Here is a 72089-nt window from a genome sequence, read left to right as displayed (position 1 = left end):
TATGGATTGAGCTGCACGCCGCAGCAATATATGTATATATTGGATCGGGTTGCGCGTCGCAGCAATATGACGTTTGGGTTGTAGGAGCGCCTCCGGAGTCTGTACACCCCCAGTAACGTAGTCGACTATAAATTATGGATCGGGTTTACGCCGCAGCGGTTACTATGATTTCTATTATTATGAGATATTAATGAGCCTGAGTGCTGAGAGTGAGTACTGAGTGACGAGAGTTGGGTCACGAGTGACTGAGAGGCTGCCCGAGAGGCCATATTCTGAATGATACCTTGCGCGAGGGGCCCAGTTATGATATTTTTATTGATTTCACTCTTCTTTCAAAATAAGCCTTTATTGTAAGAAATTGCTAAGTATATGATATCAAGTATTTAAATTGAAATTGATGATTTTTTGACAAAACTGGATTTAAACTGTGGGATTTGATATGTTATCCTACTGTCTTTTCATTTATATGATTTTTAACTGCTCGCCATTGCTTTCAGACCTTATTTACTTTAGTTACTTACTGAGTTGGCGTACTCACGTTACCCCCTACACCTTGTGTGTAGATCTAGGTGCCCAAGCGGTGGAGTGAGAGCCCTCAGCATTTTCAAAGGTCGTCGGAGATTGCAAGGTAGCTGCATGACGTCCGCAGCCCTGCTATTCTCTTTCTTATCTTGTTCTTTTTTGCATTTTTAGACTCATGAGGTATTAAACAGTCAGTTATGTATTTAGAGGCTCTAGACTCGTGACACCAGATATTTAGGGCTGTGCAGTTTCATGTTTATTTGACTTTCGCATATATTCTGTTGTTTTTAAATGTTTATTATGAAAATTTGGTATTTAAAACAGTGTTAGAAAATGGCTTATTAAGAGGAAATGGGTTGTGCTTAAATGGTTGGGTTGGCTTGCCTAGTAGTGTGATAGGCACCATTATGACTGGTATTAGGGGTCGTGACAATGGTTAACGGATCGAATTTGGAGTTTGGATGATTGGTAAAGCTGCGAGTTTGCTGGTGCAATCGCACCTGTGGGGCTTTGATCGCAAGTAAGAGCTATGTCGAGCAAAAAAGCGGAGGGTCAGAGCAGGTGCGGGAAGGTTGTCGCACCTGCGGTTGTTGATCGAGGCCAACCCTGTACTACTACAAAGTAGCAAGAGAGGTCGAAACAGCTTTTACCCGAGAAGGTCGGGATTGATTTCCATAGGGAGCTAGAGATTGGAGATGAGTTTCTATCTAAATTGGTATTGCGTAATTGTTCCTAATTGCACTTCTAAACATTGTTGGTTTTGGTATTAATTCTAAATTTATACTACTAAGATTCTCAATTAGACTAAGTGAAGCTAAGAGTAAAATATTGAAGGTTGTCCAAATAGATAAAAGGCACTAGGGTAGTGACTTTCTCCTAGGTGGCTAATTGACGGATTCTTGAGTCTAAGGTTAGATTTTCATATTTGAGGAGTATGATATAACCATTGCACGATTCTACTCACTCTATACCTCTTGGTAGTTCGAGTGATTTTGCCCGAATTGACTTTCTCAAGACCAATTGGGTATGATAATGTATACAAGCAATGGAGGTTCAAGTCGGGTATTACTAGATCTAGGTTTAATTATTTAATTGGGGCTATCAATCTCTTGAATACGCCCCAATTCCTTGTTAGACCAATTTCATAGACTTAGGCTCTCTTTCTCAAGAAGAGCCAAAGTCAACTAGGCATAAAGCAGTGTTTGCAACCACTAATTCAACATTAAAACCCTAAATTAGTCCAAATATCAAACACCCATAGACAATCAAGCATTAAAACACAAGACCCATCAATTACTCACACTAGGGTTGAGCCACAACCATAGCTAATGGGTCTAGCTACTCATGATTATAGAAGAAAACAAAGAAATAGATGAAGAAAAGCCCATAATAATTAATTACTAGATAAAACTTGAAGATTCAATGATGAAACTAAGCTAAAATTACTCAAAATAGAAAATAAGAACTGTTCACGAGTGCAGCTTCGGTCCAAAATACAACTGATAACCTAAAAATGGGAAAAGAAACTATTTATACAAGGCTGAAAATTCTGGACAAAAATACCCCGGCGGGGCTAGTGCGGACCGCACAAAATCGAGTGCGGCCGCACTAAGGCTCTTGGCTAACTAATCTGCTCTCTGAAGTTGGCCACCGCGGACCACACAAAAAGCACTGCGGCCGCGGTGGCTTCTATTGTCGTCCGTACAAAATGGACCGCGGACCTCATTGAGCATATCCTCCAATATGGCAACTCTTTGATATTGGGCTCTGCAGACCGCACAAACTCGAGTGAGGCCTCAATGAAATCAATGTGGTCCGCACAAAATACTTTGTGGCCGCATTGCTTGGCTGCCTGAAGTGCCTACTCTTTGAACTTCATCTTTGCGGACCGCACAGAATGGTGTGCTGCCGCACTAGCCCTGTTTTACTGAGCTTGACCTTGGTCATGGTACTTGTGCATGTTTCACTCCTTTTTGAGCTGGCTTTTGACAAATTATCACCTTGTTGATCAAACCCTGCAATCAAGTACAACATGTGAGCCTTTGAGACTATTTTGTATACATTTCTAATCAAAACTTAAGCAAGAAGGAGGGTAAAATACATCATAATCCCTAGTTATCAACTCCCCCAAACTTAAGCTTTTGCTTGTCCTCAAGCAAACAAAATAAGATCCACCCCTTAAGAGTCAATCCAAGAAAATTCAGCCAACCTAAAGTGACCTTATCTAGCATCGATTGGGACTAGCAATTGACGTTAATTCAAATGGATAATTAACAACATTCACTCTTTTAAACACCATGGATTTAGTGCGACACTAGAGCATCAAGAGTTGACTCAACACATCAAAGAAACTCTTTCTATTACTTTGGTCATTGTGGAACCCAAACTCACACATCCTCAACTCTCCCTAAGCAAACCTCACTTTTAAGATAGTAGCACTCAGAACGAGGTTGATGGAAATACACTCATCTCTCTCAAGGAAAAGTCACAAGTCCGGCTCTAAGTACCATATGCTTGCCCCTTATATGAGTCACCACTAATGTAAGCTTCTTTCAATTCAAGATCATATAGGGCTTTTGTGGAGACATAGTGAAGGCTTTCGGTTCAGGGTAGGAAATGTTTGGTCTAGGTAGGTTCCATCTTCCCTTTAGCACTTTTTTTGCTTCATTTTGGCACACATTCACTTGATGTTTTAAGTCATTTCACTGTTTTCTAAGGGGTTATAGAGACACACTGTCACTCTTTCTTGTTCATTTCAAATCTTTTCTCCTTTCTCAACTTTCCACACCTTTCATTCTTTGCTTTTATTGAATCCCTTCATTCATTTCTACATTGAACGTCCTTTTTTTCTTTATCATTACCTTTCCTTTTTTTCATTTTGTACTTTTTTACCACTTTGTTACAATCCTCGTCTCTCCCCCAAAAATTATACTTTTGCCATACGCTAAGGAAAGATCGGGTGCCAAGAGAGGGTATCTTAAGAACGGGTAAGGGCTTGTATCGTGGTTCTTGAAGGAAAAAGGTCTAAGGCTCAAAAGGGTTTACTAGAGGATTTTATCATTGGTGGGCTATGGAAGTGTTTAAGATATCATTTGGATCAAGGAGAGCCTATAATCATGTCTCAAGTCAAATTACACTTAGGATTTTGCCTACACAAACATTTAGAGCAAGTTCTAGACCAATGGCTCGGGACATGGACTTGCAATGCAATTTCTCACCACACAAGCTATGGGATCGCTAAAGACACAGAGTCAGGGGCCCACAACAACCTTTGATAATATTTAAGCACACAATGGTCCCGAAAAACCACTCGATGATTATCGGCCAACACAAGAGTCTCAAGGTCACAACTTTTATCATCCTATACACAACGATTTGTTTTTGAACATAGGATCAAAGGCAAATGTGTTAGGCCCAAGTGAAGCTTTGCTTGAGGCACCCTTACCAACTAACTACTAAAAAGCAAAAGGAAAAACAGACTCAAACCCTTAAGAAGGTTGTCATGCCATCCATCATTGGGAAGAGCCACCCGGTTCACACAAATTCCTACTTTGGAAAGAACCGTGGCATTAAGAAAACCAAAGGCTTATTGCAAAAATTCAAAACAAGAAGCTACGAACATAAATAAGAAGCTAAGATAGGAAAAATGCAGAAAGTAAAATGAATATGTACAAGAGGGGGTTTAATCGAATATACAATAGGGGAGATGAATATATATATAAGAATGTAACTTTTATATACAGACCTAAGGTAAAAAGTACGAAAAATGTAATGAAATGCTAAAATTATATACATACCAAAGATAAAAAAAAATAAGAAAGAAAGCATAAAATCTGTCATATGTACAGTCATCCAAATGTCTAATAGGTCTACCCCCTCAAATAAAAGCTCGCATTGTCCTCAATGACAACTAAGCAAAATAAGTACAAAAATAGAGGAATAAGAAACTCCCTATGGGCCGTCCCTCTACATGGGATCCTGAGTCTGGGTCCCTTGGTCCTCTGTATGCTCGGGAACCTATGACTGGCTCCTAGTGGTATGTGGCTCTATTGGGACCTAGGTCTGGACTGGCTCCTGGGCTGCATCCTGGGGCTGGCTAGAGGAATCTTCTGGCGGGTTCGCCAACTGGATAACTGCATCGTCAGACTGTGGGATCACCCTCTTCCTCTTAGGAGGCCTCTCGGACTGCTCTGGCTGGGGTGGGCTGTTGGTGCTGGATCATGCAGTAGCAAATCTAATGGCAGGTGATCCACCTTCAATCTCTCAAACTCGACCCCCTAACTCCATTACCGACTCTTTGGAAGCCCGAGTCTTCCTCATCTTATTTGCCTCCCTAGCAAGCTCCTTGAGAGCCTTTCCATGTGAATCAACAATGTCTGTAAGCAATTTTTGGTTCTCTAGGATCTTCTTCTAGTTGTCCTGAAGTTCCTTGAGAGTGTCCTAAATGGACTTTGGGAAATATGGAGGAAGAGGTGTTGACTGAGCTGCCACTGTGGTAGATAGTACAAACAACTTAGAAGTAGCTGTCTGCATCCAATTGTTGATGCTGGCAAGGGCCTGGCTCAGGCAGGGGGCAGTCAATGGGTATGTAGTGGTGGAGGATATCTCTGGAGCTGTAGAAGTGGATGGGCCTTGGGCCATGTCTGCTGAGGTGGAAGGAGGCTGAGTAGGAGCCACTACCACTACTGGCTCTTCAGACTGGCCAGTCAAAGTAGTGTCTTTGTCCTTGAAGTGCTTGCCCTTAGGGTTGTCATCACCCTGTAGGCTATACCATGAGAAAGGTGCCTTTGCCTTCACTTTCATACCAAACTTCCACTTTTCCACATCTTGGTCCTCTAGGTACATGGTCAGGAAGTTGGGGAAGGGATAAGATTTGTCACCTTCGTTCACTACCCGTGTAATAACCCGGGACATCACATTCCCGACGTTAATCGGGTACCCCCTCATGATAGATGCTACCAAAATTTCCCGGTGAATAGGGAGTGAGTTGTCGTGGGTGGTTGGGTCTAGCCTGGTGCATACAAATGTCTCCCACCCCTTAGCCTCAAAGTTCAAAGTTCTCTTCAAGATCTTCATTCCCGCAGTCAACCAATCTGGGGTGGTACCTAGGATTGCCAAGTACTCCCCCAACTAAGGACGAGCTTCATCACCCAATGCCATCTTTTCCAAGTACAAGGACTCATCCTCCTCCAAGAAGCCCACGTAATCATTTATGGTCTTACCATCGAATTTCACCTTCAAGTTCCGCACTTTGGTGATTGTGGTGCCTTTTTTTATGTGGGCCACATTTGTGTAGAACTCCTTCACTAAATGCTCATTGGCATCCTTCACATGGCCTATGAAGTAGTCCCATCCAGCTCTCTCTCTCTCTCTCTCTGAATTGCCTCAGCACATTGGTGTTGTGAGGCAAAAGGTCCCGGGTGATAAATTTATGCTCAGGTATCAATTTCCTCTTAGGCCACCACTCTCTGAACTTTTGGTAGGCAACCTCACTTACAAACCGGTCCTGCCATGCCTCCGGATTTCTAGTCCTCTCTACCCCACCTACTTGGGGCTCAACCCTTCTACTTCTTCCCCATCTTCTGCTACTAGACCCTCTTCGGATAGTGAAGATGTAAGAAAGGTGGAGTATTCATTTCCACTGCCGGCAGCTGAGCCCTCAAACGACTCAGAAGATATACACACTGATGTTTGGGTAGTGGGAGAGCCTGGAGGTGTATACCTCAACCTGTTCCTCTCCGGCCGGTCAGGAACATAGTCTGGCACAGAGCCTGAAGATGCCTCCCGGGAGGGTCATACTCACTACCCGATTGGTCAATTGCTCTGTCTGTAGCTCTTATGATGCTCCTTGTGTTTTTTATGTTTTGTCTGACTTGTGAGGTTAATTTTATCATTCCTTGTTTCCCACCTCGGGAGGACTCTCCTCTTCCTATTTGTTTACCACCTTTTCCTCTTGATTTCACCATTATCTGCAAACAACATTCAGTCATGCTTTGTTAGTATCAATAGAAACAATGAAATTCAAAGTTGCAGAAAAAATATGTTGCAGAAAGTTTAAATATTGCAGAGTGCAGACCGCACAAAATGTAGTGCGGCCGCAAAGAGGCCACTACGGACCGTACAAAATCCATTGTGGTCCGCACATAGGTGGGGTTCAGACTACCTACTCTCTGAATCTATGCATCGCGAACCGCACAAAATGCCAATGCGATCTGCATTGAGGCAACACGGACCGCACAAAATCTAATACGATCCGCATTGAGGCACCACGGACTATACAAAATCCAATGCAGTCGTGGTCCTCAAGTCTCAACATTTAGAACTTTGATCATTGCGGTCCGCACAAAATAGCATTGTGAACCGCACAAGGGCACCGCGGACCACACAAAAACCACCGCGGTCCGCACTGCGTGCCCAGCAGCAATACCAACCTAGGGTTCATGCTTTATTCGATTTTTGTCCAATTATGCACCTATTAATGATTCCCTAAGTGTTGGCCCAATGTTTTAACTACCTAGCCCTACTTAAAATAAAAATTAACTAACCTATGCTAAAAGCTTGAAAGAAGTACGGATAGGGAAAGAAGAAGAAATAAGAAAAACAAAAATTCAAAGAAAATAATAAAATTGAACTATTAAGAAGAAGTTAACGTTACCAGAAATGAGATGCAGAGTTGATTAGTGAACTTTAGTAATTAATAGCGTGCAAATTAGAGAGATGAACAGTAACTTTTGTGCCTCTGAGATGAAAAGGGTCGAAAAGTTCAAATGTAGGGCCTCATGTTCTATTTATAAAAAAGGTATGGGGGCCCAGCTTACCTACCCACCTCGGGCCACACAAAATGGCACCACGGTCCGCGGTGCTCGAAATCATAAGTCATTGACAAATTGACCACTACGGACCGCACAAAATGCAATGCGACCGCGGTGGAAAACTTCAGAGAGTCCCAACTTTTGTCAAATCACTAGTGCGGTCTGCATTGATTTCTTGCCCCAACACAAAGGCCTTTGCGACCGCACAAAATGAGTGTGATTTGCATTGCCAACTTTAGAGAGTGAGCATTTTCCAACTTTTTCCTACACTGCATCAACACAATCCTACAGTATCTCACAACTAGTCAGTCTAAAAATAAATCCTACACTATAATGAAAATCAAGAAGAAAAACACATGTGTTGCCTTCCAAGAAGCACCTGATTTAACGTCGCGGCACGATGCAGGTTACCATTAAATCATTTGAGATGAAGAAGTGCCACCACGTGGCTATCATCAATTTTTCCAGGTAGTGCTTGACCTTGTGCCCATTCACTCTGAAAACTTCTCCATTTTTGTTCTTCAAGTCAAGTGCACCAAACGGAGTCACAAACACCACTTCAAAAGGTCCACTCCATTTTGACTTAAGCTTTCCAGGAAATAGACGTAACCGAGAGTTGAACAAGAGAACCAAATCACCCACTTTGAACTCTTTGCCACGAGCATATTTATCATGAATATACTTCATGTTGTCCTTGTACAAGGAAGAACTAGAGTAAGCATGGAATCGGAATTTATCAAGTTCATTAAGTTGCTCCACATGATGATTTGCTGCCTTATCCCATTCGAGATTTAACTTCCTCAAAGCCCACATGGCCTTGTTCTCTAACTAACCGGTAGATGGCAAGCTTTCCCAAATACCAACCGATACGGAGATAGCAATCGGAGTTTTGTAAGCAGTCCTATAAGCCCATAGAGCATCATCCAACTTCTTTGACCAATCGGTCCTATTTGTATTAACCGTCTTTGACAATATACTCTTGATTTCCCTATTTGAGACTTCAACTTGGCCACTCGCTTGAGGATGATAAGGAGTAGAAACTTTGTGGTTGACACCATACTTTGCAAGTAAAGTGTCAAAAGCTCTATTACAAAAATGAGACCCTCCATCACTTATGATTGCACGAGGAGTGCCAAACCTTGTAAAAATGCTCTTCTTGAGAAATGCAACAACACTCCGGGCCTCATAGTTGGGTAGAGCCACGGCTTCAACCCACTTTGAAACATAATCAACCACCACAAAAATGTATGTGTTCCCACACGAGATAACAAACAGGCCCATAAAATCAACGCCTCATACATCAAAAATATCAACCTCAAGAATGGTATTGAGAGGCATCTCATCTTTCTTCTAAATTCCACCCGCTCTTTCACATTCGTCACACCTCTTCACAAGTTCACTTGCATCTTTGTACAAAGTTGGCCAATAAAACCCACAAGTAAGAACTTTTGAAGCCGTCTTTGCCCCACCATGATGGTCACCATAGGGAGATGAATGGAAAGCCTCCAAGATACTCAATTGCTCTTCCTTTGGGACACACCTTCGGATCACACCATCCATGTAAATCTTGAACAAATATGGCTCACCCCAATAGAAATCCAAACTATCCTGTTTGAGCTTCTTCCTTTGGTTAGAAGAGAGCTCACACGGGACTATACCGGTCACAAGGAAATTAGCAATGTCCTCAAACCATGTCATACCATTCACCGACACGAAAAGGAGTTGTTCGTCGGTAAATGAATCATTCATCTCTAGGCCATTACGAGGCCTCCCCTCCTCCTCCAAGAGGGACAAATGGTCCACCACTTGGTTTTTACTACCCTTCCGGTCCACAATCTCCAAATCAAACTCTTGAAGTAACAAGACCCATCGCATTAGTCTAGCTTTGAAATCCATCTTTGTCATCAAGTACCGGAGTGCGGCATGATCGGCAAGGACTATGACCTTGACACCCATAAGATACGATCGAAATTTCTCCATTGCGAACACAATAGCCAAGACTTCTTTTTTAGTCACCGTGTAGTTCACTTGAGCATCATTCATTGTCTTGCTCATATAGTACATCGGATGAAACATTTTGTTCACTCTTTGACCCAAGACCAACCGCAACATCGCTCGCATCACACATAAGCTCAAAAGGAAAGCTCCAATTAGGTGCAGTAATGATAGAAGTGGTGGTCAACTTGTGCTTGAGAAGTTCAAAGGCTTGCATGCATCTCTCATCGAACACAAACTTGGCATCCTTTTCTAATAGCTTGCATAAGGGGTTCACTACCTTCGAAAAGTCTTTGATAAATCTCCGGTAGAACCTCGCATGCCCAAGAAAACTTCCAACTCCCTTGACAGAGGTTGGGGGAGGGATCCTTGAAATCACATCAATTTTTGCTTAATCTATCTCAATACCATGCTTTGAAATTTTATGCCCAAGAACTATGTCGTCTTCCACCATGAAGTGGCATTTCTCCCAATTAGGAACAAGATTGGTTTCTTCACAACGGGCCAAAACTCTATCAAGATTTTTCAAATACTCATCAAATAAATCACCCACAACACTGAAGTCGTCCATGAACACCTCCAAAATGTATTCCACCATATCGGTGAAAATGACCATCATACACCGCTAAAATGTAGCTGGTGCATTACACAACCCAAAAGGCATCCGAGAAAAGGCAAAGGTGCCATATGGACCAGTGAATGTGGTCTTCTCCTGATCTTTCGGAGCAATCCAGAATACCCATCCAAGAAATAGTAGAAGGCATGATGAGCAAGACGGTCTAACATCTGATCAAGAAAAGGCAATGGAAAGTGATCCTTGCTGGTCAGTTTATTCAACTTGCGGTAGTCCATGCATACCCTCCAACCGGTGACGGTTCTAGTACGAATCAACTCATTTTGTGAATTTGCAACCACGGTCATACCACCCTTCTTCGGTACACATTGCACCGGCGAAGTCCAAGAGCTATTAGAGATGGGGTACACAACCCCGGTATCCAACCACTTGATCACCTCCTTTTTCACAACTTCTTACCTTGCCTCGTTCAACCTCCTTTGATGTTCCAAGGAGGGCTTTGCATTATCTTTCAGAATAATCTTGTGCATACAGAATACGGGGCTTATCCCCCGAATATCAGCTAAAGTCCATCCAATTGCCTTTTTCTACTTTTGAAGCACCGCCAATGTGGCATCAACCTGAATGTTAGTAAGACAAGAGGAAAAGATAACTGGCAAAGTAGAACTAGGGCCTAAGAACTCATACCTGAGGTGTGGAGGCAACGGCTTCAACTCCAACATCGGAGGTTCCTCAATTGAAGGTTTGTTGGTGGAGTCTTCATATTCTCAAGGTCCAAAGATAGTTTTCTAGGCTAATAAGAGTAAGAGCCCATCCCATGTAAAGCATTCACACACTCCACTCGGCCTTCATCCTCATTGACATCAAGATTCAACAATACGACCTCTAGAGGGTCCTCCATATTGATCATTACATTGGTATCATCAACTATCACTGCCGTGACAAGGTCCACAAAAGAGCATACCTCGGAACTATTGGGTTGCTTCATTGACTTGCACACATGAAAGACCACTTTTTCATCACCCACCAGGAAGGTAAGTTCCCCTGCTTCCACATCAACTAAGGCCTTCCCCAATAGTAAGGAAAGATCTCCCCAAAATGGTTGGAACTTCATAATCCACCTCACAATCCAAGAACACAAAATCAGTTGGCAAGATAAATTTGTCCATATGGACAAGCACATCATCAATAATACCCAATGGTCTCTTCATCGTTCTATCCGCCATTTGCAATCTCATGGAAGTCGGCCTCGGTTGCCCAATACCCAAAGTCTTGAAAACTGAGTAGGGCATCAAGTTGATACTTGCCCCCAAATCACATAGAGCCTTAGCAAAGTCCGCACTCCCAATGGTGCAAGGAATAGTGAAAGCACTGGGATCTTCAAGCTTCGGGGCCATTGAATGTACTATTGCACTAACTTGGTGGGTCATCTTTATAGCTTCACAATCCATGGATTGTTTCTTTGTCACCAAGTCCTTCATGAATTTAGCAAAGACCGGCATTTGTTCAAGAGCCTCCACCAAAGGCACATTGATGGATAAGCTCTTCATCATATCAATGAACTTTTTAAATTGATTCTCATTTTTCTGCTTCGCAAGCCTTTGAGGATAGAGTGGAGGTGCCCGTGGCAAAGGAGCCTTGGCTTTCGGCACAACCAGCTCCGGTATGTCTATTACATGTTCCCTAGATGGGTTCACGTCATCTTGAGTTTCCTCCTCGGCATCTTGAATATCAATCGTCACTTTTTCATTTACATTCTCATCAATCACATTTTCAACCACCAAAGGAACTTCATCTTCTCGCAACTCAACATCATCACCCAAAATTTGCTTTTGTTTGGAGGCATTCACATCACCACCTTGTCCACTCCTTGTAGCTACTGCCATAACATGATTGTTTCCACCCTTCGGGTTTACTACTGTATCACTTGGTAGAGCCCCCTTAGGGCGATTATTCAAGGACTGTGAGATTTGGCCTAACTAAACCTCCAAATTTCTAATTGAGGTATTGTGGGAAGACAACTAAGCATCAGAATCTGCATTCTTCTTCATCATCTGTTCAAACATCATTTCAATTGTCCTCATATCATTGTTAGAAGAACTAGGACTCTGGGATGGAAATGGGGGCGGATTGTTCGGTTGTTGGTACATTGGGGGCCTTTGAAAGCCTTGCCCCCAGTTTCCTTGATTTCCATTGTTCCACCCACCTTGATTGTTGTTACCACCCCAGTTATTGTTGTTACCATTCCAATTACCCTGAATGTTCTAATTATTATTCTGATTGCCCCAATTGGAATTTTTGTTGTTGTTCCCCCAATTACCATTGCATTGTTGTTGTTGATTGCCCCAATTGCCTTAGGGTCTCCATTGTTGTTGGTTGGAAGAATTGCCCCTTTGGCCTTGGTAATTGTTCATGTATTTCACCTCTTCATGCTGTCCATCATAACCATCATCTTGGAATCCACCACAATCATTGTCAAATTGCTCTGAATTCCCTTGGTTCTGTTGACCTCGTTATCTTCTTTTGTTGACTAGCATGTTGACACCCTCCATAGCATTCACTTGGCGAGGATTTTGAACTTGCTGCAACTGTGCCTTTACTAGTTGGTTCATTGTAGTTGTCAACTCAGCTATAGCCTGTCCATGGTCATGTAGCTCTTTGTGCAAATGAGTGACTGTGGGGTCACCCTGAGGCACACTACTTTGCCAAGCAGAAGAAGTGTCAGCCATCTCATCAAGAATGTCACAAGCCTCATCATAAGTTAGCTTCATGAAGTTTCCCTCCAGCAAGTTGGTTCACTATGCATTGGTTTGTTGTGTTAATGCCCCGAAAGAGAGTCTGTTGGATCATCGCCTTAGTCATATCATTGTTGGGGCATTCCTTTACCATTGTTCTATAGTGCTCCCAAATCTCATGCAATGGTTTAGTGGGCTCCTGCTTGAAAGCCAAGATCTCATCTCTCAATGCTGCCATATGCCCCGGTGAGAAAAAATTTGCTATGAACTTGTCCACCAACTCATCCCAGGTAGTGATGGAATGGTTGGGAAGTCGCTCAAGCCAATCCAATGCCTTCTCTCTAAGTGAAAATGGGAAGAGTCTCAACCGAAGTGCATCCTCGGACACATTTATTTGCTTTCTCCCCAAACAGGTATCCACAAAACCCTTGAGATACCCACACTCAAGGGTTTGCTATGAACTTGTCCACCAACTCCCCAAGCAGTGCCCGTGAAATACCCACACTGCTCTAGCAATGTCAGCATCACATTGGTAATTTGAAAATTGTCGGCCTGAATTCGGAGTGGGACAACTGCACTTGTATAGCCTTGGTTTGGAAGCACTCGAGGAGCCACTCTTGGAGGTGGCAGAGGAGTTTCTGGAATATTGTCATTGGCATTAGCATTGGCCTGGCGGCCTCGACGTTGTCCTTAAGGTACAAGAGGCACCTCATCATCTCCGACATCATCTACCTCCTCCCCCGCAATGATATTTCCAAGAGGGTCATTATTGTTTGCTGCCATTTGGTACCTGAAATTGTGACACACACAAATTAGTAACACAGAAGGAAAGAAGAACAATACACAAAGCTATTTAGATAGATAGACAAAACCGTTTGCTCCCTGGCAACGGCGCCAAAAAGTGATCGAGGCCAACCTTGTACTACTACGAAGTAGCAAAGGAGGTCGAAGTAGCTTTTACCCGAGAAGGTCAGGATCGATTTCCACAGGGAGCTAGAGATTGGAGTTGAGTTTCTATCTAAATTGGTGTTGCGTAATTGTTCCTAATTGCACTTCTAAACATTGTTGGTCTTGATATTAATTCTAAATTTATACTACTAAGATGCTCAATTAGACTAAGTGAAGCTAAGAGTAAAATATTGAAGGTTGTCCAAATAGATAAAAGCCACTAGGGTAGTGACTTTCTCCTAGGTGGCTAATTGACGGATTCTTGAATCTAAGGTTAGATTGTCATATTTGGGGAGTATGATATAACTATTGCACGATTCTACTCACTCTATACCTCTTGGTAGTTCGAGTGATTTTGCCCGAATTGACTTTCTCAAGACCAATTGGGTATGATAATGTATACAAGCAATGGAGGTTCAAGTCGGGTATTACTAGCTCTAGGTTTAATTATTTAATTGGGCTATCAATCTCTTGAATACGCCCCAATTCCTTGTTAGACCAATTTCATAGACTTAGGCTCTCTTTCTCAAGAAGAGCCAAAGTCAACTAGGCATAAAGTAGTGTTTGCAACCACTAATTCAACATTAAAACCCTAAATTAGTCCAAATATCAAACACCCATAGACAATCAAGCATTAAAACACAAGACCCATCAATTACTTACACTAGGGTTGAGCCATTACCCTAATTAATGGGTCTAGCTACTCATGATTATAGAAGAAAACAAAGAAATAGATGAAGAAAAGCCCATAATAATTAATTACTAGATAAAACTTGAAGATTCAATGATAAAACTAAGCTAAAATTACTCAAAATAGAAAATAAGAACTGTTCAGGAGCGCAACTTCAGTCCAAAATACAACTGATGACCTAAAAATGGGAAAAGAAACTATTTATACTAGGCTGAAAATTCTGGACAAAAATACCACTGCGGGGCTAGTGCAGACCGCACAAAATCGAGTGTGGCCGCACTAAGGCTCTTGAATGACTAATATGCTCTCTGAAGTTGGCCACCGCGGACCGCACAAAATGCACTGCGGCCATGGTGGCTTCTATTGCGGTCCGCACAAAATGGACCGCGGACCGCATTGGGCATCATCCTCCAACTTGGCAACTCTCTGATCTTGGGCTCTACGGACCGCACAAACTCGAGTGCGTCCGCAATGAAATCAATGCGGCCTACACAAAATACTTTGCGGCCGCATTGCTTGGCTGCTTGAAATGCCTACTCTATGAACTTCATCTTTGCGGACCGCACAGAGTGGTGTGCGGACTGCACAAAATGGTGTGCGGCCGCACTGGCCCTGTTTGACTGAGCTTGGCCTTGGTCTTGATACTTGTGCATGTTTCACTCCTTTTTGAGCTAGTTTTTGACAAATTTTCACCTTATTGATCAAACCCTGCAATCAAGTACAACATGTGAGCCTTTTGGACTATTTTGTACATATTTCTAATCAAAACATAAGCAAGAAGGAGTGTAAAATGCACCATAATCCCTAGTTATTAGTTGTGCAAAAACAGAGTATTTTTCGCAGGTATGAGGTCCCGGCTCCAGTGGTTCACCACAGAAGCAGATGGATTGTCGCTTCTGCGACACCGCAGATACGGTTAAGTTGTCGCAGGTGTAGAAAGCATGGGCAGATTATTAAAAATAAGGGTTCCGTGGTTTTCTTCATTTTTTATTCCAAGCTCGGGATTAGGCCATTTTGAGAGGAATTTCGAAGGGATTCTTGAGGTAAGTCACTTTTGATTTAATTTATTCAATAATTATGTTTTCTCATTGATTTTCTCACCTAGATTGTGTGGTTTTGAGGTGTAATTTTGGATTTTGAGGCTAGGAATTTGGAGAGTTTAAATTGGGAATTTGGGTGTTGATTTGGTATTAGATTTTGGTAAATTTAGTATGGTTGGACTCGTGGCGGAATGGGCTTTTAGATTTTGTGACTTTTATTGGATTCCTAGATGTGGGTCCGAGGACCGGCTTTTAAATGGACTTCTTCACTTTTAAATTAAAAACTTAGTAATTTCATATGGAATTGATTCCTTTAACTCATGTTAATTATATCAAAGTATTTGTGGCTAGATTAGAGGCATTTAGAGGCCGTTTCGCAAGGCAAGGGCTTGTTGGAGTATAGTTTCACATAGTTTAAGGTAAGTAATACTTCTAAACTTGGTTCTGAGGGTATGAAACCCCGAATTTCATGCCATGCGATTGATATTGAGGTGACAGGCATGTCGGTGTGCACTGTGCAAATTGTGAATTTATCGATTTCATGGAATTGTGTAGCTACCTTAACTGTACACTTTTACCGTACTCCATGTGTTAGAGAACTTGAGCTGTAACTTATGCTAGAAATCATGTTTAGGCTATATTGTGGCACTGTTGGGACCCACGGTGATCGTTCATTGTTGTTGAGTTAATTGTTTAATTGCAGTCATATACTCAGTCGTATTCATCATTCATATCTTATCTTAGCCTCTATTATTTTACATTGTTACATCTCGTATTATTGATTAGGGCTACTTAGTATAAGCGTTGTGAGCCCGAGAGACTAGTGAGATTAATGACTAAGTGTGGCTGAGGTCCTGATTGTGAGTGATAATTAGGGATCAAGATGTATGCCGCGACATATTTTTATTTACTTACGCCTGGATCTGGCTTATATTGGCGCTTGAGCTGAAGGAGCTCCTCCGAAGTTTGTACACCCACGGTGAGCGCAGTGGATATTATTTTTGGGATAGAGTTTCCTGGCATGGATTTGCCTTATATATATTCACATTTGGGATGGAGTTCCCCAGGCATGGAGTTGCCCTATACATTTATATTTGGAATGTAGTTCCCTGGGTTGAACCTGCCCCATACTGTACTGAGTGATTGAGTACTCCGAGAGTGTGAGTATGCGATGCTTCCATTGTAGTGTACCACAAACAACATGCATAGTGGCATATAGGTATAGAAATGTCATATCCCTCATATCATTTAGAGTTGATCTATTTTTACTTGTGTTGAGCTTTTACCTGATGAACTTGAAAACATTCCTACATTTTTGTACTGCTATTCTATGTTGAATTGTACCTGCTGAGTTCGTTATTACTTTCAATCTAAAGGTTAGATTTGTTACTTATTGAGTTGGTTGTACTCACGCTACACCCTGCATCTCATGTGTAGGTCCAGATGCTTCAGGTCATGGCGGTTGCTGAGTTGTGGAGTCCGGACCTTCGAGGTATTTGTTTGGCGCTTGCAGACCTTGACTCTCCTCCATTATATTTCATCTTATTTCTCAGTTTTATTTTCTAGATGGTTTACCATATTATGTTTTATGTATCATGTACTCGGTGACACCCCGATTTTGGGAGAGATTATATATTGTGTTATGACTTCCATCCTGCTTTTAAAAGATTTTTCCTTTAGTTAAATTATTTTCATATCTTTCTAAGATTTAAAGTATTGTAAATATCTGAGTAGTCGGCTTGCCTATTACTATGATAGGCGCCATCACGGCAGGTTAGTTTTGGGTCATAACATACCTATGTTCTTTATGTTTTGTAGTTTTTAATAAGTATCTAGATTTTTCTTATAAATTATATACTTTGCTCCTTAAAAGGCTCCCACCCCATTATTAGTGTCTTCAGTTAAGGGATTCAATTATATTTTTTCCTTTTTCCCCTCTCCTCTTTTCTCTCATTTTTGTTTACATCAAAATCCCTTAATTTGTGCCCCGAATCTTCATCTTCTCTCTTCCCACCATTGCCGACAGCTTTATATTATTAAAAAATTATCAATTGTATCATTTTTTTACTGAAAGACTGGACAACACTTAAAATGAAGAAATATTTAGGAATTATATGATAATTGTAACATAATTGTATTTGAATTGTCTCAAATACATCAATGCCTTGAACATAATTGTACCATTACTTGTATCATAATTGTATCTAACTTGTATCTGATACATTAATACCCAAATAATACCTTATACAATACTAATAAATTAATTTACAATTATTATACTTGTGATACAAAACTGTGAAATCCGTCACAAACTCACAATAGCTCGTAATAATATACAATTATCATACATTTGTAATACAATTCCTGCAACAATTATAATACAATTGCGATACATTTCTGAAAAATTGTGATACAATTATGATCTTCATCTTTTTCAAGCTTCAATTACAAATTTACACTAAAAATCTAATATAATCATACTATAATTATATTAGTATTATATTAAGTACTGTTTTGGGTATTGATGTATCATATACAAGTCACATACTATAAAGATTTTAGAAAGAAAGAAAATAAGATTCAAAACATACCTAAAACTTGATTCTATAGCAATATTCCGAATTTCGGCTGCATTGTATCAATAAGAAAAAGAAATTTTGGGTGATTAGTAAGAAAAAGAGAAATTGAGTTTGGAAACCTTTGGAAAAGGAAAATAATCATAATTTTTTTTTGGAGGAGGGGATTTATAAAAATAAAAGAGAGATTTTGGGTGATTATTAAGAAATAGAGCAAAAAGAAACATAATATTAAATATAGGGGGATTATTGAAAATGGGGGTGGGTGTCGTGTAACTGATAAGCTAAAATTAAGGGATCTTGAATTTTTATTTTTTTTAATAGGTTTGTATATAACTTTTAAATATAGATACACACAGTAATTAATAAGGAACCTAAATAAGTTTCTATTATAGTATAGCTAGGAAAAATCCTAATTTTTAATCTATTAGGACTCTCTTTCTGGAAGGAAGGGAAAAAGACTTCTAAAAGGAATAAATCTCTTTCATATGCCTTTTCTTGGAAGAGAAATTTTGTACTTTTATAAATTAACGTTTTCTTCTCACAACAATAAAACAACCTCTACAAATGTAGTCTTTATGAGAATCATGTTTAGGGGAGATTATTTTTAAAAATTTTATTTTCTCTTTTTATATTAGTGATAGATCATATAGGTCGATTGACCAAATCAAAATAAATTATTATGCCTAATTTAGTATACTTTTTTTGTGTCTGATTTATCGTCATCCAAGATTTACAACTATTAGCTTACGCATGCACCACCTTATTTCGATCCCAACAGTCTTCCCTTCGAAATTGACCCTTTTGACCACTAAGCTTGATTTATTATTATATCAAGTGGATTCATCTTTTTTACGTGTCCCTTTTAAAATATAAACAATCAAAGTTTTATGTTCGATTTTGAATTAGAAAAGTTAAATAATTTGTCCATGTAAAAAGTAAATTTTTTGGCCGAAGCAGATTCAGTTCAACCATCTTGCTACAACATCGGTCCACCCCTAATTTTCATCATTTACGGGTAGTAGAAAGTAGGGGTGTTCAAATCGAACCGAAAAATTACATCAAATCGAAAAATCAAACCAAATCGATTAAAAAAGCCAATTAGGTTTGGTTTGACTTGGTTTGGTATTGAGTAAAAAAAAATCCGAACCAAACCAACATATAAATTTTATTTATACTTTTAAGACTTTATAGTGAATTTTCTTTAGAAAATGTAGAAATATTTGGGATCCTCTCGTGTATTAACCTTGAAAGCGTAAATTAACAAAAAATTATTATTAGACGACTAAGAAAATAACTATCATGTGTTACTAAAAAAATTCTCCCAATAGAATATTTTAATAGATCATATGTTTGTCAATTTTTTCCCATATTTACTAAACATATATTCACTTTTCAAAGCTTTATCTATAATTTTAACAAAGTATTCATGTAACAAAAAAAGAACTCGAAAATCCAAAAAACCTGATAAAACCGAACCAATCCAAATATAGTTAATTTGGTTTGATTTTGATAAAAACCTAATCAACCCGGTCCATGTACACCCTAATAGAAAGTATCAAAAGTGCGCACTCTCTTTACATGATTAGATTTTTTTTTTTTTGTCCATGGAAGCTAGAAAGCCACAAGAATAAAGTGCTATTCGTGTCACCATGTTGAATTAGGAGTTCTCTACCTTGAACTTAGTAGATAGTGAAAAACTAATACTCCTTCCGTTTTAATTTTTGTAAGAAAGAAAAAAACTATTCCCTCTGTTCAAGTTTACCACCTATTTCTTTTTGGTCCGTTTCAAAAATAATGATTCAGTTTAAAATTTTGTGATAATCTAGCTTAAATTTACAATTCTATCCTTAATGAGAAGTTTTTATAACCACACAAATACTTTGGCCCCTTGTAACTTATTTAGAACCACAAATTCCAAAAGTCTTATTTTTTCTTAAATTCCGTGTTCAATCAAACAGGTTCACATAAATTGAAACAAAGGGAATACTTATTTTATTATAGTATCCAGCCATATTCTAGTCTCTAGCTAACATGGGAAATTTATCAAGATCGGCTTTCCTAGCTAGAAACCGTCCATCCATATTTGCTGTATTCCACATTATCACATTGGCATTTATAGAGTAGTGGCTGTGAGCACGTGATTTTTGTTTACGCGATAATTACTCCAAAAGGAATAAAAAATAATAGCAAATGGTCTCGCTGTACAATTTTTGGATTTTAAGTGGCAATTTTGTTTAGTTATTTGTAATCTTGTCCATTTCTAGTTTTTATCAAACAAAAATACAAAAAAAAAATGTGTCCGGTTATTAAAAGGAAAATCACAAAATATGCATCGTTTGTCCTATTTGTTGCCTTTGTGTGATTTTACTTATTTTAAATATTCGAATATGTGTATAATAATTTTATTAAGTGTTAATTAATGGGTTTTAATTTTGTTTAATTAGGTTTTGTGTTTTAAAATGAGAAATAAAAGAAAAGAGTGCAAAATTGGTCTGAAATTAGGATTGGGCTTGCTTCCCATTTAAAATCTGAGGCCCAAAAAGAGCAGCCCAAGACAACCGGTCCAATAGACCCATCCCCAGGCCTCCAAAACAACGTAGTTTGACACCAAAACTACGTCGTTCCAAGGCCAATTCATCTCGGCCATCAAACCAAATTGATCTAACGGTCTAGATCTTTCACCCATAATCCCATTACCCGACCCATTTAACCCCGGACCAACCCGACCCCAATATTAAACCAAACGACACCGTTTGGATTAACCCTTGAATCCAGGTCATTGATCTCGAGTGATCTAACGGCCAAGACATAACCATCCACCCCGTATAAAGGCCTCATATCATACCCTGCCCCCTATCTAAGACCCCCTGCCCTTAGGTCATCTCCTTCACAGACCCAAACCTTTGGAACCTTAGAGCCGCCCCCCTTTCCCCTTACCAAAAACCCGGCAGCATGGACGCCGGTGACCACCACCTTAACACCATAGGACCGCCTCACCACCCTGAACATAGATCTGTTGTCCTTTGGCCTCGAATCAAACCCTAGGTTCTCGAATCTTCATTTAAAGATTCGAGCAAAACTCGATCTACAACAAACCACCCCAGGTTCATACCAGGCCCTCCTCTGACCTCCCTCGTGACCAAACCATGCTTGGTTTGGTCCGAATCTAACCAGGGAAACATAAATCCCAAATCTGCCTTTAGGAGCCCTAGTAGTCCTCATGTCTGATCTGTGTCCGTTTGAGCCAAATGATTAGGGTCTAATGGACCTTAATCGAAGTATTCTCAGTTGAGAACACTTTGATTAAAGTCCATTCAACCCAAAGAAAGGTCGATTCAAATCCGAGCTAGGGTTTGCTGATTTTTCAAGATTTCAGGTATTTTTGTTTTCTTTTTATCAATTCATGAGTTTTGTTGTAGTTAAATGTCTGTTTGTTGCCCCAAATGTTTAATTAATTTTATTTTGAATTGTTTGTCGACTGTTTCCGTCCACCTTGCCCGGGCCTCTGTATTTGGTCAAGTCTTTCTTCATTTACTGATAATGTGTGTATGTGTAAACTGTACAATCGACTGAAATTGAAATTGGTTGAGTAATTAGTTCCCAAGGTCATCTTTGTTTTGACAGTGCAATCTGAACCCCTTGTTCAGTACTGTTCGAATCCAATCCTTGGCTGTTGGTTGTATATGTTATAACTAGTATAGTCGATTTGATACGTGTCATCGGTTAGTTTCAGCTGTTTGAACAATAACAATTTGATTTGTTTCCTGCTGAACTTTGTTTGAATCAAATTGAGAATTGAGTATAGCTACTTATAGTTGTTGTATTTGAATCAGAAATTTAAGGATTTGGTTTGTTAGTTGCAGTCTGAATTGGTGGCATGTGCACTTGTGCACAGCATGTGCATTAAGGCCCTTTTTAGAGATTAAAAATAATTTGACAGCATATGCTGTCAGGGCATATTCAGGCTGCCCACACCCTGATTTGGTTAAGAAATAATAAACCATATCTAAGTAAAGGCTGTCAGGGAATCTCATGGGAAGGGTTCTACTTTTAAAAGATGAGTGGAAAAATAGCAGAAAAGAGGGGGGTTTTGATGTGTTTAACATATTGTAAAGGGCCGATGCTAGGCTATAAAAGAGGCAGAACTTCCATTAGTTAAAAAATAAATTTGAAAAAAAAAAGGATACAGACACATACACAGAGAGAGACCACAAAAAAACAGGCATATACAGATATACATTGAGAGAGGATATATACAGGAGAGAGATAGAGAGCCAGAGAGAAAACATACAGACAAAATTAGAAACTATCTTTCCATTGTTGTCTTGATTTCACTTGTTTCGACCTGTCTATTCAACACTGATTTTTCCAAGTCCTAACTGAGTTTACTGGTTGTTTATTTCGTTTGGTTTGTTCCTGGATTTGGTCTATCTAGGATTTTGATTCTACTCCAATTGTTCTGCTGTTATTTGTTGCTACTGCTGCTGCTCGTTGCTTTATTTGTGATCACTGCTGTCATCTGAGTTTGTTGCTGACTTGCTGCTTCTATTTTCTTCTTTGCATTTCAGCATCCAGGTACACATTTTCGAATCTCATATTGATGTAACAATAGCAATGATCTGAAATGAAAGATGCGAAGAATTTTTAGTCCTTTGGTACTGCACCCATAGTCTTATAAAGTGTTAGTAAATTCGCGCAAATCTTCAGATTGTAACTCGATAGGAAGACAAAGTAGGTAGTTTTGTATTTAAAACTGGGTCTGTTTAATTATCTTAACTTACAATGGTTTACCTTGTTTAATTGTGTGTATGATGTGATTACGTAATGCGTGGAACGTACGAGTAATTGGTACACCAAAAACTAGACTTCATTCTTAGTTATGTTCTGCACGTATAAGATGGATTGTTGTTAACCTGGACAGATGCAAAATTAGTTTTAAACTATTCAAATTAATTCCTTCACATCCGAATTTCACTAGGCAGTTTGAATCTAAATAATAGCAGTTTTCTAATAAATAGTCGATTCCATTAATCAAGCCCAAATAAGCTAGTTTAAATTCAAACTTGAAGGCCATTTAGTGTAAGTTTAGTATATGTTATTCGTCTTGCTTGCAATCTCCCTTAGCAAATTAACAAGCGTATTCACTCGTTGAAGTAAGGCATGAGGCGATTCCCACCTCATAAACAACCAATTAGATAATTAAACAAGAATCCGAAATCGGCCAAGCATGCAATTTACTTAGAACGTAATTTCTTTCTCCATTTATTAGAAATGAACATAATAAAGATGTAATCATCGTAGGCTTACCTGCTTCACCAAAATGAGATGAGCCTCGCTAAATGAGAGACACAAACTGCGGGGCCCTCATAAGTGTATATATATTGAATACATAGAATTTGGGATGGACTGTTTAGTGAATTTCACTGCCTTCCCCAAAGATAATAATGCGTTAGACTCTTTAGGCGCGACTTAATTAAATTACATTCTTAAAATCGGGCGCGCATTTATGTGACCCAAACTCAAATCTCAACGGAGTCGAAATGTGTTAACAACTACGGGTGCATTGATTGTGACGTGGTTCGAGATGCATTTTCACGACGTTGCAATTCTATACAAAAATAAATAATAATAATAAAAGCGGTTTTAAATTTAATAAAAGCACATAAGTCATAACATGTATTTAAATCAGATATTTAGCCATTATAACAATTTAAGCGACCGTGCTAGAACCACGGGATTCGAGGGTGCCTAACACCTTCCCTCGGGTCAACAGAATTCCTTACTTAGAATTTCTGGTTCGCAGACTTTATTTGGAAAAGTCGAAAATTTCCTCGATTTGGGATTCAAGATAAACCGGTGACTTGGGAAACCAAAAATCAAACCTTTCCCAAGTGGCGACTCTGAATTAAATAAATAATCTCATTTCGAATATTGTCACTTAAATTGGAAAAACTCCCCTCGCGCATTTAACCCTTCGGGGCGGGCGCGCAAAAAGGAAGTGTGACAGCTCTGGCGACTCTGCTGGGGAAAAAGTTCCCAGAACCTCTGGTTCAAGGTTCAAGAATTCGAGCTTAGAATAATTGTTATATCTGGCTTTATTATCTGATCTTTATTACATGTTTTGGCATAACGTGCTAAATGTTGTCTTTTATCGCTTTGGATATTATCTGAACTGTATATAAACTGTGCCGAAACCCTTCTCTTCTTACCTACGGGGAGAAGCTCGCTGGTCGAGGCTCCCTATTCTGTTAGTGTCAATACCTGAAATAAGAAAGATGACGGATAAGTTACGAAGCCGGATGACCTTTTGGTTCCCAGTAAGTTGCCCCCTCCTCGACTCGAGTTGTCCGCTCGGGTACACAGTCTAGAACATATACCCAGGTTATAAACCTAGTATAACGAAACCTCATGCCGGATCCCTAGTAGGAACGCTTATCTGCATCATGTTGCATTTGACATAGGGGACTCAACACAGGGGTTGGGTCCGTCTAGGACAGGCAACCTGAAATGAAAAGACCGTCCTGCTGCATCCCGTTTGTTTTGCGCATCTATTTGCTACGGATCTGCATGCTGACTGGTTTCCGAAATTTTTTTTTAAAAAAAAGAAAGAGAATAGCAGGGTAGGGAGATAATTACTTATTTTTGGAAAAATAAAACCAATGTCCAAGTAATGTCAAAACCTCACCGGAATTTTCTTTAAAAAAAAAGAGAAAAAGAAAAATGAAAACAAAGTTTGTCTTTTAGTTTGATTTATTCCTTTTAATCGCTTTCAAAACCCAAAATATATATAAAAAAAATTGTATCTCTTTAAAAGATTTTCGAAATTTCAAAAAAAAATGAAAAAATAGAAGTTTAAAATGCATAAACATTTCCTTAGTCTCTTTTCAAAAAAAAATTAAATAAATAAAAATATATATTCCTCTTTTTCTTTAAAAGATTTTATTTGTTTCCCCTATTTGTGATCTGCCCGAACTACGCCGGTTTGATTCTCACAGGGTGTGAGATACGTAGGCAACTCTCATCGGGTCCAACCTCCCATTTTGCAAAAAAGAAATCTTGAAAAAAAAAAGATCTAGATAATTTTATTTTTGAGTCTAATAAAAGTTTTTTTTTTTTTGCATAATCACCCTAATAAATGTGCAGGATGAGCACGATACAAAACGAACCTTTTTCAATAATGACCAAGATCCCTTTTGAGTTGCTATTATGGTGGGACGACTTAGGCAAGGAGGGGCAAGACAAAGTAAGGAAATATCTTAAAGATCTCCCGGATTTACTAGACGTTCAACCTCGGGGTGATATTATCAGATCATTGGTCACTTGTTGGGATTCAGCACATAACGTATTTCATTTCTCGGACTTTGAGCTCACCCCGACATTGGAAGAAATAGCGGGATACATCGGAGGCGATGAAGCTCCGTTAAGGTTCAAATATTTGATTGCACCTAGGGCCGTCACGGTACACCGGTTTCTGGATTTCCTAAAAATACCTCAAACATTCCACCATCCAGATCTTGCCAAAGGATTCTATAGTCTCCACCTCATATATGCTGGATACGGCCACGTGGGCGGATTCAATAAGCCGGATTTCAAACTATGCAGTAGAGGGAACCGACAAAAGTGGGACGAACACAGGCTGGTAGCTTTTATGACAGCCTTTCTGGGTCTTATAGTGTTCCCAAGGAAAGACGGAAACATTGATCTAAAAGTAACTGGGGTCGTCAGTACCTTGCTCACCCAAGATAAAAGTACTCTGGCGCCTATGATTATGGCTGACATTTTCCGGGCTCTCACTACTTGCCGAGCCATAAGCGACTTTTTCGAAGGATGTAACCTACTGTTGCAAATGTGGATGACCGATCATTTATGCCACCGCTCCTCACTCTTGGGTTACGGCTCGCCCGAGAAAACTTGTATCGGAGAATTCTACACAAGAATCAAAGGGTTCAATCTACCCGAGGGAGTCACAGCATGGACCTCATTTCTCCGAACTCTCACTGCCAACCAAATCCAGTGGACGCTCGGATGGTTGCCCGTTGAGGAAATCATATACATGCCGGCAACCAGGCCCCACTTTCTGTTGATGGGACTTAAAAGCATCCAACCCTATGCACCATATCGGGTTTTGAGGCAACTTGAGAGGTATCAAGTGGTGTCGAAAGATGATGATCTGAGTACCCAAGTGATTGAAATCAGTCCGGACAGTCATTTCCCTGAAGAAGAAGTTCGCCAAATCTGGAGTGAGTGCCAACATCTGACAGCAAACACTTGTGTGATTAATACAGCAAAAGGGGAAGTTGCCCCAGGGTATCACGCTTGGTTTAGAGGTAACCTGTCCTGCGAAAGACCAACTAAAAGACCTCATCTCAAAGATTTCGTAGAGTCGTCCCAAGGGCAATGGAACTGGTTAGCGAAAGAAAAGGGGTATCGGGCAGAGATCGGTGATTTGAAGCTACAAATTGACAGTCTGAAATTCAATAACAGCATACAAATCGCGGCGGATCGAAGCGAAAAGAATAGATTGATCCAAGAGAATGAAGAACTTAAGGCCCAAATCCAAAAATTGAGATTGTCTCTTGATGAACAGCCCAGAAGTCGATCAGACCAGCAGTTGATAAAGGGTTTGAAAAGAGAAATCACGGAATGGCGAGATGGGTTAGAAGAATCCGAAAAGGTCATGGCAGAGCTCAAGGCACAGTGGGGTACAAGAGTAGATAAGCATCGCCGATCCTTGAACCAATTGAAACGCGATCACGAGAAAACTGTTGCCAAAATGAAGAGAGAGATGGCTAGACTTGAGGTCAAGACAGTTAAGCAGGCCAAGGATTTCCAATTGGAGAGCAGATACTGTTACGACTTGTTGGCCCAAATGAAGATAGAAGTGCGGCAGCTGAAGAATCAGGATATACAAGACTCTCAGGTTTTAAAAACGTGCAGTGATCAGATAAAACGCCTGCTCATAGAGAAGAAACAAACCAGAGATAGGATCAAGGCCATTGCCCACGCCATCATCAGACGATGTCTACGGTGTGAGAACATGACCAGCGTTACCATTCTCTCGGCAGTGATATGTTATGTCAAGCAGACCATGCACGAGCTGGAGCAACTTGAGAGGGATCTCACACCTAGGACCGCGGCAAGGCCAAACAATGCCCCACGGGCACCAATTTTCGAAGCCTTAATGTATTCATAGGTCGAGTCTGTATCATGGCATATTCTTTCCGTTTTCTCGCATCAGGGTGCATTAGTCTGTTTGAGCCTATGTTTATTCTCATGTTTTGTTTTTCACAAATGTTGCTTGTAATAGATCATTTCAGTAATAAATGCATGTTTCTTTTACATTCATCTGTTTTTGAACTACGTAATGATCTGATTCGCATGGCATCGTGATACGTAGGCAATCCTCATCGGATCTGGTCGCATTTTAACCAAAACAATTGAAAATAGTAACAAATAATAATAATAATAATAATAATAATAGGCAATCCTCATCGGATCCGGTCACATTTCAACCGCAAAAAATTGAAAACAGAAACAAAAAAAAGGGGGAAAATAAGAAAAAAAAATAATATAATAAAAGCCTAAAAAGGAAGCCGGAATGACGCATGCTTTCGTCGCAAACATGTAGGAATTCACTTAACTGTATAGGTGCATCATGACCCAATGTGAGATTGCCTATCTGTTATTTGTTTCGGACTAACCGTTCGTTTGTCGTTGAGTCTCTCCAGGTTTTTGGAAAAGGTGGTTGGTTTGGTGAAAGTGTGGCCTCGCACTCATACTTCACGAGGTCGAAAGGGCGTGTTCAATTACCTTTTGTTAAGTCGGGAGGCTTTGCTCACACTTACTTCACAATATCAAAAGGAAGTATAGAAATGTCTTCAGAAATTTCGTTGCCAACAATCCCTGTTTCCGAGGAGAGTTCTATCTCGGCCGTCTTCACGCCCGAATCCGCAACTGCGGAAGAAAATAGAATCCTATGACTCCGCATGTTGGAAATGCTGGATGACTGGAGTAACGGAAAAGAGCCACCAAGTGTCATCCCTGGATTCCCTGAGTTGTTCTCCAAGACAAGCGGGACTTCTAACGTCCCCATAAGCTATCCGGCTGCCTCATTCGGATACCCAGCCATTTCGGCCTTCTCTGCTAGATCGCCCTCTGATTCTCATCCCCGGGTGTTGACAACAGATGCAAACACAAACATCTTTACTGCACCACCCTTCCCGATCGCGGCACAACCTGCTACATACAAGCCAAATTTTGACTCGTCCTCGTTTACATTCCAAGTACCATCATTCTCAATGGAACCAACTCGGTTCGTCACTAGCACTCATCCTCCACAGCCTCAGTGTGAGTTTACACCTATGCAAGATCAGAACCCCAAAATGGCTGAACAAGAAGAGATGGCCAAAAGAATGAGAAGCCTTGAGCAGAGTTTGAAGAACATGCAAGGTCTGAGTGGACAGAAGTGTGTCTCCTACACCGATCTATGCATGTTCCCTCACGTGCACCTACCAATGGGTTTCAAGACCCCAAAGTTTGAGAAATACGACGGGCACGGTGACCCTATTGCTCATCTCAAGAAATATTGCAACCAATTGCGGGGAGCCGGCGGAAAAGAGGAGTTGCTAATGGCATATTTCGGAGAAAGCCTGGTGGGAATAGCCTCGGAATGGTATATGGACCAGGACATATCCCGATGGCATATATGGGATGATCTCGCCAGAGATTTTATGAGACAATTCCAGTATAACATCGACATTGCACCAGACCGAAATTCTCTTTAAAACTTGAAGAAGAAACCTTCAGAAAGCTTCAGAGAATATGCTATTAAGTGGCGCGAGCAGGCGTCGAGGGTGAAGCCTCCCATGGATGAGGTAGAAATGGTCACTACTTTTCTCCAGGCTCAAGAGTCCGACTATTTCGAAAACATGATGTCAGCCATGGGAAAGCCTTTCGCAGAAGCGATTAAGATTGGGGAGATGGTGGAGAATGGTCTAAAAACGGGTAGAATTTTGAGTCAGGCAGCCATAAGGGCAACCTCCCAAGCCGTCCAAAGCGGGTCTGGAGGAATGGCGAGAGGAAAGAAAAAGGAAGAAACGGCCATGGCAGCATCAGAAGCAAGGGAATATCGTAATCCCAGACCCCGTTTTCCAGAAAGGACCCCACAACACTACTACCCCCACCAAAGTGTGGCCCATGCTCCTCAACCCTACATGGTTATGAACACACAGCCTTATGTCCACCCTCCGCAGCAAGCCAATCGAGGCCAAGCTCCACCTCCCAGAAATCAGCCTACATACCGCAACCACTATAACCCACAGCCTCCTCAAAATAACTTCCGCCCTCAGGAACCACCTAGAAGCCGGACTTTCACGCCCATCGGTGAGCCATACTCTACTTTGTTCCCAAAGCTAGTCCAGTTGGGTTTCCTGCAGCTGGTCCCTCAGACAAGGCACAATCCGGCATCACCTTCTTACAAAGCCGGTGTTAGATGCGCCTATTATTCAGGAGCAGAAGGGCACGATACAAATGACTACTGGGCTTTGAGAAGGGTCGTCGAAAATTTAATAGAGCAAGGGAAAATAGTGCTAAGGGACGAGGATGTCCCAAATGTGACTAACAATCCGTTGCCTGCTCACAACAACGGGCCGTTAATTGGAATGATCTGCGAGGACAAAGAATTTGATCCTGCTTTAAAAGCCATAATCGCCATCGCCGACATAGGGAAAAGACCTTAAACAACCCCGAAGCTAGAAAAAGGGGAAAAGGTCAGTACTGTGAAGTGCGAACCCGAAAAGAATATGGAAAAGAAGATGGTGCTTGTGAAGAATGGAGTTCTTTACATCCCACGAGGACGAGCAGAGAAGCCGCAAAGCTTCGAAGTCAAAAGGGCAAAACCTATGTACGTACCAAAAGGGGCCTATGTGGTCCGGGGGACGATTCAACCACCTCGGCTGAATGAGCCAGTGGTTATCGGACGCGTGCCACAAAAGCCGATGACAAACCCATCCACAGTACCGTGGAACTATTAGAGGACGCTGGTAACATACAAAGGTAAAGAAGTCACGGGAGAACTTCCGGAAAATACTTTCGTTGAATAGTATTCGAACACTCAAGAGCTAAACAACGCAACACAGAGACGCTTCCCACCAAAGAAGCCTGTAAGCATTGAAGAAGCAGAAGTTTTCTTCAAACAAATGAAAATGCCAGACTACGAAGTGGTAGATCAACTGCGCAAGTTCCCGAAGCAAGTGTCCATGTTGTCTCTGCTCATGAGGTCAACCGAGCATCAAAAGATCTTACTTAAGACCCTGAACGAAGCATACGTGCCAGTTGAAACCTCAGTTGAGCAACTGGAACGGATGACGGAGAGGTTCTTCGCCGTCAACCAGGTCTCTTTCAGTAAGAATGATTTACCCCCAGAGGGAGCGGCTCACAACAAAGCCTTGCATCTAACAGTTAAATGCGAAAACTACTATGTCAAGCGGGTAATGTTGGATGGAGGTTCAGGTGTTGACATTTGTCTGCTCTCCACGCTACAGAGAATTGAAATTGGGACCGGAAGAATCCGCCCCAATAATGTCTGCGTAAGGGCTTTCGACGGCATCAAGAGAGACACCCTAGGGTAAATAGACCTGGTATTGGCCATAGGACCAGTCGACTTTGAAATAACCTTCCAGGTGCTCGACATGGATACATCCTACAATTTTCTCCTCGGTAGACCTTGGATTCATGCGGCAGGAGCTGTGCCTTCCACTCTTCACCAAATGGTGAAGTTTGAGTACGAAGACCGGGAAATTATGGTCCACGGAGAAGACGAGCAGTCCATTTATAGGGACCCATCCATCCCATATCTTGAACCAAGGGAAGGGAGCGAGCACACGGTCTATCAGGCTTTCGAGATTGTGTTAGCAGAGCAGTACGAAGAGGGAAGGCATTGCCCCTAACCTTTCCTATCTAACGCCTCGATCATGGTGTCTAAAGAGATGATCCGACATGGATTCAGGCCAGGGAAAGGACTAGGACGAACATTGCAGGGAATAACGAAACCCATCACCTTGCCTTCCGCCAAGAAACTTTTTGGGATAGGTTTTCAACCCACTCCAGAAGATGAAGAATGGGCAAAGAAAAGGAAGAATGGGGGGTGGAAACTGCCTCGGTCACTGCCGGATTTATATGAAACTTTCGTCGAACCAAAATACACTGAAGAAGAAGACGATGAGGTTTTCACGGCTGAGGAAATAGAGGAGATATGTGGGGCAATGAGAGAAATGCTCAACGAGGCTCACATGGTTCAACCAGGAGAAGGCACCAGCACCGCCGAAATACTATATATGGGGCAAAATGCCAAACTCCGAAACTGGGAGGCCACGCCATTCCCGACTAGGCAGAAGTCCGGGTAGACCTGTCCTACCACCTTTCCTACATCACAAGTTATCTCCAGGATATAACTTGGATGTTTTCTTCTTTTAATTGTTGTTTTGAATTCCTGAGTTTGTAAATATTGTTGTCTTCCAAATTTCAAGAAGAAAAATAAAAAAAAATCATCATTGTTTTCTCATTTTTCCCTTTGTTCGGATTTTATTATTTTTCCTTTATCTTTTCTTTCAGTTGTAATAATGCGGCTTTAAATATAACATGCTTGCGGACTTCACGCCCAGATCACAACGAGCTATTTAATTGTGAAATAATGAACCCAGAACCAGAATATGATGAAGAAGAGGCTTTTAGGGAAATAAACCGAGAATTGGAACATTTTGAGAATAAACCTAAGCCAAATCTAAATGACACCGAACCGGTTAATTTAGGAACTCCTGAAGAAATCCGGGAGACCAAAATAAGCATTCACACGGACAAGAAAACGCGGGATGCGAAAATTCAACTCCTTTTTGAGTTTAAAGATGTGTTTGCTTGGTCATACGATGACATGCCAGGACTAGGTGTTGATCTAGTGGTTCATAAATTGCCAATTCACCCTGATTGTCCTCCAGTTCAGCAAAAGCAACGAAAGTTCAAAACTGAGGTCAGTGACAAGATTAAAGAAGAGATCACCAAGCAGCTGAAAACGGGAGTGATTCGGGTAGTCCAATATACAACATGGTGGCAAATGTGGTTCCAGTGCCGAAAAAAGATAGGAAGACTCGGGTATGTGTGGATTATCGAGACCTGAATAGGGCGAGTCCCAAAGACAATTTCCCATTGCCCAATATTCACATCCTTGTTGATAATTGCGCTAAACACGAGATACAGTCTTTCGTAGATTGTTACGCTGGATATCATCAGGTATTGATGGATGAAGAAGACGCCGAGAAAACTGCCTTCACCACGCCTTGGGGCACCTACTGTTATCGGGTCATGCCATTTGGTCTGAAGAATGCTGGGGCTACTTACATGAGGGCCATGACTGCCATTTTTCATGACATGATGCATCAAGAAATAGAGGTGTACGTGGACGACGTGATAGTCAAGTCCAGGACGCAGGATAATCACATCCAAGACTTGAGGAAGTTCTTTGAGAGACTGAGGAAGTACGACTTGAAACTGAACCCAGCCAAATGTGCTTTCGGAGTCCCATCGGGCAAGCTTTTGGGCTTCATAGTAAGCAAGAGAGGTATCGAATTAGATCCAACAAAGATAAAATCTATCAGGGATCTACCTCCCCCAAGAACGAAGAAAGACGTGATGAGTTTGTTGGGCAGGTTAAACTATATCAGTCGATTTATTGCCCAGCTGACGAGCACGTGTGAGCCCATATTTAAGCTGTTAAGGAAAGATGCGGAGATCAAATGGACGGCTGAGTGTCAAGAAGCTTTTGACAAAGTCAAAGAATATCTTTCAAATCCCCCAATTTTGGTCCCGCCAGAGCCAGGGAGACCACTGTTCATGTATCTGACAGTCTTGGAAAACTCTTTCGGTTGTGTCCTCGGGCAACATGACATAACCGGAAAAAAAGAACAAGCGATCTACTACTTGAGCAAGAAATTCACCGGCTACGAGGCCAAGTATACTCTGCTAGAAAGAAAGTGTTGCGCTCTGACGTGGGTTGCTCAAAAGCTGAGACATTATCTCCAAACTCACACTACTTTCCTCATAAGCAGGCTGGATCCTTTGAAGTATATATTTCAGAAACCAATGCCTACTGGAAGACTGGCCAAGTGGCAAATCTTGCTTACTGAATTCGACATAGTCTATGTCACTCGCACAGCAATGAAAGCCCAGGCGCTAGCAGATCATTTGGCTGAAAATCCAGTCGATGAGGAATACCAGCCATTGAGCACCTATTTTTCAGATGAAGAAATAAACACCGTAGAAGTAGTCTTGGAGAACGCTCATGTTTGGAAGATGTTCTTTGATGGAGCCGTAAACGCCAAAGGTGTAGGAATCGGGGCAATTTTGATTTCGCCTTCCGGTCAGCATTATCCCGCCACACCTAGACTGCGTTTCTTTTGCACGAACAATACAGTTGAGTATGAAGCCTGCATCATGGGCATGCATATGGCGATCGATCAGGATGTCGAAGACTTACTGATTATGGGAGATTCTGGCCTGATTATCCGGCAAGCCCAAGGTGAATGGGAAACTCGGGATGTCAAGCTTATCCTTTACCGACAGCACGTGGAGGATCTTGGCAAGCGTTTTAAATCAATAGAGTTCAGGTATATCCCGCGATGTCACAATGAACTAGCAGATGCACTTGCTACTTTAGCTTCGATGCTACCCTACCCAGGCAACGCCCATGTCGATACCTTGGAAATCCAAATCAGGGAGAGACACGGTTACTGTAATGTAATCGAGGCAGGATTGTGCATACAGCCATGGTACCATGATATCAAGAGGTTCTTGAAGACGCAAGAATACCCCGAGCATGCTACCGGAGATCAAAAGAGAAACATTAGGCGGCATGCAAGTGGTTTCTTTTTGAGCGGTGAGTTGTTGTATAAAAGGACCCCGGACTTCAATCTACTAAGATGTGTTGACGCCGAGGAGGCAAGAAGGATCATGCACGAAGTACATACAGGAGTGTGTGGACCTCACATGAACGGGTATGTCTTAGCAAAGAAAATCCTTCGAGCAGGTTATTACTGGATAACCATGGAAAAGGACTGCTTTAGCTTCATTCGGAAGAGTCATCAGTGTCAGGTGCACGGTGATTTCAGTCATGCACCTCCCACGGAATTGCATCCCATGTCTGCACCTTGGCCATTTGTTGCCTGGGGCATGGACGTCATTGGTCCGATCGAGCTGAAGGCCTCAAATGGACATAGATTTATACTGGTTGCCATCGACTACTTCACAAAATGGGTAGAAGTTGTCACTCTCAAGTCGGTCACCAAAAAAGCTGTAGTGGATTTTGTACATTCGAATCTTATCTGTCGTTTCGGTATCCCTGCAACTATCATCACAGATAACGCAGCGAACCTGAATAGTCACTTGATGGGAGATGTATGTGAGTAGTTCAAAATAATGCATAGGAATTCTACTCCTTATCGGCCCAAGGCCAATGGCGCTGTAGAAGCAGCAAACAAGAACATCAAGAAGATTTTGAGGAAAACGACCCAGCGTTCCCGACAATGGCACGAACATCTACCCTTTGCATTATTGGGATATCGCACTACTATACGCACATCAGTGGGGGCAACCCCTTATCTTTTGGTTTATGGGACCGAGGCTGTGATACCAGCAGAGGTGGAAATTCCTTCGCTCCGAACCATTGTCGAAGCCGAAATCGAAGACAACGAGTGGATCAAGACTCGATTAGAGCAGTTGACTTTGATTGACGAGAAACGAATGGCTGCGGTTTGTCACGGGCAGTTGTACCAACGAAGGATGGCCCGCGCTTACAACAAGAAAGTCAGACCCAGGAACTTCGAAATAGGACAACTGGTACATCACCAGGAAGCAAAAGGGAAATTTGCTCCAAATTGGAAAGGCCCATACATCATCAGGAAGATATTGCCGAGAGGAGCATTGTACCTAGGTGATATCGAAGGAAATGACCCCGAAACAGCAGTAAATGAGGATGCAGTCAAGAGATACTATGTCTGAGTGACACCCTAGCGGTCCTGACACATTTGAAATGCTGAAGGTTTTATTCCCACTACCTCAAACTCTATCAACTCTCTCTACAAGCCTTTGAGCCGGTTACAGTTCTTGGGTTACCAAAAAAAAAAATCATTGATCGAGGCCTGAACTACGTCTGACTTGATTCCGAAAGGATACGTAGGCAGCCTCTCTCTGAGGTTCAGTCACACCAACAATAAAATCCCATTTACCTTGAAATTGAAACTGGGGCACGTCAAAACGGCTTAGAAGTCGTAGTATCATCTACTTTTCTTTGCCAAGCACAAGCCTTTCAGATCAATTACCAAAGGTAAGGGAAAGCCAAGAAGCGTCACGAATGGAGGCCAGTACACTCTAAATTGAGAAATAAAATGAGAGAGTTTCGTCGGTGAAAACCTTCGGGCACCGTGAGGCGACGGGAGTAGAGAAACCAAAATGAGAGAGCTTGTTTAGTAAAAACTCGCAAAGAGTGCTATCAAGCGACAGCAAGGAGGGAAATGAGAGAGGCCAGCTAGCGAAAACCCGCAAAGGGCGCTGTCGGCCAAAAGGATGACTCCGCCCCAGAAAGTCTCGGCAAAGTTCTACCGGTTTGGAAACACAGATCCATTTTGGTGCGGGAGGAAATACAAGTTCATTAAAGGTCAGGCGTCTAGTCCAAAGAGCATGTCATGTCCATTTAAAGTCAACATTGTTTTCCTCAGATAAGTCTTTCTTGTCCCAAAAGGGAAACTTCTTTTCTGAAATTTGCTTTCTCTGTTCTTTGTTTTTCTTCGAATCCCTTTCATTTTTAACCCTAAGTTCCAGATATACCAGAAAGGATAGGTGGTAGGATTGGTTTCACAGAATTCCGTTTCGCAAAGGAAAATGCCCCGCTTCGTTGGTGCGTTTGTCCGAACCTGATGATGGTTCATGATGTTGACTGCATTCTAAGTGAAGTCACGAATAAACAAAAAAAAAATCCCCACAGACTTCCCCTTTGTACAAATCCCCGCAAAGCCTCCCCTTGTAAAAATTCCCCAAAGAGTCTACAACAGCAAAATCCCCATAGGTTTTTCACTTTGTACAAATCCCCTTTGTAAAATCCCCCAGCGAGCCTACCCCAACAAATTCCCAGCGAGTCCGCTTTGTAAAGAATACCCACAGAGCCGCTTTCAGACAAATCCCCACAGAGCTTCCCCTTGTACAAATCCCCACAGAGTCTCCCCATTAAAATCCCCATTGAAAATCCCCAAGCAAAACGGGACAAAAAAGAGCCTTACGAGGCAAATCATTACAAAATCTGGAAATACAAGCCTGAACAGTCTAAAAGGGTTTCGCCATTTGAATCCAATCAATGGCAAAGTTTCTCAACAGAAATAAGGACGCAACAAAGCAACCGGAACAATCAAGGTCACCGAACCAACCGCCATTTCCGAGCTAACAATTGCTCTTTGTTTGAAAAGTTGAAACATGTATAATCCAAGACAACCGTGCAAGAAGCAGGTGTCACCCAAAGAAGAGAGTACATGAGTACAAGAAACAGTTTGGCAATAAGGAATCCACTCGAAAGGTAAGTTTCCACGAAATTCTCTGTTATCTTTTACTAAAATAAGAAAATCCAAAAAAAGGGCTCAGTCAGTATCCTCGAACTTTTTCCCTTTAGTCAGCATTAGGGCTCCCACCCTAAACTGAACTTTTTCCCTTTAGTCAGCATTAGGGCTCCAACCCTGAACTGAACTCTTTCCATTTAGCCAGCATTAGGGCTTTAACCCTGAACTGAGCATTTGTCTGTTAGTCAGCATTAGGCTCCAACCCTGAACTGAACTTTTCCATTCAGTCAGCATCAGGGCTTCAACCCTGAACTGAACTCTTTCCATTTAGCCAGAATTAGGGCTTCAACCCTGAACTGAGCATTGTCTGTTAGTCAGCATTAGGGTTCCAACCCTGAACTGAACTTTTCCCTTTAGTCAGCATCAGGGCTCCAACCCTGAACTGAACTCTTTCCATTTAGCCAGCATTAGGGCTTCAACCCTGAACTGAGCATTTGTCTGTTAGTCAGCATTGGGGCTCCAACCCTGAACTGAACTTTTCCATTCAGTCAGCATCAGGGCTTCAACCCTGAACTAAACTATTTCTATTTAGCCAGCATTAGGGCTTCAACCCTGAACTGAGCATTGTCTGTTAGTCAGCATTAGGGTTCCAACCCTGAACTGAACTTTTCCTTTTAGTCAGCATTAGGGCTCCAACCCTGAACTGAACTCTTTCCATTTAGCCAGCATTAGGGCTTCAACCCTGAATTGAGCATTTGTCTGTTAGTCAGCATTGGGGCTCCAACCCTGAACTGAACTTTTCCATTCAGTCAGCATCAGAGCTTCAACCCTGAACTGAACTCTTTCCATTTAGCCAGCATTAGATCTTCAACCCTGAACTGAGCATTGTTTGTTAGTCAGCATTAGGGTTCCAACCCTGAACTGAACTTTTCCCTTTTGTCAGCATCAGGGATCCAACCCTGAACTGAACTCTTTCCATTTAGCCAACATTAGGGCTTCAACCCTGAACTGAGCATTTGTCTGTTAGTCAGCATTGGGGCTCCAACCCTGAACTGAACTTTTCCATTCAGTCAGCATCAGGGCTTCAACCCTGAACTGAACTCTTTCCATTTAGCCAGCATTAGGGCTCCAACCCTGAACTGAGCATTGTCTGTTAGTCAGCATTAGGGTTCCAACCCTGAACTGAACTTTTCCCTTTAGTCAGCATCAGGGCTCCAACCCTGAACTGAACTCTTTCCATTTAGCCAGCATTAGGGCTTCAACCCTGAACTGAGCATTTGTCTGTTAGTCAGCATTAGGGCTTCAACCGTGAACTGAGCATTGTCTGTTAGTCAGCATTGGGGTTCCAACCCTGAACTGAACTTTTCCATTCAGTCAGCATCAGGGCTTCAACCCTGAACTGAACTCTTTCCATTTAGCCAGCATTAGGGCTTCAACCCTGAACTGAGCATTGTCTGTTAGTCAGCATTGGGGTTCCAACCCTGAATTGAACTTTTCCATTCAGTCAGCATCAAGGCTTCAACCCTGAACTGAACTCTTTCTATTTAACCAGCATTAGGGTTTTCAACCCTAAACTGAGCATTGTCTATCAGTCAGCATCAGGGCTTCAACTCTGAACTAAACTTTTTCATTCAGTCAGCATTGGGGTTCCAACCCTGAACTGAACTTTTCCATTCAGTCAGCATCAGGGCTTCAACCCTGAACTGAACTCTTTCCATTTAGCCAGCATTAGGGTTTTCAACCCTGAACTGAACTTTTCCATTCAGTCAGCATCAGGGCTTCAACCCTGAACTGAACTTTTCCATTCAGTCAGCATCAGGGCTTCAACCCTGAACTGAACTTTTCCATTCAGTCAGCATCAGGGCTTCATCGCTGTACTAAACTTACCCATTCAGTCAGCATCAGGGCTTCAACCCTGAACTGAACTCTTTCTATTTAACCAGTATTAGGGTTTTCAACCCTGAACTGAGCATTGTCTGTTAGTCAGCATTGGGGTTCCAACCCTGAACTGAACTTTTCCATTCAGTCAGCATTAGGGCTTTAACCCTGAACTGAACTCTTTCCATTCAGCCAACATTAGGGTTTCAACCCTGAACTGAGCATTGTCTGTTAGTCAGCATTGGGGTTCCAACCCTGAACTGAACTTTTCCATTCAGTCAGCATCAGGGTTCCAACCCTGAACTGAACTCTTTGAGCCAGCATTAGGGCTCCAACCCTGAACTGAGCGCTTTTCCGTTTAGCCAGCATTAGGGCTCCAACCCTAAACTGAGCATTCATACCTTGTGGCAATATTAATGATCCAATTCCTTCATCAATTCTATAAGCTTCCTGGCAATTAACTCACGAAATTTTCCTAGTGAAACTGGGGCAGAAAATTTCGTTCGTTTGTTTTTCCCCGCAGGTCTAACCTCGAGATGCATGGATCGAGACGACCATGAGATGAGTCTCAACCCAGAATAAAGAAAAAAAAAAGAAAAAAAAGAAGATGTTCCGAGATACTTGAAAAAGCGAAGGGCGGGTCGCTCCAAGATTTAATCAAGGTCCCGAGTTCTACCAACCCCGTCCCACTCGGTGTCGCAGAAATAAACAGGCGCCTACAACTTGCAAGCATCAAGATTCTGATCGAAGTCTACAAGCAAAATCAACTAAGACCCAAGATCAAGTTGCAAAAGAATCATAGATAGGAATCTTGTAACTAGCAATTGACAAGCATAAGTAGTTAGTTCGGTTTTCAATTTTCTTTTGGTTGTAATAAGGCGGTCGGTAAGCAGTAGTTGGCAACAGCAGCAGCAGTAACAGCAAGCATTGCAATCCCATGGTAGTCCCCGCTACCAAAGTTTTCCCGAACTACATTGACCTGATTCTTGTTTAGCCCAGGATATGTAGGAAATCTTCGAAGCAAAGATTCGGTCAAATCTTTCAAAATGTGCTTCACATGGAGTATTTCCAATAGGCAAAAATCGCTCATATCCGCTCACTTTATCTTTGCACGAAAACTCTTCGTGTTTCCGAACAAAGAGGGGCAGCTGTGAGCACGTGATTTTTGTTTACGCGATAATCACTCCAAAAGGAATAAAAAATAATAGCAAATGGTCTTGCTGTACAATTTTTGGATTTTACGTGGCAATTTTGTTTAGTTATTTGTAATCTTGTCCATTTCTAGTTTTTATCAAACAAAAATACAAAAAAAATGTGTCCGGTTATTAAAAGGAAAATCACAAAATATGCATCGTTTGTCCTATTTGTTGCCTTTGTGTGATTTTACTTATTTTAAATATTCGAATATGTGTATAATAATTGTATTAAGTGTTAATTAATGGGTTTTAATTTTGTTTAATTAGGTTTTGTGTTTTAAAATGAGAAATAAAAGAAAAGAGTGCAAAATTGGTCTGAAATTAGGATTGGGATTGCTTCCCATTTAAAATCTAAGGCCCAAAAAGAGCAGCCCAAGACAACCGGTCCAACAGACCCATCCCAGGCCTCCAAAACGACGTAGTTTGACACCAAAACTACGTCGTTCCAAGGCCAATCCATCTCGGCCATCAAACCAAATTGATCTAACGGTCTAGATCTTCCACCCATAATCCCATTACCCAACCCATTCAACCCCGGACCAACCCCACCCCAATATTAAACCAAACGACACCATTTGGATTAACCCTTGAATCTAGGCCGTTGATCTCGAGTGATCTAACGGCCAAGACACAACCATCCACCCCGTATAAAGGCCTCAAATCCTACCCTGCCCCCTATCCAAGACCCCCTGCCCTTAGGTCATCTCCTTCACAGACCCAAACCTTCGGAACCCTAGAGCCGCCCCCCTTTCCCCTCACCAAAAACCCGGCGGCATGGACGTCGGTGACCACAACCTTAACACCATAGGACCGCCTCACCACCCTGAACATAGATCTGTTGTCCTTTGGCCTCGAATCAAACCCTAGGTTCTCAAATCTTCATTTGAAGATTCGAGCAAAATGCGATCTACACCAAACCACCCCAGGTTCATACCAGGCCCTCCTCTGACCTCCCTCGTGACCAAACCATGCTTGGTTTGGTCCGAATCTAACCAGGGAAACATAAATCCCAAATCTGCCTTTAGGAGCCCTAGTAGTCCTCATGTCTGATCTGTGTCCGTTTGAGCCAAATGATTAGGGTCTAATGGACCTTAATCGAAGTGTTCTCAGTTGAGAACACTTTGATTAAAGTCCATTCAACCCAAAGAAAGGTCGATTCAAATCCGAGCTAGGGTTTGCTGATTTTTCAAGATTTCAGGTATTTTTGTTTTCTTTTTATCAATTCATGAGTTTTGTTGTAGTTAAATGTCTGTTTGTTGCCCCAAATGTTTAGTTAATTTTATTTTGAATTGTTTGTCGACTGTTTCCGTCCACCTTCCCCGGCCTCTGTATTTGGTCAAGTCTTTCTTCATTTACTGATAATGTGTGTATGTGTAAACTGTACAATCGACTGAAATTGAAATTGGTTGAGTAATTAGTTCCCAAGGTCATCTTTGTTTTGACAGTGCAATCTGAACCCCTTGTTCAGTACTGTTCGAATCCAATCCTTGGCTGTTGGTTGTATATGTTATAACTAGTATAGTCGATTCGATACGTGTCGTCGATTAGTTTCAGTTGTTTGAACGATAACAATTTGATTTGTTTCCTGCAGAACTTTGTTTGAATCAAATTGAGAATTGAGTATAGCTACTTATAGTTGTTGTATTTGAATTAGAAATTTAAGGATTTGGTTTGTTAGCTGCAGTCTGAATTGGTGGCATGTGCACTTGTGCACAGCATGTGCATTAAGGCCCTTTTTAGAGATTAAAAATAATTTGACAGCATATGCTGTCAGGGCATATTCAGGCTGCCCACACCCTGATTTGGTTAAGAAATAATAAACCATATCTAAGTAAAGGCTGTTAGGGAATCTCATGGGAAGGGTTCTACTTTTAAAAGATGAGTGGAAAAATAGCAGAAAAGAGGGGGGTTTTGATGTGTTTAACAGACTGTAAAGGGCTGATGCTAGGCTATAAAAGAGGCAGAACTTCCATTAGTTAAAAAAAAAATTTAAAAAAGAAAAAGGATACAGACACATACACAGAGAGAGACCACAAAAAATAGGCATATACAGATATACATTGAGAGATGATATATACAGGAGAGAGATAGAGAGCCAGAGAGAAAACACACAGACAAAAATTAGAAACTATCTTTCCATTGTTGTCTTGATTTCACTTGTTTCGACCTGTCTATTCAACACTGATTTTTCCAAGTCCCAACTGAGTTTACTGGTTGTTTATTTCGTTTGGTTTGTTCCTGGATTTGGTCTATCTGGGATTTTGATTCTACTCCAATTGTTCTGTTGTTATTTGTTGCTACTGCTGCTGCTCGTTGCTTTATTTGTGATCACTGCTGTCATCTGAGTTTGTTGCTGACTTGCTGCTTCTATTTTCTTCTTTGCATTTCAGCATCCAGGTACACATTTTCGAATCACATATTGATGTAACAATAGCAATGATCTGAAATGAAAGATGCGAAGAATTTTTAGTCCTTTGGTACTGCACCCATAGTCTTATAAAGTGTTAGTAAATTCGCGCAAATCTTCAGATTGTAACTCGATAGGAAGACAAAGTAGGTAGTTTTGTATTTAAAACTGGGTCTGTTTAATTATCTTAACTTACAATGGTTTACCTTGTTTAATTGTGTGTATGATGTGATTACGTAATGCGTGGAACATACGAGTAATTGGTACACCAAAAACTAGACTTCATTCTTAGTTATGTGATGTACGTATAAGATGGATTGTTGTTAACCTGGACAGATGCAAAATTAGTTTTAAACTATTCAACTTAATTCCTTCACATCCGAATTTCACTAGGCAGTTTGAATCTAATTAATAGCAGTTTTCTAATAAATAGTCGATTCCATTAATCAAGCCCAAATAAGCTAGTTTAAATTCAAACTTCAAGGCCGTTTAGTGTAAGTTTAGTATATGTTATTCGTCTTGCTTGCAATCTCCCTTAGCAAATTAACAAGCGTATTCACTCGTTGAAGTAAGGCATGAGGCGATTCCCACCTCATAAACAACCAATCAGATAATTAAACAAGAATCCGGAATCGGCCAAGCATGCAATTTACTTAGAACGTAATTTCTTTCTTCATTTATTAGAAACGAACATAATAAAGATGTAATCATCGTAGGCTTACCTGCTTCACCAAAATGAGATGAGCCTCGCTAAATGAGAGACATAAACTGCGAGTCCCTCATAAGTGTATATATATTGAATACTTAGAATTTGGGATGGACTGTTTAGTGAATTTCACTGCCTTCCCCAAAGATAATAATGCGTTAGACTCTTTAGGCGCGACTTAATTAAATTACATTCCTAAATTCGGGTGCGCATTTATGTGACCCAAACTCAAATCTCAACGGAGTCGAAATGTATTAACAACTACGGGTGCATTGATTGTTACGTGGTTCGAGATGCATTTTCACGACGTTGCAATTCTTTACAAAAATAAATGATAATAATAAAAGCGGTTTTAAATTTAATAAAAGCACATAAGTCATAACATGTATTTCAATCAGATATTTAGTCATTATAACAATTTAAGCGACCGTGCTAGAACCACGGGATTCGAGGGTGCCTAACACCTTCCCTCGGGTCAACAGAATTCCTTACTTAGAATTTCTGGTTCGCAGACTTCATTTGGAAAAGTCGAAAATTTCCTCGATTTGGGATTCAAGATAAACCGGTGACTTGGGACAACAAAAACCAAACCTTTCCCAAGTGGCGACTCTGAATTAAATAAATAATCTCATTTCGAATATTATCACTTAAATTGGAAAAACTCCCCTCGTGCATTTAACCCTTCAGGGCGGGCGCACAAAAAGGAGGTGTGACAGTGGCTCATACTTGTCTACTCTGATATGGTCAAAAAATCACTCAAATCCAATAACAGAGTCAACAAAGGAGATCATAGCTAGAACTAAAAATGGACTCCTCTAGGATATTTCTCAGGCCATTCAAACTTTCTGATGCTGATGACCTTTTGGTGACACCAATTAATTAAAGATTTTCCAACCTACTACATAAAGTAGTTGACTTGAGGATCAGTGGATAAAAGACTAAACATAACAATATCTTTTGGTTTCCCTTTAAGAAGATAATACTTCCTCAAACACCTTCTTTCCTAAAACCAGCCTTCTCCAACACCCTCTGTGATCCTGGATTATCAACATCCACCACAGCTTCAAGCCTCTCCAAGTGTGGCCACTCCACAAATATGGCGGTGGCCGCCATCTTCACGGCCTTTGTGGCAATCCCTTTGCCCCAATATTTTGATGCTAACACATATCCAAGTTCACCCCTGCATCTATCAGTTCCATGAAATGGTGATACAGAAATAGAACCAACTGGTTTTCCATTTAAACAAATTGCCTGAAACCATGGATGTGGTATGGCAATATCAGCGACATAATTCATGGCATCTTCTTTGGATGTGAAAGTGTCCCAAGAACAGAACTTACTAACGTTATCATCCGCAAACCATTCCATAAAATCATCTACATCGGTGAGGTCCAATGGACGGAGAGTAATATCTGAATCACCATCTGTAGCAGCGTCTTCTTTTTGACTCAAGTTCAATTTCTCCTCTAATTTCGCTGTAAGATCACAGGATGAATCACACTCCATATCCTCAAAATGAAATTTTTTCTGAAACAAAAAAGCGCCCAAGTTTCTTGTTTACAAATGTTATAGAATGTTTAGCTTTAGATCATTGAAACATCATGGCATTTTATAACATTCCTCTTGGACTTAAATTGAACGTGTAAATTAATTGAGTCAACTAAGGATCCTCCTGGAAAATAATTTGGTCTTGAAACCGTGTAAGATGGACTCAACTGGGTATTTACTTTATTTATGACTTGGTGACCGAGGAATGGAGCTATCATGGGTCATTTGCGAACCAAAAAAAAAAGTCCAAAATTTTCTGCAGCCGCCTCACTTGACTACTTACCAACTTTTCTTGGAAAATTCATCCCAAGTGTACTAAATGAAGCGTGAGGTTATTTTGAATTCAATATTGGGTATTTGCTTTTTTATTTTGGTTCAAAATAAGTGTCCATTTATATAATCAAAAAAAAAATTATTTTGTTTTTCCAAAATTATCCTTATGTACATATTCTTAAAAAGTCATTTACTCCTCACATTAGAAGAGAAGTAAGTGCTATTATAACTATGGTGCAACATTTAATTAAGGGTAATATAATCACACTAACTATGTTTGTCTAGAATTTATTATTTCTTTAATGAAATAGTTTTGTGGTCACTACTTGCTGTGGACTGGAGGAAGTACATATCAATAATTTTATGATGTTTTAAAGTATTTAAACTTATATGTTCTTCAAATAGTTTTAGGAAATCTTTACACAGCCCCCTTCAAAAGCTAGGAGGGTATTTTTTTTAGAGCCTTTTTCCTTTTCTTTCTTTCAAGTGGTATCAGAAGTGACACACAACATGTTCAAATTTCCACATAGTCTAAAGCATAAAAAATGAGCGCTCTCTCTACATGATTTGTTGAACTGAAAGACAAAAGCTAAGCCATTAGGAAAAGCAACAAATCCCTATGAGCTTTAGTGCAAGAAAAGAAAAGCATTCAAAGTAAGATATAGTGCTTCTCGTGTCATCGCATTCTCTACTTTTAGCTTAATTAGTTACAAAGTTAAAAAGGAAAACCGCTGTTTTCTAAAATCTAGCCATATCTAGTCTAAAAACATATTCTAGAAAATTCATCCATGTTCTAATCTCCAGCATAGAAATTTATTCAAGATCAGGTTTCCAATAAACCATGCAGCCATATTTGTAGTTTTCCACATTATCACGTTATTGACATTTACAAAAGAGTGGTGGCTCATACTTTTCCACAGGATCACATGCCTTCTGATATGGTCCAACACTCACTCAACTAAGACTTAACAAATCCAATAACAGCGTTAACAAAGGAGATCATAAGCTAGAAGTAGAAATGGATTCCTCAAGAATATCACTCAGGCCATTCAAACTTTCTGATGCTGATGACCTCTTGATATGGGCTAGCGACGACAAAGTAACCTCTTATCTAAGATGGCACACAATCACCTCCATTCAAGCAGCATCAAAATATATCCAAGAAGTTGCTATTCCACATCCATGGCGTCGGTCCATATGCTTAGATGACCGTTCCATAGGTTATATATCAGTTAGGCCAGAATCCGGGAGCGAAAGGCACAAAGCTCGCATTGGCTATGCCATTGGTTCTGATTATTGGGGACAAGGAATTGTTACTATGGCAATAAAGATGGCTATCCCTATTGTGTTCAGAGATTTTCCCTATTTGGTGAGGCTAGAAGCCTTGGTGGAGCCTGAAAATGTAGGATCTCAAAGGGTGCTAGAAAAGGTTGGTTTCAAGAAAGAGGGCTTTCTCAGGAAGTATGGTTTTAACAAAGGTGAAATTAGAGATATGTTCATATATAGCTTCTTATCAACTGATGAAATTCCTTGAAAACTATAGCACAAAAGTGTTGCTTCTCATAATCTTCTAAATTACTATGATTTGTACTAGTGTTAGGACAGGAAAAAACAGGTGTCATGCAGAAGTTAGCAAGTAAACCTTGATCAACGATAAATCATACAACAAAAGAAAAATATATCAAAAGAGACACAAGTATTTATCGTGGTTCGGTCAACTGACCTACGTCCACAGATGGAGATGAGCAATCCACTATAATAAAAGAGAGTACAAATTATCGAGAGAACAACCTCACGAAGAGGCACATATAAGTGACACACTAACACTTGTCCCGTAAAGTTCTCCTCCTAAATACGACTCTCAAACCTCATATGGCTACATTGTGAATGATACTGAATAAGAAGGAAGGATCCTCAATTTATAGAAGTCCAAACCTTTTCCTATAAGAAAAAGGACTAACCAAATATAGGAGAATTATATTTTTCTTCTACAAAAAGGAAAACCCAATTATGGTAAATATGTTGTTCTTTCCTTCAAGTGATATGGAAACCAAATATGGTAAAAAAAAATCATAACAACACCTAATAATTCTCCTCCTTGGCCTAAATTATGTTACGAAGGTGGATTAAGTTAATTTCGTCAGAAAATTTAGTCAAAGGGGGAGAATTGTTAGGTGTTGTCCTAATTTTCTTACCATGTTTGGTTTTCCTATCTATTGAAGGAATGTGAAGCATGTTTACCAAAATTGGGTTTTCCTTTTTGTAGAAGGAAATTATAAATCTTTCATATTTAGCTAGTCCTTTTGCTGGTAGGAAAAAGTTTGGACTTCTATAAATTGAGGATCCTTCCTTCTCATTCAGCAACATCCACAATGTAGCCATATGTGGTTTGAGAATCGTGTTTAGGGGAAGAACTTTACGGGACAAGTGTTAGTGTATCACTTGTGTTTGCCTCTTCATGAGTTTGCTCTCTCGATATTTTGTACTCTCTTTTAATATAGTGGATTGCTCATTTCCGTTGTGGACGTAAGTCAGTTGGCCGAATCACGTTAAATATTTGTGTCTCTTTTGGTATATTTCTATTTTGTTGTCTCATTTATCGTCGTTGAAGGTTTGTGTTACTAGCTTCTGCTTGACACATGATTTTTTCGATTCTAACAACTATATCATTTGAGGCAGCTTGTTGTAAAATTTTCATTAACTCTGAATATGGACACTTAACATTGCTATTCCCATGGGGAAAAACATGAAAATTATGTAGGAAAAAATTGCACGATTTGGCTATATGTAATCAATAGAGTTGAGGTGAAAAGATGAATAATTTAGGTAAGAGTTTAAGTTCTGCAAACTGATAGCATATAAATTTTCTTTGTTGTCAAGTTAAATTGACCTAAAACAATAGATAATCCGTCACTAGCAAGTCCAATAACATTACTAATAAGTTACTTGGTAAAATAATAACCTACTATGAACGGTTAAAAATCACTGATCATGTGAAATCATTTCCAGATGATGTACTTTTCTATTACTATAATAAAGGAGGAGGAATTGCCTTACCTCCATAGATTACAACATGGGGCAAAAATACAGTCAGGTGATAAAAGTATCAACCACTGTCAGGGTACAAAGTATATCTAACTAACAAAAAGGTTTGCTTTGTTGTACCTAGTTCTAATACTCGGAACCTGAAATTTGTCCAAAAGAAAGGGTCATTTTGCTCCCCTTAGCATTTGAATAAAGGAGAGGCAGATATTATCCTCCATAGCATTGGTTGCATACTTTGCTAGAAAATTCGCCACTTTGTTACCTTCCCTATAACAATGAGTATGAGTGATATTGGCATGGTTCATGCACTGTGAGATCTCCTCCATAGTTCTTCGCAATTTGTAGTGCTGAGTATGGTTGTTCTTCAGCATGTTTGTCACTAAAAGAGAGTCAAGTTTGATTGTAAAATCAGTGACCCCATTTTGTATGCATCATTTGATCCTGGACAGTGCTGCTTGAGCTTCAGCTTCATTATGGCTATCACATTTAGCTGGGATAGCATATGCCATATAGAAGTCACCTTGATCATCTCTCAAAGTGCCGCCGAGACCAACTTTACCATTACCTTGAATATAGCTGCCATCAGTATTTAATTTGAGAGTTCCCTAAGGAGGCTTCAACCAAGTGACAATGATGGCCTCTTGAATATGCTGTAGTTTTGTCATATCATCACAGAATTTGACTCAGGGCAATATCAGTTTGCATTTAGGAAAAGCTCTATGTACGGCTGCTTGAATATTCCAAACAATCTGTTGCTTCATGTTGTAATAGTTGAATCTTTTTTTATCCCCATATCTGCAAGAACACCTATCCTTCCAAATTTCCCAACAAACAATTTGTTTCCACTAGTGATTGAACCATCCTTTGATAGGCATTTGCACAAGTTTTATCCCCATCGGGTCACCAATTATTTTTCAAATATTTTTAGCTGCATCACTTTCCATAAAGACATGTTGTATAGACTCATTGCAATAGTTAGTACAACATGAACATTTAAAAACAATATGCTTTCCAAAATTAAGAATGATTTCATCAAATGGAAGTTTAGATAACCATAATCTCCAGGAAAAGAATGAAATTAAATGGGATGCTAGAGTACCATACCTTGTGGATGAATGGATCCTTGTTTCTGAGCAAATTGTAAGTGGTTTTGTTTGAGTACTTACCATTTTCTGTGAGGTCCCAAATAGGTTGATCCGGAATGTTCTGGTTGTTGCGGAAGCCAAATGTATATAGTGTGTATGAGTCACAACTACTATACTAAAAATTATGACAGCCACCAAATAATAAATAAGATAATAAAACAACAATAAAAGGAACACCAGAATTTACGAGGTTCGGCCAATTTTGCCTACTTCCTCGGACACAACTAATATTTTATTCCACTCCAAAAATACAAGTGAAATAATACTAAAGAGAGAAAATACAAATGCTTTAAGAAGATAAGAAGGAAAATGAGAGGTGTATCTAAATCCTAAATATTAGGCCTCCTTTTATAGTGAAAAATTCCCTACCAAATGGCTAAACCACCGATGGTGGGATTGGCCAAATTCAACAAATCTCCACCTTGGCAAAATTCCACATCTTCAATTTTCTCTCAATAAAAAATTTTGGTTGTGTCTTCATCTTTAATCTTCAGTGTTCAACAATGTCGATCAAATCCAAACAATGTTTAAACTTGACCGCAGTCGCCACTTTTGTCAACATATCAGCAGGATTCTCTGTAGTATGAATTTTCTTCACCATGACTCCACCTTCTTCTATGATTTCTCGTATGAAATGATACCGAACATCAATGTGTTTCGTCCTTGCATGATAAACTTGGTTCTTTGCTAATTGAATAGCACTTTGACTATCACAAAAAAATTGTGATACTTTTTTGTCCAATACCAAGCTCTTTTAGCAACCCCTGAAGCCAAATTGCCTCCTTCACAGCCTCTGTAATAGCCATGTACTCTGCCTCTGTTGTAGACAAAGCAACTGTTGACTGCAAAGTAGACTTCCAACTAACTGGTGCCTTTGCAAAAGTAAACACATAACCAGTAGTTGATCTTCGTTTGTCCAGATCACCCGCAAAATCTGAGTCACAATATCCAACTACAGACTGATTGCATTCCTGATCAAAAACTAACTCAACATCTATAGTATTATGAATATACCGTAGAATCTACTTCACAGCTTGTCAATGCTTCTTTCCTGGATTATGCATATATCTGCTAATAACTCCAACAACTTGTGAAATGTCAGGTCTCGTATAGACCATTACATAAATCAAGCTACCAATAGCATTTGCGTATGGTACCTTTGACATATACTCTCATTCAGCTTCATCTTTTGGCGACATAGTAGTACTTAGCTTAAAATGGGGAGCAAGTGGAGTACTAACTGGCTTAGTCTTCTCATCTATGCCAAAGCGTTGTAGTACTCTCTTCAAATATTCTTTTTGAGATAAACAGAGTTTCTTTGAACGCCTATCTCTTATTATCTCCATGCCAAGAATTTTCTTTGCCTCACCCAAATCCTTCATCTCGAATTCCTTCTTCAGTTGAATCTTCAACTTATCAATTTCTTCCGAATTCTTGGAAGCTATCAGCATATAAGAGAAGATATACAAAGGAACCATCTTCAAGCTTGTGCAAATACACACAATGATCGTATTTGCTTCTCTTGTACCCTTGCCACAACATAAACTTGTCAAATCGCTTGTACCATTGTCTAGAAGATTGTTTCAATATGTACAATGATTTTTCAAGTTTGCATACCATATTTTCTTTTCCAGCAACTTTGAATCCTTCTGGCCGAGTCATGTAGATTTCCTCCTCCAAGTTTCCATCTGAACTAGTTCCAAATGCAACTGTGCTACCAAAGCCAACATAATTCTAATGGATGAATGTTTTACAACTAGACAAAACACTTCATTGTAATCAATTTCCTTCTTTTGAGCATATCCTTTGGCCACCAATCTTGCTTTGTAGCGAACATCTTCTTGGTTAGGAAATCCTTCTTTCTTTGCAAATATCCATTTGCACCCAATTTCTTTCTTTCCCTTCGGGAGATTGGCCAATCTCCATGTATGATTCTAATGAAGAGACTGTATTTCATCATTCATGGCAATCCTCCACTTATCTTCTTCTGAACTTTGGACTGCGTCTTTATAAGTGGTAGGAACAACATCAGCTATAATTGAGGCGACACAAGCAACCGTCTCTATAAGACGAACAGGTTTTGTTATTGTCCTTTTTGGTCTACTGGTTGTTATTGATTCAAGTTGTTGTCGAGGTTCCTGAGTTGGAATCTCCTTCTCTACTGGCTCTTCTTCCAGAGGATAATCTTCATTTGTTTCCTCTTCTGCTTCTTGTGTAGGAAAAATAAATTTTCCCTCAAACTCCACCTGCTTAGAAGCACCCTCATTTTGTTTGGTATCTTCTGTTACCTTATTTACCATAGCAAATTCATTAAAAGTAATATCCCTGATGAATATTACTTTCTTTGTCATAGGACACCATAAGCAATATCCTTTTACTCCAAAAATAATCCCCATGAAAATAGCCTTCTTTGCTCTTGGATCCAATTTTGACTCTGTCACATGATAATATGCAGTTGAGCCAAACACGTGCAAAGAGTCATAATCTACAACAGGCTTTCCATACCATTTTTCAAATGGTGTCTTGCCATCAATAACAGCAGATGGTAAGCGATTAATGATGTGGCATGCATATGTAACTGCCTCAACCCAAAATTCTTTGCCTAAGTCAGTATTGGACAACATACGATATACCTTCTCCAGAAAGGTCCGGTTTATACGTTCTGCCACTCTATTCCGTTGTGGTGTATGTCTAACAGTGAAGTATCGGACGATGCCATCATTTTCACAGTCCTTATTAAAATGATCATTTTTGTATTCACCTCTATTGTCTGTGCGAATACACTTGATCCTCCTGCCTGTTTGATTCTCCACCATCATTTTTCATTTGAGAAAAATTCCCAACACTTCATCTTTGCTCTTTATTGTATACACACACGCTCTTCGGGAAAAATCATCAACAAAGGTTACAAAATAGTGTTTCCCACCCAATAAAGGTGTTTTGGAAGGATCCCAAATATCAGAGTGTACATAATCCAAAATACCTTTAGTATTATGGATGGTTATATCAAATTAAACATTTGTCTGTTTCCTTTTGACACAATGCTCGCAAAACTCCAAGTTGCAAGCCTTTACTCATTTTAACAATCCTTGATCTAATAAAGTTTTCAAGGATTTTCCTCCAGCATGTCCCAAGCGCATGTGCCATAGCCTGGTTGCTTCTGCCTCTTTTTCGTCACTGGATGTTACTGTCGCTGTCCCAATAACTGAACTACCGCGATATCGATACATGTTATTGTTCTTCCGATTGCCTTCATTACCACTAGTGCACCGTAGCATACTCTCATCACTCCATTTTCTGCAATGATTTTGAACCCTTTTGATTCCAGGGCTCCCACAGAGATGAGATTTTCCTTCAAACCCGTTGCATATCGAACGTCTGTTAATGTTTTGATTATTCCATCATGGTTCCTTAATTGTATTGAACCAATGCCATATGAGGTAAGAGGGTTGTTATCTGCTGTGTGGACGACTCCATATTCTTCTTCTTGAAAATTCATGAACCAGTCCCTGTTGGGACACATATGATAGCTACAAGCTGAGTCCATCAACCATATGTCTGATGATGTTGATGGCTCTGTTGCAACTAATGAGAAGTCTAAATCATCACCATCAGCTACATTTGAATCCATAATGGCCTTTCCATTGTTATGTTTGGCCTTATTCTTCAACTTCGGACAATCTTTCTTCCAGTGCCCCTTTTCTCGACAAAAGGCACATTAATATTTGCTGGGTCTAGACCTTGACTTGGATCTTCCCTTCCTTGTCCTCGTTTGATTTTGAGGACGACCCCTCACAACCAGTGCTTCTCCTTCTCCGCCCTTCTGTTTTTCTCCCTTTCTTTGTTCATAGCTGTACAAAGCCGAACAAACTTCTCTGAGAGAAATTTCGTCATTCCCATGGAGTAGAGTAGTTTCAAGGTGCTCGTACTCATCAGGAAGTGACCCCAACAACATCAAGGCCAAGTCACCATCATCAAAAGTTGCATCCATATTTTGCAAATCTGTGACCAACTTATTGAAACTTGTGATATGTTCATTCATCGCGATACCAGGAACATAGGTGAAGTGAAATAGTCTCTTCTTCATGTACAATTTATTTTGACTGTTTTTCTTCAAAAATTTATCCTCCAGTGCTTTCCATAATTTACTTGCAGAAGTTTTCTTTGTGTATGGATATTTCTGCTCTCTAGCAAGGTAGGATCGAATGGTACCGCAAGCAACACGATTGATAATTCTCCAATCTTCTTCTCCAATAACATTTGGTATTTTTTCTTCAATGGAAAGATCTAGCCCTTGTTGAAAATGACATCTAGAACCTCGCCTTGCCACATCCCAAAATGTCCTGACCAGTCAAAAATTTCTACCGCAAATTTCGCATTTTACACAATTCTTGTCATAAGCGAAGATGCCAATGATGACGTATTGTTGACACTTGATGTAGATTCTTCTTGTTTATTGTCTCCCATCTTTGACACAAATATTATTTAATAGCTGACGACACAAATCAAGATTATTTCCTTTCTGGTGTGGAAGATCAGACTAAGCTGCAACCACAGAGCATACTCAGACAGAACCTTGACTCAGTTACCAAGATAAATCTTTTCTGATGTGGAAGATCAGACTATGCTGCAACCACAGAGCATACTTAGACAGTACCTTGGCTCTGATACCAATTGTTGCGGAAGCCAAATGCATATAGTGTGTATGAGTCACAACTACTATACCAAAAATTATGACAGCCACCAAATAATAAATAAAATAATAAAGCAACAATAAAAGGAACACCAGAATTTACGAGGTTCGGCCAATTTCACCTACTTCTCGGACACAACCAATATTTTATTCCACTCCAAAAATACAAGTGAAATAATACTACAGAGAGAAGATACAAATGCCTTAAGAAGATAAGAAGGCAAATGAGAGGTGTGTCTAAATCCTAAACATTAGACCTCCTTTTATAGTGAAAAATTCCTTATATCTTGCATAGAGAAGGGGGTATAAGAGCTATTTAGAAAAAGATTATTTAGAGAGCATGTGAAAACCTCCGCAGCAAGGATAAAAAGTTCAAATAGTTGGAACTCGAAGTTACTAAGCTAGAGGAGCATATGTAGCTAGAAGGCTGAACAACACCATATATCTCAGTACTCCGCTCAAAAATCCAGCTTTTTCCAGTACCCTTTGTGACCCTTTGTTTTCCATATCAACCATAGTTTCAAGTCTTTGCAGATGTGGCCACTCGAAGAAAATGTTAGAATCACTGTTGTTGTGACAATCCTTTTGCTCTAATATTTATAAGCCAGGGCAAATCCAAGGTCTGCTCCGCATTCATCCGAACCAGTATTTGGGATCAGTGGCGAAGCCAAAAAATTCAATAAGGGTGTTCAAAATTTAAACAGCAATTGCCAGTGGGCTATGCAAAGGGTGAACGTCTATTTTTGATCAATAACAAATAATATTTTGCCCTATACATAGTATAAATTTTCAGCGAAGAGTATTCAGTTAACCACCCTTGACCACGTATAGCTTTGCCCATGTTTGGCACTCACAGAGAAGAATCCAATAGCCTTGTAGTAACAATCCTTTTGCTCCAATATTAAAGATTAGTCTCTGGAATGTAGGCATCCACGGTGCAAAAACGGGTGACTCTTTCATCCCTTACCCACTTGAAATCAATCCAATCTGATTTTTCCATTGGCCTTAGAGTGATTTCAGTGAATACTCCATCAATTTCTATTGTTCTTTTCCAAGATTTCTATGTAAAAATGACTCATGCAAGATTTATTTTTTCATGGGAATTTTTATAGTATCATTTTGTTTAAATAAAGCATGGAAATTGTATGTTATATAACCTGCTATTCCCTAGGTTTCAGTTTATATCAACATTTTTGCTTTTGAGTGTCATTTTCTCATGTCAATATGCTTAAAAATGCATTTCAAGATGTTGGTTAAACTTTACACAGTTTAAGTCTCGAAAAGCGCAAAAGTTCACGAAATAGATAGGAATACTCCCTCTGTTCCAGTTTATGTGAACCTATTTCCTTTTTGGTTCGTTTAAAAAAGAATGACTCCTTTCTAAATTTGGTAATAATTTTGTTTAAACTTATAGTTCTACCTTTAATGAGAAGCTTTTATAACCGCACAAATACTCTGGGCTCCTTTTTGACTTGCTTAGGACCACAAATTCCATAAGTCTTCATTTTTTCTTAAACTCTGTACCTAGTCAAACAAGTTCACATAAATTGAAACGGAGGGAGTAGTATTTAGCATTTTCAAAAATACATTTAACCATTGTCTTATATCATACCTTACCCAGTTAACATGATATTCAACTCGAATGGATCGAGAGAGTAATAAACAAGAAATAACTTGTATTACGAAGAATTGAGTTCAAGGTGTACAAGTACGTGGAGCTTCTTCTTCGCCTTAGTTTATGTTTAACCTAAAATTGATTAATAGGCTAAATTAATAAAATTAATATAACAAGGCCACAAATAATTGATTCAATCCAATTAAGTTGACTTTTGCCAATCAAAAATAGAAGAACAATATAAATAATTGCAAATGAAAACAAAATAATGCGGAAAAGAAAAGTAAAGAAATTCTTATTGAATGATCCTCTGAATTGATCGTGACTAAGGGAGAGCAGCAACAATTTTAGTATCGTAAAAATAACAATGCAAAAAATCAGAATGGATACAAATGTCGGAAGAGGGGATTTATACTCTAATCTTTACATAACTAATCTCCTAATTTTTAGCCTATCTGTTACTAGAGGCGGACCAAGGATTTAAGCATGATGGAGGCACCATTATCTTAAGCATGTCAATTACTAGTGATAAAGTTCGGCATGTAACTCTATAAAAAAATGAGTATGATAACTTATCAGCGAAATACAAACTTTAAATTTACTTTTGGCTCAAAAACTCATTGCAGACGGCAAAAGTTCAGTACCAAAAACTCTTATCGCTTGAGTATCCATATGGACCCTTGTGGTTTCTAGTGATGATTATCTAGCACAAGTGGTGCAGCTCCGGAGGCAACGTTCGGATCTCCATCCTTCGACTCTAGGCAGGGGTGGATTTACCAAGGGCGAAGCCGTGGCACATGACACTACTTCATCCAAAAATTTAAAAAATTATTTGTATAAAAATAATATGTGAACATTAAAAACGTTAAAAATGTAAATGGATGACACCACTTGCAGAACACATTCCTCTGGTGCAGCGTAAAGTATGCCACATTTTTCCAGGGAGGTGGCAGGATCGATTCTCCCCGCCAGTATAGCTATAGCTAGGCTTTTTTTTTCCCTCCTATAGCAAATTACTCAATATATCAACAATCATGCTAGTACTGCGTGTTGAGTTTTGTTATTAATAACAAAAGAGATATGAATGGAAAATGGTGGGAAAAGAAATGGAGGGAAGTGAAATTTTGAATTAGTTCACTTTACTAATGCATTTTGTCTCTCATTGGAAAAAAGGAAAGAAAATCTTTGTGTATATATAAAGAAGCTCATCTTCTAGCTCTTAAAGAGTTAAGAAGAAGTGGTGTCTCGCGCCGTCGTCGTCGTCGCTCGCTCGGCTCGTCTTCGACTTCGACTTCGGCTTCGGATTTGGTCGATTGATTGATAATTTCTTGGACCAAATTTATTTTTCTTTTCCATTATTTAACATTTTCTTTTCTAAATATTTTTCGTGTTGGAAGATCGCGGAATTATTTTCGCGACCAACAGCTAAATAAACACCAAAACGTTCCATTCAATAGCTGAATAGATACCTTATCAACGAACAAGCACCTTTGCACCTGTTGGGACTCAACTGTGTTGTCTATAAACAGAGAGGCTTAGCCTCATTTTCCACCACCGAAAAATCTAAAATCTCTCCCCTCAATCTTCTGTATTCTACATTGGTTTTTCAAAAACAAAACGTAAGCATTTTGTGTGATCTGCTCCGCCATTTGAGTTCGCCGAAATTCTGTGATTTGAAGTACTGCTATCACAAAATAGTTATTCCATTCTATCCTAGAGGAATTAATCTGCAACCTTGGGAATTCCTTAAGGCAACACAAGAAACTTGTGGGCTCAAAATATTTACTGCTTTGTTTTTTAAACAAACGTTTGTTGATTTACTGGTTTTAAATACAGTGTTCTAACAAGCTTAAGGAATTTAATATTTATTACAGTATTCATCTTACTTTCTGCTTTGGGAGACTAAAATCTTATTGATTTTCTACTCCCGTTTTGGAGATTAAAATCTTCGAATTTTCTACTCTAGTTTGAGATTAAAGTCTTTGTGACCTACTCAATCCAAGATATAAAAACTCGGTTGTCTGTATTTGATTTGAAGATGTAAACACTTCACTGAGATACTAATTCTATTTGTTAATTTCTCTTGCAGAAAAATAAAAACGAGTGCAGAACAACAGAATGGTTATGTTGGGACTACTGGTGCAATGGCAACTGCGTCTTCAAGTCGCACAACTTCTGCACCAGCGATGGTACCGGCAGAAAAACCCAGAAAGTTTTCCAGCATAGACTTCAAACAGTGGCAGCAGAAAATGTTCTTCTACCTGACCACACTCAGTCCGCAACGCTTTATTAGCGAGGACGTTCCAGTCCTGGGAAAAGAGACTCCGGATAATGAGCGGTTTGTTGTCACGGAGGCATGGAAGCATTTTGACTTCTTGTGCAAAAATTATATATTGAGTTGTTTGGATGATGGCGTATTTACAGTGTCATGGAGACTTCAAAAGAGTTGTGGAACGCTCTTGAAATGAAGTACAAGACGGAATATGCTGGACTAAAGAAATTTGTTGCCGCAAAATTCTTAGACTTTAAAATGGTTGACAGTAAGTCTGCCATAACTCAAGTTCAAGAATTAGAAGTAATCGTTCATGATCTCATTGCCGAAGGTATAAATCGAATCAATATTTTTATTAAATATATTGATTATATTATTAATCCTAAATTTATGATTGTAGGTATGGTCATAAATGAAGCATTTCAAGTTGTGACATTTTATTGAAAAACTGCCTCCGCTGTGAAAGGACTTGAAGAATTACTTGAAACATAAGCATAGGGAGATGACACTTAAAGACCTTATTATTCGTCTACGGATTGAAGAAGACAACAAGGCTGATTAGAAGAAGTCTCATGGAAATTCAACAATAATAAGTGCAAAAATTGTTGAGGAAGCTTCGACGAGCAAAAAGAGAAAGAAGCTGTCTGGACCAAAGAATTACCCAAGCAAGAAGAAATTCAAAGAAAATTGCCACAACTGTAGAAAGGTTAGACACAAGGCTGCTGAATGTCGTGCACCAAAGAAGGACAAGAAGAAAAGTAAAGCAAACATGATTGAGAAGAATGATGAAATAGACAATTTATGTGCCATGCTTTTGGAGTGCAACCTAGTCGAAAATCCTAGAGAATGGTGGATTGATTCGGGGGAAACTCGTCAAGTTTGTGATAACAAGGAGTTGTTTACTTCTTATGCTCCTGTTGGACCCAACGAGACAGTTTTTATGGCAAATTCCGCTACTGCAAAAATTGAAGGAACGGGCAAGATAGCTTTGAAGATGACTTCTGGCAAGATTGTGACTTTAAATGATGTTCTTCATGTTCCTGAAATGCAGAAAAATTTAGTCTCGACATCACTTCTAGTCAAGAATGGCTTTAAGTGTATTTTTGTTTCCGACAAGGTTGTAGTTAGTAAGAATGAAATGTATGTAGGAAAAGGTTACCTCACTGAGGGCCTTTTCAAACTCAATGTAATTGCCATTGATATGAATAAAATTTCAGCTTCTTCTTACTTGCTTGAGTCAAATAATTTATGGCATGAACGTTTAGGCCAGTCAACTTCAAAACTTTGCGAAAAACAATTATATTTGGAAGTATTGCCTAAGTTTGAATGTAATAACTCGAAATGTCAAATATGTATGGAATCAAAGTATGTTAAGCATCCTGATAAGTGAGTTGAAACGAATTCAATCCTTTAGATTTAATTCACACAGATATTTGCAGCATGAAGTCAATACCATCTCGCGATGGGAAAAAGTATATCATAACTTTCATTAACGACAATACTAGATATTGCTATATTTCCTTACTTAATAGTAAAGATGAAGCAATTTATGTATTCAAGTAATACAAAAATGATGTTGAAATGCAACTAAACAAAAAGATCAAAATGATAAGAAGTGATAGGGGCGACGAATATGAATCTCCTTTTGAAGAAATATGTTTTGAAAAATGGCATTATTCACCAAACAATTGCCCTCTTACTCACCACAATCTAATGGAATTGCGAAAAGAAAGAATAGTTAAAGGAGATGATGAATGCCTTGTTAATAAGTTTTGGTTTACCTAAGAACTTGTGGGGAGAAGCTATTCTTACAGCTAACTGAATGCTGAATCGAGTTCCCCATAGAAAAACTTAATCCATTTCATATGAAAAATGGAAAGGAAGAAAACCCAACTTAAAATATTTTAAAGTGTGGGGCTGTTTGGCTAAAGCGCAAGTTCCTAAACCCAAAAGGGTAAAAATTGGACCAAAAACCATTGATTGCGTTTTCGTAGGATATGCAACAAATTGTAAGGCATATCGTTTTCTGGTTCATAAATCAGAAAATTTCAACATTCATATTAATATGGTAATTGAATCGGATAATGCTGAATTCTTTGAGAATATTTATCCGTATAAAATAGAATGTGAGTCGTCTAATAAAAAATCAAAGCGACCTCGGGAAGAAGCAAAGAAAAGTATGTTTGATGAGAAAAATCCAAGATGTAGTAAACGTCAAAGGACAACTACTTCCTTTGGACCAGATTTTCTAGCATTTTTATTGGAAAATGAGCCTCAAACGTTCAAAGAAGCAAAGTCTTCCTCGGAAGCACAATATTGGAAAGAGGCAGTCCATAGTGAGATAGTTCTGGGAAGAATTAATCCGCAACCTTGGGCATTGTGAGGGAAATAAATTCCTTAAGGAAACACAAAAACTTGTGGGCTCAAAATTTTTTCTGCTTTGTTTTTTAAACTAACGTTGTTGATTTACTAGTTTTGAATACAGTGTTCTAACACTGCGTGCCATCATTTCTTGCTTCTGACGTAGGTTTAGCATTATTTATTTATTGCTTTCTTCTCTTTTTTTTTGAAGTACCCCCCCCCCCCCTTCTTCTTATTGAATGTTAATGACAATTACATTAGGGCATTTAAATTACTTTTTGTTTATATGATGTTCTTGTAACAATTTGTTTGTGTTCATTTATTTAATGTGATACCGTATGTAAGAAATTTTGCATACGTCACTAGCTATAGGGGCTAATGATGTCCAGGCACCCTGCAGGGAGATACTCGCCACGAGTCATCCATCGCGTTAGCCATGTATTATGGTCGTATTTTATAAGTAGAGTTTAATGATATGATGTTTGGAACTAAGTAGCTTGAATAATTCGAATCTGATCAAGTAAATCCAGTAAGGGGATAAAGCACCATCTAGGGAAAAATTTGGGATTTTTACGTACCTATACACTATGGGAAACTTTATTACCATAAATGTTCATGTTTAGTTAATTACTCGGCCTAAACAAGTTTTATTTACAAAATATATACCTTCCACCTTAAAAGACACCCAATCCATTATTAATACATTCAATCAAGGATTTAGTTACACCCTTTTCTTTTTTTTCTCCTTTTCTCTTTCTTGTCTCGAGAATTTTTGGTAAATACTTGAAATCCCTTCTTTTATTTCTAGCTTCAACATGGACCACGCCATTCTGGAAAGCATATCTTCCTGGAACTATTGATGAGTTGACTCAGAAAGACGAGGAGAAAAAAGCCCAGCAAAAGAAACCTTCCTTCTGGGAATTGGTCACTGATTCAAAAGCAGGCGCTTTCAAATTTTCTTTTTGTTGAAAGGCCAGCGATGAGATCTTCACCAGTTAGTTCCCAGGCACTGGACTTTTAGCAATCTTCTGCGGAAACAAATGAAGTTGCTTGATCAAAATTCAGTCATTCTTTACATGATAAGAGGGATTATTAAGGCAGTTATTCACATTTTATTCATTTATCTTGTAATTCCCAAGAAGGATCAAAAGTCTAGATACTTATCAGAAAAAAAAAAGAAGGATCAACAAAAGTCCAGACAATTTTTGGCATGAGTTATTCATATTTCACTGTTGTAATCTCTGTTCCTTTCGTTGTATCAACAACATTGCCTATGAATGAATTCCTATTGGAATAGGGAAAGTAGCTTGCAATCAAACTGCTATATAGCTAGCGCTTTAAAATATAAAAAAGTAGCTTATTTTGTTATTGTAGTTGTAAATATATTATACAACCTATCTACAACTTATCTATAATTTTTATACATTATTTCTACCCAGTTATATATAATTAAAATATCATACCACTTAAATATAATTTTATTATACAAATTTTATACAATATCTTTTATATATTTTTATCTGATTTATACATAGTAAAAACAAATTTCATTCAACTAATTATATATTATACAACTTATCTACAACTCATCTACAACTTTCTCACATTATTTCTACCAAGTTATATACAACTACAATATCATACAACGTAAATATAATTTTATACAACATTCATACTATATTTAAATAAAAACATATATATACAAACAACAGAATACAATTTTTCTGCAATTTTAGTACAATTTTTGCAGTATAATGTATGTCATGTCTTCTTCTTCTTCTTCTTCTTCTTCTTCTTCTTCTTCTTCTTCTTCTTCTTCTTCTTCTTCGAGTTTTAATCTGAAATTCAGCCAAAATTAAGTTTAATCTTCACCAAAATACCCTCAAAAGTGAGATATAAACTCTAAACCATATTCCCAATTGTTTGCAATAATACCTAATCCAAACAAAATGATTTTTGAAAACTCAAATTCAAATTAAAGCTTCAAAAAGTTTTAATGATTGTCAATGGTGGAACTGATACTCTCTTTTTCTTTGCTTTACATTACTGGAATTAGGGATTGAGAGAAAAAGAGAGACGTAGAGAGAATTTTCAATTGTTTGCAACAACACCCAATTCAAACAAATAATATTATTTGAAAACTCCAATTCGAATTCAAAGCTTCAAAGCTTTTTAATGGCTGTCAATGATAGAATTGCTGCTCTATTTTCCTTTGCTCTACATTACTGGAATTAGGGATTGAGAGATAGAGAGAGATAGAGGGAGGGAGACTTGAAGACTTGAAGAGACCGGATAATAGGGTTATGCAAAATGGGCCTACAACCATTCCCTATTTCAAATGGGGCATTTGCATCTATACCCGCTTTTTGTGTCACGATTTAACTTGTGTCCGCTTTGCAAAAAAATTGCAAGCGTACCCATTTTTCACATAACTTCAGCATACAAGGCTGAAGTAGCAAACGCAATCACGTAAAACTTCAGCATTCTAGTAGCCGGGCCTGAAGTTCAGCTCTAGAGCTAAAAATTTTGTTTTATAACTGGCGAACTTCAGCTCTAGAGTTGAAGTTTTTGTTTTGTAACCAGCGAACTTCAGCTCTAGAGCTGAAGTTTTTGTTTGTAACTGGCGAAGTTTTTGTTTTTGTAACTGGCGTTTTTGTTTTGTAACTGGCGAACTTCAGCTCTAGAGCTGAAGTTTTTGTTTGTAACGGGTGAACTTCAGCTCTAGAGCTGGAGTTTTTATTTTGTAACTGTCGAGCTTCAGCTCTAGAGCTGAAGCTATTTGGAAGCTAGCTTTAGAATAGGATCTTCTCAAATAAGCTGGGGATCCATCCATCAAACAACTTGCTAGTTTGTTAAGATCTTTGGGGTAAAATCTTAGCACATGAAAAGTTCTATCTTTCTAGTCATTAATGAAGGAAGAGATCTATTCCACGTGAAAAGTTGGCTAGAGTTCTTGATACATGTATCTAATCGCTACTAACCTTTTCCCATTCATCTTGCTCTACTGGAAGGCTTCAGATGGAGGAAGGTTTGGGAACCAGTGAACAACTTCCTGAGGATGAGGGAAGTGATCTATGTATTAGTTTGTTAAAATCTTAACAATGGTATCTTGATAGTTTTCATTCACAAAAGGAACTATGGAAAATAATTTCTTTTTAATCATATAAAAGTACAAAAGAAAGTTTTAACTTCTATGCACCAACAGTTTAAAAGAAATTTTACCTAAAATATAATCTGCACCAACAATAACAGAAGAAAGAAGAAGAAAACGAAGGAGGAGAAGGAGGAGGAGAAAGAGGGCTGAAATTATTTAAAAAGTGGGTATAAGTTAATTTTTTTTTTAAAAATGGGTATAGGTTAAATGTGGGCAACCAAATAGGGTGCCCCGTGCAATTTTTTACATTTCAAATAGTAAATATTATCTAGGTTAGCCACTTTTTAAGCTGACTATCAAAATTTAGTAATACTTTAAAATTACAAAGTAACATTGATCAGGTTAAATTAACGTTTTTGCCCAAATTAAAATATGGAATACAACTCAAGCAATCGATACTGTTTACCTTGAAAATGATAATTATAGTTAGATTTGATTTTGTGGTTCTAAAATTATGTGATCAATTTTATGCTAGTTGTTAGGCAATAGATGCTAAGTGAAAGACTAGAAAATAAGATAAGAGCTTATAGATAATGTAATAACCAAATCGAATGGTCGGGAATCGGGGCCTCGAGCTGGCGTATACGGGGCCTCGAGGTTGAATCGGATGCCCCGGCTCAGGGCAATCGAGGGAGGATTAACAATTATGAGAGCTACGATCGGGGCTTTTTATGATCAATAATGAGCAATAAATGAAGAAAAATAAATAGAACACTATAAATATAATCAATAAATGCAAGTGATGAAATCAAGAGAATATGTTAGAAAGCAGAGCGAATGTTCTTGTATATTCAATCTTGTGTATCAGCCTTTTTGAAAATGACAAAGGGTCCCCTTTATATATGAGGGGAAAATCCCTATATGACACATATGTAGTTATTACATAAAGTAGCTGGTACAACCACTCAATCAGCCTGGTACAGGCTGTCACTGTTTGCGCAAGCGTTGTCAGAAAGTATTACTCCTAGGGAACTTCCCGCTTACTTGCGATAAACACCGGTTCATTCTTCCCTAACACCGGGCACGAAGAATCCTCGAAGGCATCGGACCTCGGGCTGTTCTCCGGTCCCTTCCAGATAAGATTACGTAATACCTTGTCGACCGTAAAATTAGTCTTCCTGATTTTAGCCGTATACAGATAGACCCTAGAAGAGGAAGCTATGACCCTACTTCCTTCTAAAAGCGAGTCGGGCAGTGACTCAGGAGGCGATGAAGATGGAGGCGAGGTCCGTGAAGGGGAGGAGACCGTTGGAAACACGGAGGCTATGGCCGAAGCTGCTGAAAGCGTATTTTCTACCATCGAATGCGTAGCTCCGGTGCTAGATTAAGGTTTTCATTTGCTTTATGCCTTTGCAAGGGCTTCTAGATGTAGGCTTTGTAATTGTACTCTTATGAATCTTTTGATATGTGTGTCAATTTTTAACCTTTTTCTAACTTGTGGCATTCGTTTGGCGGGACAATGATTTAATTGCCAAGGTTGAGAGGGTAAAGACCCTAGAAGAGGAAGCTATGACCCTACTTCCTTCTAAAAGCGAGTCGGGCAGTGACTCAGGAGGCGATGAAGATGGAGGCGAGGTCCGTGAAGGGGAGGAGACCGTTGGAAACACGGAGGCTATGGCCGAAGCTGCTGAAAGCGTATTTTCTACCGTCGAATGCGTAGCTCCGGTGCTAGATTAAGGTTTTCATTTTCTTTATGCCTTTTCAAGGGCTTCCAGATGTAGGCTTTGTAATTGTACTCTTATGAATCTTTTGATATGTGTGTCAATTTTTAACATTTTTCTGACTTGTGGCATTCGTTTGGCAATTGATCTAAAGTTGTGGGTCTGAATTTTAGACCCTTGGATTCCTGCTACCATCAAGCGTTTATCAATGGTCGAGAATTGATCTGTGAGTCTGTCACGTTGGCTCCGAGGCCATTTGCGTGATTTTTTAGATTCTCACACATCGGGTTGGTACGACATTTTAATATAAGCTGGAGTCTTAGGCTCTTACACTTTTGCTCTTAGGCATATTCGGTTAACTGCTTCAGATTTAGTCTTTGAATTGGGTTTGGACTCGAGATTATTGACCCTTAAGTTTTCGAATTTAAAGCTGGCCCTTAGGCTCTAATGCGTTGGGTCGGTACGACCTTTCGTATGGGCTGGCGACAGTGGCTCTTATGCATTGGGTTGGTACGACCTCATATATGTGCTGGCGATAGTGTCTCTTAGCATTAGGTCGGTATGACCTCTTATACGTGCTAGCGATAGTGGCTCTGGTCGGCACGACCTCATATATGGGCTGGCAATAGTGGCTCTTACGCATTGGGTCGGCACGACCTCTTGTATGGGCTGGCGACATTGGCTCTTACATATTGGGTCAGTACGACCTCTTATATGGGCTGGCGACAGTGGCTCTTACGCATTGGGTCGGTACAATCTCTTATATAGGCTTTATTTTTCCCTCTTTAAGGACTTTTTGAAATTGTGTTTGCCTGACTCTTCGACGGTTCGATAAAAACCTCGATTGTGAGTCGTTATGCAGCGATGAACGAGCACCTCGAGAGGTTTTGCTTGGTGGCTGAGTGTTTCAAAGGCTATAGTTTGGAGCTGCCATGGTCGAAGCTCTTTTGCCTATATCGAGGGTAGCCTATTTAACCGGTTCTTTTAGAAGTACTTTCGAAGTAATTGAAGGCTTGTAATTTTATAGCGACGGTCGGGTGTCCCCGAGTCGCGTTAGTTTGGCTGGTACAGCCTCGTGACCGTAGTCATTGTGCTTGGCCGAAGCTTTTCAGTCCTCGAGTGAAGTAGTTTTTGCGTCTATATCGAGGGTATTCCTTTTTAGGGGTCTTACAAGTTTGATATATAGCCTTAACTTTAAGATCGGGATTATGCCTTTTGTAAGGTCTTACAAACTTTTACATGCCTTTGAGGTCTTACAGTTTTGGTTACCTGGTACAAGTATGGTTCATGCCTTGCTTGAGATCTTATAGTTTTGGTCATTTGGTACAAGTGTGATTCATGCCTTGCTTGAGGTCTTATAGATATTGTTGTTGCCTTATATAGGTCTTACGAGACTGAGGTTTCCCACATGGGGTCTTATGGCTTCGGGTTTTTTTTGATAGGTCGATGGGGTGGCAATTGGCGGCAGTCCCCGATTCATTGAAAGTTACTTCGCTTGGGAGCCATTACTTGTAAACTTGGTATTTCCTCATTGAGGATTTACGAGTTCGGAGTTTCCGACCCAGAGGTCATGTGGCCTTAAGTTTTTGATGCCATTCCCCGAGTGTTCGGGATATTTTAGGCTTAAGGAGCCTTTTTGTAACCTTAATGCTACCTCATTGAGGGTTTAGCTTCGAGTTTTTGATGCCAGTCCCCGAGTGTTCGGAACGCCTTTGGCTCTGGAGCCGGTTTGTGAACTTGATGTTGCCTCATTGAGGGTTTACGAGTTTGAAGCTCCGACCCATAGGTCATACGGCTTCGAGTTATTAACGCCAATCCCCGAGTATTCGGGATGTTTTTGGCTCTAGAGCCGTTTTTGCAAAAAATACCGAACTCCTTTGAAACACCAAATGCTTTGATGGAGGGGAAAGTATTCTTCGATTACTTGGTATAAGTATACACGTTTTCGCTGTTTAAGGGCTTTGTTATTCTATACGGACACGGTTCATTCGACCGTTTGGACCGGTACATCATTTTCCTATCGTGACCCCATTTGGCACATCTTGGCTTCTCCAAGGAGGTGTCCTTACGGGGGGGATGCCCCTAGTATTCGAGGTTGATTGAAAAGAAGCCTTGAATACTTGTTGAGTCTTTCTTAGGTAGCGTATAAATGTTTCCTCGTTAAAAACCTAGCCGGTAAAACCCTTCTTGGGGATAAAAACCCGATCGAAGGAAAAGAGTGCAACGCATGCCTTTGAAACTTAAGGCCTTTGATCTTTTAGCTGTAATAGCGTTTGAGCATTGATACATTCCAATTGCTTGGAAGCTGTTCGCCTTCCATGGTGCCAAGTTTGTAGGACCCTTTGCCAACTATCCCGAGGACGCGGTACGGTCCTTCCCAATTCTGACCTAGCTTTCCGTCATTAGAATTTCGGGTATTCAAGGTGACCTTCCTTAGGACTAAGTCCCCGATTCCAAAATGTCGGAGATTTGTTCTCCTGTTGTAGTATCTTTCAATCCTCTGTTTTTGTGCGGCTATTCGGACTAGGGAGGCTTTCTCGCTTTTTATCCAATAGTTCAAAAGCAGTAGCCATGGCCTCATTATTCGAACTCTCGGTGGTGTGTCGGACTCTGGCGGTAGGTTCTGCGACCTCGACCAGTATCAAATCCTCAGCACCGTATACCAGGGAGAAAGGCATTTCCCCCGTGCTTGATTTTGGAGTTGTTCGATATGCCCAGAGTACTTCGGGTAATATTTCTCTCTATCTTCTCTTTGCGCATTCCAATTTCTTTTTTAAGTTTTGAATGATGGTTTTGTTTGTAGACTCGGCTTGGCCATTTGCACACGGGTGGTAGGGCGTTGACAGGATCATTTTGATCTTGTGATCCTTGAGGAACTGAGTCACTTTGCTTTCGATGAATTGCTTCCCGTTATCACACGTTATCTCGGAAGGAATTCCAAATCGACATATGATATGATCCCAAATGAAATTAATGACTTCTTTTTCTCTTATTTTTTCAGCGCTTCAACCCATTTCGAGAAGTAGTCAGTCTTAAATAAAATAAATCTAGCTTTACCTGGCGCTGTTGGTAGAGGTCCGATGATGTCCATCCCCCATTTCATGAACGGTCATAGTGACAACACTGAATGAAGTTGTTCACCAGGTTGGTGAATCATTGGGGAGAATCTTTTGCATTTGTCGCATTTGCGGACGAACTCTTTGGTGTCCTTCTCCATGCTGTCCCAATAGTAGCCTGTACTAATCATTTTTCGAATCAAGGAAGCGACACCAGAATGATTTTCATAGGCGCCCTCGTGGATCTCTCAGAGCATACAGTATGTATCTCTCGGCCCAGACATACTGCTAGAGGGCCATTAAAAGTTTTTCTGTAAAGAGTTCTACTTTTGTCGAGCAAGAATCAGGCTGCTTTGGTTCGCAGGGCCCTTAACTCTTTTGGGTCTACGGGTAGCTTCCCGCTCACCAATTATCAATATATTTATATTACCAATCCCATGTTAGGCTAGTGGAGTTGATCTCGACATGGCCTTCATCGATCACTGATTTGGATAGTTGAATAATAGATCCGGGGAGTATGTCATCTTCCTCGACAGATGATCCCAGGTTTGCGAGTGCATCGGCTTTGCTATTCTCCTCTCGGGGTATGTGGAACAGGGTCCATTCTTTGAAGCGGTGCAATATGATTTGAATTTTGTCTAAGTATCTTTGCATCCTGTCTTCCCGAACCTCGAAGCTCCCATTTACCTGATTTACCACCAGGAGGGAATCGTATTTTACTTCAATGACCTCGGCTCCTAAGCCTTTTGCCAATTCCAGACCTGCAATCATAGCCTCATACTCGGCTTCATTGTTAGTTAACCTTAAGGTTTTTATAGATTGTCTAATCACGCCGCCCGTAGGTGGCTTGTCACGACCCTAAACCTAGACCCGGTCATGATGGCGCCTATTGTGAAGACAAGGCCAGCCGAAACAACAAACAAATTCAATTTTAAGCAGTTAAGATAACATAATTAAGTCATTAGCATGATTAAATTTCAAATAGACAGTGAAACATTACAAATTGCGGAATGGACATAGCCCGACATCGGGGTGTCACCAGTCATGAGCATCTACAAATTGATTTAAAATAGGAAGAGTCTACATAGTCTATTACAGAACTGAAACTAGATAAAATAAGATAGGGGAGAAGTATTGGACTGCGAACGCCGAGCAACTACCAAGTGAATCTCCGAAACCGCTTGAGATGGAAGAAATCAACACTCGCTAACGGGACCTGAAGCACCTGAATCTACACACAAGGTACAAGGAGTAAAGTGAGTACTCCAACTCAGTAGGTAATAATAATAAATGAAGACTTAGCAATAAGAAATCACGTAAAAACACAACAACATGCTAATAAGAGGCAGAGTAAAACCAGTAAAGTGCAATAAAGCAGAGAAATCTCATGGAACACCTTAGTTCAGTTTAAGCTTCTTTAAAATACCCTTTTAACAGTTAAACAAGTAAATGACAGGCAGCTAGAAAAGATAAACACATAAAAACCGCCCCTCGGGCACAATACCAACCGAATCAGCCCCTCGGGCAATAACATAGAACAACACTAGCCCCTCGGGCTATATCTCATATCACAATGGGTACCCGTGCTCATTGGGGGTGTACAGACTCCGGGAGGGCCCCTTACGGCCCAAGCGCAATATCAAGCCCTCTCGTGGCATAATCAATTGGCCTTCGGCCTCATATCAAGCCATCTCGTGGCGTACAACTCAGGCCTTCAGCCTCATAATCATGAATCAGCTCAATAACCTCACGACACAGGCCCTCGGCCTTACTCGGTCAAAAATTTCGAAAAGCCACTCGGGCACAGTATAACATGATGCTCAGCCCAAAAATATGATTTTAGTGTTAAAAACAGAGTAAACATGGCTAAGTTATGAAAACGATAGAGTATAGCATGACTGAGTACAAATATAAAATCAAAACAATGAGGAAATAACAATAAAAATCCCCTAAGGGTCCAAAATAGTTGTCACGAGGCCCAAATATGGCATTCCACCCATAATATGATGATAACAAATAGTTTTCAATCAAATACGTGGTAAAACCGTCATTCGGGATCGACTAAGTCACAATCCCCAGCAGTGCACGACCCCACGCTCGTCATCTTACGTGTGTATCACCTCAATATAGCACAACGATGTGTAATCCGGGGTTTTATACCCTCAGGACAACATTTAAAATTATTACTCACCTCAATCCGGTCCAAACTCTAGCTCACGACGCCTTTGCCCCTCGAATCGGCCTATACTCATGTCGAATCTATCCAAAATTAGAATCACAACATCAAAATATGCTAAGGGAACGAAGCCCATGCGCAAATAATCAATTTACCACATCAATCCCGAAATTAACCAAAACCTGATCCCCGGGCCCACGTCTCGAAATTTGATAAATTTTATATCAATGGATTCCTCATCTCCCCACGAGTTCATACATATCAAAAGTCCCAAAAATTCGACCACAAATGGCCCCTCAAATACTCAATTCTAGGTCTCCAATTCTCAAGCCCTTGTTTCCCAATTTTTAACCCTTAATTTCCATAATTACAGCTCTAATCTGTGAAATAATACCATATAAACGAGTTTTAGGTTCAACAATCTTACCTCAATGAAGCTCCCTTGAATTCCCCCTTCAAAATCTCCCAAAAAGCTCCAAAACCGAATAAGAAATGGTGGAATAACCCAAAAATTCACGAAGGAAGTAATTTATACATTTTGGTCCAGGCTTTTCGCACCTGCAGACCATAACTCGCTCTTGCGCAACCGCTTCTGCGGTCATCACTTAAGTGGCCAAAATCTGCATCTACGATGCACTGCTCGCACCTGCACTATCGCAGATGCTCTCCCCTTACCGCTTTTGCGGCTTCAACTGAGCCTTCTCTTGGCCGCATCTGCGACTCCCTCAGCACTTCTGCGAGACCGCACCTGCGGTCCCCTAGCCTCAAGTGCGGTTATGACAGCAATGGAACATCTTCTGCTGCCAAAACCAACTTCCAAACTTTCCGCCAACCATCCAAAATCACCCCGAGGCCCCCGGGACCTCAACCAAAAGCACCAACAAGTCACATATTACCATCCAATCTCATACCAATCTTCAAAACACCTCAAACAACATCGAATCACCCAAAACACATCCAATTCAAGCCTAAGGTTCTAAAATCTTCCGAATTACGCTTTTGATCAAAAATTCTATCAAACCATGTCCGAATGACCTGAAATTTTGGACACATATCCCAATTGACACAACGGTCCTACGGCAACTCCCGAAATTCCATTCCGACCTTTATATCAAAATCTCAGCTATTAACCGGAAAATGCCAAAATTCAAATTTTGTCTATTCAAGCCTAAATCCACTCCAGACCTCTAAAACACATTCCGATCACGCTCCTAAGTCCCAAATCACCTCCCAAAGCTATCCAAACCTTCGGAATTCACATCCGAGCCATATTTCACACATGTCAACATCCGGTTGACTTTTCTAACTTAAACTCACTCAATAGAGACTAAGTGTCTCAAATCTCACTGAAACCTTTTCGAACCCGAGCCAACCAACTCGATAACACATAATACTGATAAACAAAGCAATAAGAAGCAGAAATGGCAGAAATGGAGCGGTAACTCATGAGATGACTGGTCGGGTTGTCAAATCCTCCCCCTCTTAAACAAATATTCGTCCTTGAACGAGTCAAGAAATATACCTGAAGCCTCAAATAGGTGAGTATATTTGCTCCATATCTCCTGCTCGGTCTCCCAGGTAGCCTCTTCCACGGGCCGACCTCTCCACTATACTTTCACTGAAGCTATATCCTTTGACCTCAACTTTCGATCCTGACGCTCCAGAATTTCCACTAGCTCCACATCATAAGTCAAATCATCATCCAACTGAATCGTGCTGAAGTCCAAAACATGAGACGGATTCGTAATATACTTACGGAGCATAGAAACATGAAATACCGGATGCACACTCGACAAGCTGGATGGCAAAGCAAGCTTATAAGCCACCTCCCCAATCCTCTGAAGCACCTCAAAAGGCCTAATGAACTGATGACTCAATTTACCCTTCTTCCTAAATCTCACAACACCCTTCATGGGTGAAACCTTCAACAGAACCTTCTCACCAACCATGTAGGACACATCCCGAACCTTCATGTCAGCATAACTCATTCTCCTCGACTGCACTGTACGGAGCCTCTCCTGAATCACCTTCACCTTGTCTAAAGCATCCTGCACCAAGTCTGTACCCAATAGCCTAGACTCACCCGGCTCAAACCGACTGATCAGAGATCTACACTGTCTCCCATACAAAGCCTCATATGGAGCCATCTAAATACTCAACTGATAACTGTTGTAATAAGCAAACTCTGTGAGCGGTAGAAACTAATCTCATGACCCTCCAAAATCAATGACACAAGCACGCAACATGTCCTCCAATATCTGAATAGTGCGCTCGGACTGGCCGTCCGTCTGAGGATGAAAAGCTATGCTCAACTCAACCTGAGTACCCAACTCTCTCTGCACGGCTCTCCAAAACTGCGAAGTAAATTGAGCACCTCTATCTGAAATGATGGAAATCGGAACACTATGCAAACGAAC

General features: G+C 40.0%; 1 protein-coding gene and 1 pseudogene across 1 annotated transcript; one reads left to right on the top strand and one right to left on the bottom strand.

Moving 5' to 3' along the window:
• Positions 1 to 43283: 43283 nt before the first annotated feature.
• Positions 43284 to 44358, bottom strand: LOC107763534 (uncharacterized; annotated as a pseudogene).
• Positions 44359 to 44959: 601 nt separating this feature from the next.
• On the top strand, positions 44960 to 47281 carry LOC107763535 (uncharacterized). The gene has a single exon (XM_016582019.2). The coding sequence runs from the start codon at positions 45513 to 45515 to the stop codon at positions 46026 to 46028; it is 516 nt and encodes a 171-aa protein (XP_016437505.1). The 5' UTR covers positions 44960 to 45512; the 3' UTR covers positions 46029 to 47281.
• The last annotated feature ends 24808 nt before the right edge of the window (positions 47282 to 72089 follow it).

The sequence above is a fragment of the Nicotiana tabacum genome, chromosome 7, assembly GCF_000715075.1.
Source record: "Nicotiana tabacum cultivar K326 chromosome 7, ASM71507v2, whole genome shotgun sequence".
In the NCBI taxonomy this organism is placed as follows: domain Eukaryota; kingdom Viridiplantae; phylum Streptophyta; class Magnoliopsida; order Solanales; family Solanaceae; genus Nicotiana; species Nicotiana tabacum.
This window is presented reverse-complemented; position numbering and strand designations above follow the sequence as displayed.

Coding starts and splice junctions, on each gene's coding strand:
- LOC107763535 (XM_016582019.2), top strand. CDS start 45,513: ATGGATTCCTCAAGAATATCACTCAGGCCATTCAAACTTTCTGATGCT.